At 36.1% G+C, this 66,784-nt stretch overlaps 1 protein-coding gene across 3 annotated transcripts; it reads right to left on the minus strand.

Moving 5' to 3' along the window:
- Positions 1-10,349: 10,349 nt before the first annotated feature.
- LCA5 (lebercilin LCA5) lies at positions 10,350-59,873 on the minus strand. 3 transcript variants are annotated; one of them, XM_034648058.1, is made up of 8 exons: positions 59,684-59,873; positions 58,448-58,778; positions 53,651-54,180; positions 19,056-19,193; positions 18,057-18,153; positions 17,242-17,384; positions 14,835-14,967; positions 10,350-13,098 (listed from the first exon to the last, which is right to left on the minus strand). In XM_034648058.1, the coding sequence occupies exons 2-8, from the start codon at positions 58,644-58,646 to the stop codon at positions 12,236-12,238; spliced, it is 2,103 nt and encodes a 700-aa protein (XP_034503949.1). In that variant the 5' UTR covers positions 58,647-58,778; positions 59,684-59,873; the 3' UTR covers positions 10,350-12,235. The 3 variants fall into 3 exon arrangements, with proteins under 3 accessions (XP_034503949.1, XP_034503947.1, XP_034503948.1); XM_034648056.1 differs by having other exon boundaries at positions 58,448-58,786; XM_034648057.1 differs by having other exon boundaries at positions 58,448-58,835.
- Between the last annotated feature and the right edge of the window lie 6,911 nt (positions 59,874-66,784).

A 66,784-nucleotide genomic window follows, 5' to 3' on the forward strand; every position in this document is an offset into this window, starting at 1 on the left:
TGATGTTAGCTTGGGTGTTTCATATGTGATCTTATAATGTTGAGATAGGTTCCCGCTAAACTAACTTTGTTGAAAGTTTTTATCATGAACACATGTTGAATTTTGTCAAATGCTTTTTCCATATCTATTGAGATGATCATATGATTTTTATCCTTTGTTTTATTGATGCAATGTATCACATTGATTGATTTGTGAATACTAAATCATCTTTGTATTCCTGGAATAAATTCCACTTGTTTGTGATGAATGATTCTTTTAATGTATTATTAAATTATGTTTGCTAATATTTTATTGAGGATTCATTGATGTATTTGGAAGCTTTCTTTCCTTTTATTTTTTTGGATTAGTTTGAGGAGAATATTTGGTCTAATTTACCTGTGAATCCATCTGGTCCTGGGCTTTTGCTTCTTGGGAGTTTTTTGATTAATGATTCAATTTTGTTATTTGTAATTGGTTTGCTCCGATTTTCTATTTCTTCCTGATTCAGTTTTTTGTTATTTGTAATTGGTCTGCTCTGATTTTCTATTTCTTCCTGATTCAGTTTTGGAAGATTGTGTTTCTAGGGATTTATCCATTTCTTTTAGGTTGTCCAGTTTGCCGGCATATAATTTTTTTGTAGTAGTCTCAGAATCCTTTGTATTTCTGTGGTGTCAGTTTTGTTACTTCTCCTCTTTCATTTCTGATTTTATTTGGGTCCTCTCATTTTTCTTGATGAGTCTGGCTAAAGGTTTATCAATTTTATCTTTAAAGAAAAAAAGGCTCTTCCTTTCCTTGATTTTTTTTTTTTTAGTCTCATTTCATTTATTTCTGCACTGATCTTTATGAATATCTTTTCCTCTATTAGCTTTAGGCTTTGTTTGTTCTTCTTTTTCTAGTTCCTTTAGGTGTAAGGTTAGATTGAGATTTTTCTTGTTTCTTGAGGTAATCCTTTATTGCTATATAAATCCATCTTAGAACTGCTTTTACTGCATCCCAAAGATTTTGGAACATTGTGTTTTCATTTTCATTTGTTTCCATGTATTGTTTAATTTCCTCTCTGATTTCTTCATCGGCTGTTCACTAGCATGTTGTGTAGCCTCCACCTGTTTGTGGGTTTTTTTCTTTTCTCTTGTAACTGATTTCTAGTTTCATATTGTGATTGGAAAGGATGTATGATATGATTTCAATCTTCTCAGTTACCGAGTCTTGTTTTGTGGCCTAACATGTAATCTATCCTGGAGAATGTTCCATGTGCATTTGAAAAGAATGGGTATTTTGCTGTTTTTGATGGAATGTTCTACCTCTTTTGTGTCCATCTGGTTTAATGTGTCTTTCAAAGACACTATTTATTTTCTGCCTGGACAATTTATCTATTGATGTAAGTGGGATGTTAAAGTCCCCTCCTATTATTGTATTGCTGTCATTTTCTCTCTTTATGTCTGTTAATATTTGCTTTATGTATTTAGGTACTCCAGTGTTGGGTACCTAGATATTTACAGTTGTTATATCCTCTTGTTGGATTGATTTCTTTATCACTATGTAATGCCCTTCTTCATCTCTTATTATAGGCTTTGTTTTAAATTCTATTTTGTCTAAGTATTGCTATCCTGGTTTTTGTTTTTGCTTCCATTTGTGTGGAATATCTTTTTCCATCCTTTCACTTTTAGTCTGTATGCTATGTGTCTTTAAGTCTAAAGTGAGTCTCTTATACACAGCATAGTTGGGTCTTGTTGCTTATCCATTCCTCCATTCTATCTTTAGGGTGGAGCATTTAGACCATTTACATTTAAAGTAATTACTAATAGGTATGTACTTATTGCCATTTTGTTCATTGTTTTCTGGTTATTTACATTCTTATTTCTTATCTGCAATTCTTGAATGGTGTAATCTATCTTCCATATTAGTATAGAAGTTGCTCTTCCAAAATGAAAACTTCATGTCATCTAAAAACCCACTTTGACTTCTAGTAAAGTGCATTGTATATAATAGAAAGTCCATGAATTCTTTTTAAATGAATGAATAAATAAACTAGATGATTGACAGTTGAGTAGGTTCAGTTATTTTTAGACTTATTAGCTATAAAACAATTGTTGGAAAAATGCCAACCATTTAAAGACATTTGCTCATCCTTAACCTTTGAGACAACTAGCCATATCACATCAAACTATTGTAAATGAAGTTGTTTTTCTTTGTAAGTTTCTTGATTTTATTAAGTCAGTCGGAAACAATGATCATACTTTATATGAAATTTTGGAATTGAATACATCAATAATAATCATAATAACTACAATAGAATTTCTGCAGTATTATAGACACCATGGAGATGTATTTCCTAGTAGCAATTTAAAATTCAGAATTCTTTCAGCTCCAAACATATATTGTGCAACACAAAGGAAGACTCTCCCTTAAATAAAAGTGACTAATTCTCATCCACTACATTGTTATTCAAAACACATTCTTTGTAAGTGTGCCTAAACACATTTCTGTAAAGCTAAAAGCATCCAGAGATATATAGCGCTCATCTTGCTATAAATTTAGATGCAATCCTGACCTGTATTTTTATGAATTAATAAAAATGTTACTTGGGCAATCCAGGTTTTGCAATTAATCAAGAGAATTGTATCTTTAAGAGAGTATCCTAGCAACCTTTCAGCAGCTCAGGAAAGACCCAACTGACAATATACACCGATTTAATTATGCTGCTGGCTCTATCAAACTTTGCAGTTAAAAAAATACTTAAAAACAGAAACAGAAATTAAGTCACAGCTGAAAATGAGAACTGGCAAAGGAGCGTAAGGGAAGAATTTCATAACTAAAGGAGAACTTTTTACTTGGAACATGTTTATCAATAGAGTAGAAGTGAAATTGGTAAAATTATGATTTCACAAAGAAATTGGTAAAATCATGATTGCTGTGGGGGTGTCAGAACCAACATATTGATTTCTCTAAGAGACTGCTAGTCCAGGACCAAAATTATATTGGGATAATCACAGCTTTAAGAATATATTTAAAACTTGCAACCCCACTACATTTTCTAGTGGCAATGCATTTTATGGGACCTAAGCCCTGGAAAAATACATTTCTCCTGAGCACACATTTGGGAATATAGCTAATTTCATTATCCCCACTTCCTTTAACCACCACTCCTCCGACCTCACCACCACCACCACCATTTTACATGGTCCAATACTTCACACCACCTTTATCTGTTTATATATTTATCTGTTTATCACAGATTATACAGCAACAGGTCGGTCCTTGATGAGGTGGGGTTTTTTGGTAATAGCCATCTAAATCAAGGAAGCCAGAGAAAGACAGATGGAGACTTTATATAGCATATAAAATCCAAACTCATGAAAACATGACCTACTTCATCTGTAAGTTAAGCACTACCTCTAGGATGTGTATCAAAATTTTTTTATATACATCTGTCTTCACCGATGCAAAAAGTGGACACATGAGAAATTTGAATACTTCTAATTTTTCTTTTATTTAATATATTCCTTGTCTATATAGGCTAATTTCATTTAGATAATTTTAGTATGTATTAAACCTCAAGCACAGAAACTCTTTGCCTGGACCATTAAGTACACACACACACACACACACACACAATTTTTCTCAAATTTTGAAAAAGCTAAATTTTTGAATTTAATAAACTTCTTGCTATGCCAAAATGCATGCTCTACAAAGAATGTCAAATTTAAACCACATTGATTAGTTCTTCAGGGAATACTGTAGGACATTTTGAAGGCTTTTCTGGAAGCTTGGGGATTATAGACTATGATAGAGGAATGACATATGAACCACCTAATCTTTTTGGTCCTGGTTGTTCCAGTGGCTTTCCTCTTTCCTCAGTGGTTTAATTCTTCTGGTGTATTAACCACAGAGAACTGACAGTTACAGACCATAACTGTTGTAGCCATAAAAATGACAGTGGTTTGTTTCTAGTCCAGAAAGTACGGTGTGAGGGGGCAAAGGTGAGTTTGTATACTGTACATGCACACCGTGATCCCAAGCTGTGCTAAATTTCAATTTGCAAAATCCTGCAGGTAGCCAATCTAAATAGAAATGCCTCCAGCCACCTCCTAGTGCTAGCTTAGAGCACTGGCTTTCAAACTTGAGTTGCAACAGAATTCCTAGAAGACTTGTACAAATACAGACTGCCTTACCTCCAGGGTTTCTGATTTAGGAGGTCTGGGATGGATCCTGAGAATTGGCATTTCTGACAAGTTCCTAGGGGACACTGGTGAGGTTTGGGGGTTGGGGGGAGGAACACTTTGAGAATTACTGCCTAACGTATAAAGCAAATTTGTTTATTTAAAACTAGACTTCAGAGTTATGGGCCCCCTTGATTCTGGACCCCAGTGATAATGTTTGAGGTGATAACATTAACAGATTTTCCTGCATATGTTCTTTGGTTCTACTGATTCTATTTCTCTACTGAAAAATATTCTGGATACAGAACGTAGAGATTTGTGATTACTTGACTGAGCTCTTCTGTAAATGCTTAGGAGACTAAACTTTATGGATGTCACTGACATTAGAAACAAACATTGAAGCTCAATTTAAGATTTGGAGGGAAGTTCATGTAGAAGGGAAAAAAGCTGCAATAAACCCTTGTTTCTAGGTTTACCCAGAAGTTTTCAGTATCCATGATTGCCTACGTATGGTAACTCTCAGGTTTTTAACAGGGTGAAAAAACTAAAGTCTGTGATGTCCTACTACAGATAGTGTGAAAAGTAGGCCTTACCAGGATCCTTATTAACTGGGACAAAAATTCTGAAATTCAATATTCAAGTCAGTTAAAGAGAGAAGAAAGGCAGTGCCTTTGGCCATGCTATTCATGGCATCCCCCAGCTACAGTAGCAGGGCGGTTTCTTCCTGAATTCTAATACTCTGCCTTCAGACCAGAGTACGGGCTCCTGATTTCTGTTACTCCTCCATGGAAACAGCTGGAGAAGCAAAACTATGTGTATAAGACTGCTTCTCCCACAGGCTGCCTGTTCGTGGAAGCAGCAAAGTGCCTTTGGTGGGAGACCGTTACTTCTGCAAGGGCCCATAAAGACAAGGTGACTTCAAAGATGGCAGATTATAGGAAAAATAACACATTTAGTTTTTAAAATACCACATCGACAAGCTTCTGTTGTTTAAAAAAAAAAGTTTGGGGTGCTGATATAGAAACAAAAGAAAAAGCTGAATAGGTAATACTCTCCCTCTACTGACATGCCTATTTATCTATTCTCTCAAGAAAACATCATCTCACTTAATCCTCACGATAACTGTAATATATGGTTAGTCCCATTTCACATCTGAGGAACCTTATGAAAAATTAAATTCTTTGACCTAAGTTGTAATTAGTAAGTGGTAAACTCCAACCCAACTCCTGCCTGAAAAGCCAGTATTCCTTCTACCCTATCCTGGCTACTCATTTCTAAGTTTTGTTTTATTCTAGATTGAGAGAGAATATGTTCATTTATATATGAATATATTTCACAGCTGTAGCATTTAGTATGAAAAAACATTTATCTGGAACTTTTCTGTGAATTCCAAAGTGTGGTTTAAATGTCTTGCATACTTATCTTACATGATGATGGAACAGCCCACCCTTCAGTAACAAAATGAGCCTCATAATGCAACCCCATGGTTATAATCACATCACAAAAATAGCTTGCTCCTAGGAATAAGGTGTTTTGAGTAACTAATGCTTGTTCCATTAAGTGCCTTTCAATGTTTTTTCCTAAGAGCCATTAATTTAAACATTTTTAATTGGAAAATACAAGCATACCTCATTTTATTGCACTTCACAAATATTACATTTAAAAAAAAATAATTGCATTTTTTATCATTTGAAGGTTTGTTGAAACCCTGCATTGAACAAGTTGGTGTCATTTTTTCCAACAGTATTTGCTCACTTCACTTCTGTGTCACATTTTAATGATTCTTGTTAATATTTTGACCTTTTTCATTTTATTTGTATGGTCATCTTTAATCAGTGATTTTTTTTTATCGAAGTATAGCTGGCACATGATGTTACATAAATTTCAAGTGTACAACATAGTGATTCAAAAAGTCTGTATGTTATGCTGTGCTCCCAGCAAGTGTAGCTACCATCTGCCACCATACAAAAATATCTAACCAGTGATCTTTGATGTTACTATTGTAATTGTTTTGGGACACCAACTGCTCCCATACAAGATGGCAAATTTAATCGATAACTGTTGCGTGTTCTGACTGCTCCAATGACTGGTCATTTCCTGCCTTTGTCCCTCCCCTTGGGCGTCCTTATTCCTTAAGACACAAAAGTATCGAAATTAGGCCAATTAATAGTCCTACAATAGTCTCTAAGTGTTCAAGTGAAAGGAAACATGTCTCTCACATTAAATCAAAAGCTAGAAATAATTATGCTTAGTGAGGAAGGCATGTTGAAAGCTGACATAGACCAAAAGCCAGGCTTCTTGTGCCAAACAGCCAAGCTGTGAATGCGAAGGAAAAGTTCTTGAAGGAAATTAAAAATTCGACTGCACTGAACACATGAATAATAAGAAAGTGAAACAGCCTTACTGCTGATATTGGGAAGATTTTAGTGGTCTGGATAGAAAAATCAAACCAGCCGTAACATTCCCTTCAGCCAAAGCCTAATCCAAAGCAGGGCCCTAACTCTCTTCAGTTCTATGAAGGCTGAGAGCAGCGATAAAGCTGCAGAAGAAAAGTCTGAAGCTAGCAGATGTTGGTTCGTGAAGTTTAAGGACAGAAGCCATCTCCATAACATAAAAATGCAAGGTGAAGCAGCAAGTGCTGATGCGGGAGTTACAGCAAGTTATCCGGGAGAGCTAGCTGAGATCGTTAATGGAGGCTACACTACACAGATTTTCAGTGTAAATGAAACAGCCTTATATTGGAAGACGCCATCTAGAACATTCATAGCTAGAAAGAAGTCAGCGTCTGTCTTCAAAGCTTCAAAGAACAGGCCGACTCTTGTTAGAGGCCAATGAAACTGGTGACTTGATGTTGAAGCCAATGCTCATTTACCATTCTGAAAATCCTGGGGTCCTTAAGCATTATGCTAAATCTACTCTGCCTGTGCTCTATAAATGGAGCAACAAAGCCTGGTGACAGCACATCTGTTTACAACATGGTTTACTGAATATTTCAAGCCCACTGTTGAGATCTAGTGCTCAGAAAAGATTCCTTTCAAATTATTACTTCTCATTGACAACACATTAGGTCACCCAGGAACCCTGATGATGTACAGTGAGCTTCATGTTGTTTTCATGCCTGCTAACACAGCATCCATTCTGTAGCCATGGATCAAGGAGTCATTTTGACACTCAAATCCTGTTTAGGAAATACATTTTGTAAGATTGTAGCTGCCACAGGTAATGATTCCTCTAACGAATCTGGGCAAAGTAAATCGAAAATCTTCTGGAAAAGATTCACCATTCTAGACGCCATTAAGAACATTTGGGACTCATGGGAAGAGTTCAAAATATCAACATGAACAGGAGTTTGGAAGAAGTTGATTCCAACCCTCACAGATGACTTTGAGGGGTTCAAGACTTCAGTGGAAGAAGTGTGAAGATGTGGTGGAAATAGCAAGAGAACTAGGAGTGGAGCCTGAAGATGTGACTGCATTACTGCAATCCTGTGATTCAAACTTGAATGGATGAGGAGCTGCTGCTTATGGGTAAGCAAAGGGAGTGTTTTCTTGGGATGGAAATCTACTTCTGAAGATACTGTGAAGATTGTTGAAATGACAACAAAGCATTTAGAAGATCACACATACTTGATAAAGCAGTGGCAGAGTTTGAAAAGATTGCCTCTAATTTCAAAAGGTGTGTGTGTAAAATGCTGTCAAACAGCATCACGTGCTACAGAGAAACCATTCGTGAAAGGAAGGGTTAAGCGATTTGGCAAACTTCATTGTATTATTTTAAGAAATTGCTGCAACCACCCCCACCTCAGCAGCGATCACCCTGATCAGTCAGCAGCCATCAACACTGAGGCAAGACCTCCACCAGCAAAAAATTACAACTTGCTGGAAGCTCAAGACGATGGTGAGCATTTTTTAAGCAATATTTTATTTAAAAGATTTTATTTATTTGACAGAGCGAGCCAGCAGGCAGAGGGAAAGGGAGAAGCATGCTCCCTGCTGAGCAGCGAGCCTGATGTGGAATTCAATCACAGGACTCTGGGATCAGGACCTGAGCAGAGGGCAGACGCTTAACTGACTGAGCCACCCAGGCGCCCCTTAGCAGTATTTTTAAATTCAGGTATGCATGTTGCTCTTAGGCATAATGCCATTGCACACTTAATAGACTATAGTGTAAACCTAACTTTTATATGCACTGAAAAACAAAACAAAACAAAAAATCGACTCACCTCATTGTGGTGTTCTAGAACCAAAACCCACAGTAACTATGAAGTAAATGGATTTTTTATGTCTAAAATTTCTTCACCAGGGAAAAATGCCTCCACTAGCTTTAGAAATTGTGATTATTCCGTGAAAAGGGATAGTAGAGTTTCATCCCTCTATACAATGCCACCCACCCTGTAGGTGGGCATATAACATAAACTAGCCAACCAGACTTTTGCCAGAGCTATAGGAAAGCTTTTCTTCTGGAAGTGGGCGCCAGCTGAAGGGAGCCAAGCGAAAAGGTCGGCAGAGTAAGCACTATTACTTGAACCTCCAGATCAAACCACACTTTCCTGAGCTTTCCATATTCAAGCCAAAAATAATTTCCTCATTTTGTTTAAGATGGTTTGACTTGGGTTTCTGTCACTTACCACTTAAAGAGTACTAATGCAAAATTCTTTTCTAAAACGTTTTATTCCTTTGGACTTCTTAAATTGAGACTACTGAATGCAGTCTGGATTACCTGTACCCCTCACTTTCATATTACAGTCTACTAGCCCCAACCGTAAAATGGGGGTAACAGCATCTACCTCAGAAAAAATTTTATGAGGAGCTAAAGCACGTGCATAAAAACACCAACTACCAGGCCCGGCATTCAACAAATATCACTCCTCTTCCCTGCTTCTCCATTACCTTTCCAAAACATCCACAGCAATTATCTGAGCCTTTACACTTGTTTTTCACGTATCAACGCATTTAATATATGCAATCACCATGAGGTAGGTACTATCATTAGCCCCATCTAACAGAGGGGGAGAAGGAGGTGCAGAGAGATTTTGTAGCTTATCCAAGGATACACACATTGTAAGAGAGCTGGGGTACAAATTATCACACTATGCAATCATAAAGTCCTGTGTTTTTTATATTTTATTTTTGCTGCGAGGCTTACTACAGTTAATGCTGAGTAAAGCAAAGAAAGTTCTAAGTGCAGACCTAAGGGACACAGTATATTTAGTATAGATGTTTTATGATAATTTGGAGGGGTTTTTTTGCTTGTTATCTTGTGCAACGTGTTGAGTCAATATATGTACATACCTATGGTCTATTTTTCATTTACACCCTAAAAGAATCTCAATCAGCTATGAGAACAGCTAACGTTTACTGACCACTTATAATGTGCCAGGCACCCTGCCAAGCATTAACTTAAGTATTTCATTCAGCCCTCATAACCGCCTTAAAAAGTATTAAACAAGAGCAGTAACAGCTTGGCAAACTCAAGGACATTGAGAGAGTGGGTGGGAGGGCAGGGATGGAAATGTGTGCAGTCTGGCTTACTGTGCTCTGCATTCACTGTGAGGGCAAGGGGCAGGGTCTATCTTACTCTCCTGGCACTGACTACATGCAGGGCATCCAGTTAATACATGACTATATGCTCTTTACTAAAAAGCACTTTCAAATTATATAAAAGGCAACTTTAATGTGAAAGGGGCATTTGTTGTGTAGAAAGGAAAAAGCTTTTTAAAGGCAGATCTTTTCTTGACAATTTACAGTTCCTTTTTTAATCCTAAAAACCCCACATTGTCACTGTAACACACATTTCCCTTCCCTTTTTCATCAGGCAGATCTGCATGCCGTATCCAACTAACACCCAACCAGGGATCCCAGAAGGTGAGTATGTCTGACAGGAGATGGAGAGGAGGATCAGAAAAACAGTGAATCAGCCATTAAATAAGTTTATTTTATGATTCAATTTAATTCTCCTTACCCCCACCTCTTTTATGTTATGAGCAATATATGCCATTAGGATAGCTATTAAGGGTGAAAGGATTAATTAAAACTGTAATTATCTGATAAGCCTAGCATACTGTCTAACCTGATTTAGGGCAAATTTATCTACTTCAATTAAAAGTACTGGACAGGAAAAAAAGAGAATGAAGTAAAAATTAACTATGTAGGTCCTGTTTCTACCACGAATTTCCTAAATAACCTCAATTATCATTCAAACAAAGAGCCATAGTGTGTTTTTAGTTTTTATTAGTTACGAGTTCTGAGTACAATTAACAAATTTAACTTGACATTTAGGGAAAAAAAATGATTTACTCTGTGAGGTTTATTCATAGAGAAAAACCTGTTCGGTACATTTTAAACTCAATTTTAATGCCTAACACCATAATGCTTCTAAGTCTATAACTTAATTTTAGGTTTAATTTTAATAATTGTTTTATATCTAGTGAAAGAGACTAGAAAACATTATGTAGAAAAAAAGCAAGAGAGTAATTAAATGACCTGAATATAAAACTTTACTAAAAGGCTTTTAAAAAGCCTCTTAAAACAACCTAAAAAGTAGAATACTTTTGGCAGAAAAATTAGCAGCTATGAACAAAATTAACATTACATAATATTTTTATCAAGAACTGCATTACAGTACTGTGGTCTACATATATTAGAATGATTTGCAACATACTAAAAGCTTATTTACATCAGACATAAAAATCTCTTTGCTAAAACAACTTTTTAATGTAGTTTAGCACTTTTGGGAGATTCGGTTCCCAATAAATGACAGTAACGCAATTAAGAAGATGATAGATAGCATATCTTTTCATTAGAGACCTACCCAGGTAAGTCTTGCCAAATAGTTATGAAATTACATTCAATAATAAGCATTCATAAGAACTCAAGATAAAACAGTAACTCGGGTCCCCTCATCAGTATATATGCTAAATTCGGGGGACAGGGGAGAGACTCACTTTAGAATAAATGTCAATCTACATTTTTAAATGCTTTCCCTGACACACAGTTTCCACCACTCTTCATTTTAACAGTGTTTTCTCCTTGGTTGGTGGCATATTACCACTTCGTAAAGACCAGTCATACTCCACACAATCCAAGGTCATCAACTCCTTTGTAGCTGAAGTAAGCTACCAACAGGAGACCAACACCAGGCAGAAGCCCCATCTCTAAAACATTTTTAACCAAAGGTTGCTTTAAAATTAGTCCTATAAGCCCAACAGTATTACACTATCATTATCACTGGTTTTGACAGTAAGTTCAACCTTAAAAGTATATATTAAAATTTCCAAGTTAGATTACTCTGGAAACATAATTGAGTTGAAAAATCTATATCAGGAAGAAATTAAAGAAATTTCATGTATTTGCATATGAAATCTCATACCCAGTCACTGAAATACAGAGTATAGGAGAAGGAGGGAAAAAATTACTGATTACAGTGTACCCAAGCCTCCAGGACCCATGACAGGGGAATTATCCATGCAAACAGACAAATGTCTTCTGAATTCAACCTAATACGTCAGCACAGTTGTCGGTAAGCGATTTAATGCACCTCTTAAGTGGGAAATCCCTATGTTGTCACTGCTTGCACTTCAGAGTAGCTCAGCTATGCTACGTAAGAAAGGAGCCCTGTCCTGTGCACAGAAGACTAGGCTCCTAAGGAGCACCAGTTCTCCACCATCTGGGAGCTGCGCTTCCCAACGCAGAGCTTCCCACCTTTAATCTCCACTCAACAAGACTATATTTAGCTCAGTGAGGACATGACCAAAAATGAGTAAATAAATAAACGGATAAAAATAGGAAATAAATATGAACTCCAATGGAGTAAAACTTCCTTTAGAGCTGATTAAGAGGTAAAACCTATTTGTAAATAAAAGGCCAAAGCAAGTAAGATACACATCTATTTTTGGTTTCATTCAAGTCTCCTTCATTCTTGGCAAACTAGCTATGTGGTGCGATATTATCTACGTCTTTTCATTTACACTGTATTTGTCTACTAAAAATCATTCCTTAATACGGACTTTTTAATATTAAAAATTCTAAAGGTTTATAATAAATATTGTATTAAAATACTTTAATATTTACAACGGGAAAAATGTATACTGCAGGCAGTCATCTCAGGGCTACTTCTTCAATCTCATCTTCTACAGATTCCACTGCTTTGACCGCTGGCTTACTGTTCGCATGTTTTAATCGGTGTCTATTTGGATTAAGACTTCTTCCTTCGCTGAGGAAAAAGTCATCATCTTCATCATGCTCTCTATCCCTGCTGCTCTTCTCCCCAGGGAGAAAATTTAGAGGGCCCAAGTCCCCTTTGCCGGCAGCCAGAGAATTTGGGTCACTGCTTTTAGAGGAAACGGTGCTGCTGCCACTGGCACCAAACAGCTGCTCCATCAGATTAGCTTTTTTCTCTCTTCTTGTGATTAAATCTACACTGTCTTTACCAAGCTCCTCTATACTGTTTCTTTGGACATCCAAAAGGCCACTCTTTTGGCTAAAAGGATTTGCCTTCCCTGATGTTTTCGCAAATGAAGGCACATAGCTGCCAAATGCAAGCTCATTTGGGGAGGCTGGGCTTCTAATATTTCCTGGATTCTGACCATCTCCTTTTGTAGTGAAAAGGCTGATGTCTTGTAGATGATACCCATTAAATACTCTCTCTGAGGATTCAGAGAACATGTATGTCTTGGGGCTTCTCTCTGGGGAATGCAGTTTTGATTCCAAATCAGGTAGCAAAGGCAGAGGAGGGCATTTTATATTCCGAGAATCTTGGAGTTCTCTGTTGATTTCATTCAGTTTAGCAAGTAGCATTTCTCTCTTCAGCCTTTCTTCTTCCTCTTCTTCCACTTTGTCAATATTTTGAATTTGGTACAGTTCCATTTGGTATCTTCCAGTTTCCAATGCAGGCTTTTCTTCTCTCTCCAGCAAAAATATCTTGTCTTTTTGCTTTTTGGCAAGTTCTTCTCTTTCCCACACTGTATGAAACGAAATTTTAAAAATGGGATTTTATAGCAATCAATATTTTTAAGTAGGAAAACTCAATTCACATCTTTTACAAAACAGTCTATCTAATTTAGTTATCAGTACAGGGAGAATGAACACCATAAATTTCACTGCTACACTTGATATTCTGGAATTCAGAAAGAATATACTGTGTGTTACACTTAAAATTCACATTTAGAGAAAAAATTTTGTGCTTCAGTGTAGAGGTAAGGAAGAAGGTTCTCTATTTTTTATACCTAATATAGTGCTGTACACTGAATGGAGGGTGATGGATGGATGGAGTTTAAAATAAACTTAAATTGAACCTCTGGATGTCATACCCTGAGAAGGACACAACATACTTATTTGGTATTCTGACTAAAGATACATTAAGTTGACTCTAATTAAGAGAACACTTCAGATAAACCTCAAATGAGGAACATTCTATTTTTAAAAAATGGGTCTTCATTCATCAAAAATGTTAACCTCACAAAATATTTAAAGAGACAGAACTAAATGCAATTCGTCATATCCTGGAGAGAAGAAAATGCTATAAAGGACAATACTATGCCAACTAATAAAGCTGTAATATGGACAGCAGATTAGAGAAATGTGTTGTATCAAAGTTAAATTTTCTGAAGTTGAAAACTATACCTGAATGGTGTAAGAAAATTATTTTGGAAAAATATACATGCAAATATTTTGAGGTATGGGCATGAGATACACAACTTACTCTAAGTAACTTTAGTAACTTTAGTAAATGGCATACATTCTCACTGATATTTGAGATCATTATTCCATATAAACTCCAGGAAAAAAAAATCCATAAAGATGAAAAGAAGGGGCCAGTGTTTTGTTATTTTATTACTTTTCCTGGTACCTAGATACAATACATAATACCTTTCTATTCTGTGTTTTAATAATGTGAAAGCACCTCCCTTTGTGCTTTAGCCAACAGTAATATAAATATATCTTCTATTTCAACTGTTACCTTGTTTTAAATACACACACACAAATACACACTCACTAATTTAAGCAACAATTAGGTCATAATTTTATATTCCATTAACTTTAAAGGGAAAAAAGGATTTCTCTGCAAGAAACTTCTATAAAGCTAATGAAATATATGCAGAGGGTGAGAGTCAGGGATCCCTCTTGCCCATACCTTTAAGACATTTTATCCAGCTGGAAATGAATTTATCCCTGAACTTCAGTTTCAGATACTGAAACGATGTGAGTTGGTTCACTAAACTTCCACACTATTGGCTGAACATGTTAAAGATTTACTTTCATACTAAAATGAAAGAAAACTTACAGGAATATATTCAGGATCTCACAATTCATTGATTTTAATGTTTGGGCTAGTCTACAGACTAGAGTCTCAAGGTCAAGCTAATACAGTATATTGTCCTTATGTGTATGTTAACTAAAGTTTGACGAGTTAACTGAAAAATTTCCTTTTATCTGAATTCTACTTCATCTGACTTTTCTGAAGGTAACTTGTCCTTATTTCCTAACCCCAAACAACTTAACAGTTATGCTTTTCTTTCCTTAGTAAATTTATTCAAATGTTTGTGATTTCCTAATAGACCATCCCCTACCACTGTATCAGCCTTTTCTTATTCTGTATAACCAATTCACCGTTCAGCTGGAAAATATCAGGGGATGCGAACCCTTTCTTTCCCAAAGGATGCTAATTCATCACTTGATTAAACAGATTCTTTCTTACCATCCTCCAGCTTCTCAACCTCCTGATTTACAACATGGAGTCCTTGATCTTTAACAAATTTTTCTTCTCTTTTCACGATTGGATATAGAATCTCTGCTTCTTCATGTTTACCTCTCTCTTGCAATTCCAGGTCCTATTACGTATTTTTTTAAAAATGCAAGTTCACATGTCAAATGGGGAAAAAACCTATTTAAATATCATAGAGTCATCTCTCATTAAGTATGACACTAACTAAGTTAGAAATTAAAGCAAATTGTAATTTAATAAAGCAGGAAGTCACAAGTTAGCACCCTTTAAAAGATGCTTTAAAAGCGCACAAGATTATTTACCTTAGTTAATTTTTTTTTTAGAAAGTATAATATATATCAGAACCAATATCATGGAATTAAAGCCAAAACCCTACATAAAATTCTGAAGAGACATATTTCAGAAGTATCCTTGCTTTGTATGTTTCACAACAAAATGTGATAATTCAGTTAACCAGGAAAGGTTAGCCAACGATGGAGGCCATGTGAGAAGGTGCTGCTGAACTATAATACAGGCAGTAACAACCACATTGAATCTTTCGAGTTTATACTTACTATGTCCAAAGCCTCCAGTAAATTTTATAATATTTAAATCAAATAAAAATGTAAACTTAAAATTACTTGGTTTTTTTTTTATGGTCCCTTTTGCATGTGAAATTTTTCTGAATAAAAGTAAAATCCTATTAGTACAGCAGAGGATTGTCCCCTAGTATTAATTTTCCTCTTCTTCCTTTTTTTTACAGAATCCCTTGGGTTTTAGCAGGGTATAAGGCTGCTCAACTGGAGACTACATTTGCTAGTCTCCCTTGCACTTAAACAGGACCAAAGGGATTTGAGTGAAGGTATGTATGCAGCTTCTAATCACATTTATAAAAAATAAAAGGTGCCTAGCCTCCACTTCCTTGTTCCTCCTCCTCACAAAAGTGGTGAGCCAGTTCCAACCATAGAGAGGAAGACAACACTCTTTAAGATGGAAGAACAGTAAGACAGAGGATGACGGCCAAGGAACAAAGCTGTCTACCCATAATGGACTACCCACCGACCTTCAATCTATTAGAAAAGAAAGAAAACTGGTATCCTACTTGAGCCACTGTATTCTGGGTCTCTTTTCAACAGCAAATGAGCTTGCACTTTAACAATGCTCCCCTTCCCTGAGACCCATTAAAGCGGCAGGATCAGTCTTAAGAGCTTTATAAACTTTGTGATTAGTTATTACCACAACCTGATGGGTAGCCCATCCTCGTTTTACAGATTAGGAAATTCAGGCTCCAGGAAGTCACACAACTAAAATGTTAGAACCAGAATTTAATTAAAAAGGCAGTGCTAACTCCAAGGCTATACTCGTGTCACTCTATCAGGTTGCTGCTCCTCATGCTGAATTTTACAAAGACCATTTTTTTTAAAGTTAAGAATGACTTTGCTATTCCACACTTTACCCTTTTCAAAAAGACAACATGATTTAGTTTCAATGATAGTGAAAATGTAGGAAGAAAGACACTTAGCAAACATGGCTACCCAGGAACCAAATCAGACCATCCTTTCTGTTTTATACCACAAGAAAAAATCTCAGGGTCACTGGGAAACCAATAAGGCACAAAAACACAGGAATATACGAAATGTGCTGGATCCCTGGTATATTGTTTTCTTTGGAATTTAAACTATAAATACAAAATATAGAACCCTCTTAGAGAAAAGAACATTCTGGTATTCTATTTATAAGTCCTTTTAAACGAAGGCCCAATACCAACTCCCCTGAATTTCACTCTGATTTGAATGGTCTAAAGTCAGATTTCACTGCAATACTTTGCTCAACATTCAGCTAATCTGTAAAATTCTCACATAATAGAAGGCCAAAAAAATATGTAGACAAATCCTAAAAAATTATTCGAAAACTAGTAAAATCTGCTATTATGTATAAAAGCAAGGAGGGTTTTAGAGATTATCTGGGTACATAAAAGGTAAGAAACCTATCTCTGGGGCACCTGGGTGGCTTCAGTCAGTTAAGCATCTGATTCTTGATTTCAGCACAGGTCATGAATTCAGGATCGAGAGATCGAGCCCTGCTTTGGACTCTGCACTGAGTGTGGAGCCTGCTTAAGATTCTCTCTCTCTCCCCCAAAAAAAAAAAAAAAAAAAAAAAAAGGAAAGGAAAACCTCTCTTTTCAACCCAGAAGGTACAACTAACCTTCCTGAAGGATCTGGGAGATCCAATGAAAACTAGGAGTCAATCTAAAGGAATTTAATAAACATTCCCTTTAGAAGGCTACTTGCATATTTATAGATACAGTACTAGCTTCATTGTTTTTAAAATGTTTGATATTGTGTTTTTAGGAATAACTTCAAACCTAGAATTTTGTACCTAATCATGTTGCTCGACTCACCAAAGTAAGACGTTCAGGTTCTTCCCATCTGTTTTCAAAACACATAACTGTTTGTGGTGCTACAGGAAATTCTTCTAGCTCGAAGTCATCACAGGTTTGTACTCCCTTTGTACACTGGTCTGTAAAATCACTCTGGCATGCAGCTACCATGAAAATTACACAACAATTTTTCTAATCATACTGAACAGTGCTAAGATATATGGAATTTAACTGGTATATGTTCACCATCTACATGAGATAATGCATGTTTTGCTCAGCTCTATGACAACTCAGTATTTTTGTTTCTAGGATTTACTGGCAATTATGTCATCTGAGGACAATTTAGACAGGTAAACCCTACTAAGCTTTTACAAAGTTTGTTTTTAACTTTCTGCAATTCAGAAGAGGAAAATTTATACTTTTGTTTTAAAAAAAAAGTAAAAATATGCATAATAACACCAAAGTATTTATGAGTGAAATGAAATGACACCTGGGATTTACTTAAAATACACTAAAAAAAAAAATAGATGAAATAAGATTAGTAAAACATGTAACTGTTAAAGCCAAATGATACATAAATAAAGGTTCATTAAAATATAACCAAGCACCAGTTTGGAGTCTTCTTATTTTCATAAAAGTTTCAAAAATAAATTATAAGAAAAAATTTAAACCTTAGGAAAAACTGAGAAAGTTGACAGGATTTCTGAAAATTAACTATAAGGAAATTTAAATTTACTTCAATGAAGTTCTTTCCCCTTCCTCTACTTTAGAATTATTTGATTTTATTATTAATAAGTGACAGCTACAATGTTTTTCAATAATAATAGCTACTATACCATTTTTTCTTGATCTAAGTTCTTTTTCTTTCTTTGGAGAAGACTTTGGCAGACGATTAGAATATATGTTTTTTATATCCAGTTCTCTCTCCTTTTCCTGAAAAGAAACCCAATACAATTAAGGATGCAGAGTATCAGTTTAAAATAAAACAAAAATTCTCACCTTGTCAACCAGTATTTTCCTTACCAAACTGGAATGTACTATACTTAGTTCAGTTTCCCTTCCTAACTACTGAACTATAGAAAGGAATGTCTCCAGAACATCTAGGTTTGGGCAACGATTCTCCCTAAAATATGCAATATGTACTGGCAAACAAAAAAATTAGAGTAAATAAGACAAAATTCATTTTCTACCCATTCTTACCAAATAGAGCTAGTAGTGTCTTAACTGTCTTTCAAGCTTGGCAACAGAGACCAAAATAATTTCATTAGCATCTTTTAAACATGGCTTTTGAGTTATTGACAAGTTAAAAATCGGACTTTTTGAAAACACAGTGTTCTTTGTCATTTTGAGGCTATGGTTCTTTCTGAGAATTTGATTAACAAAATGGACATTCTATGTAAGATAATGCATGAACATTCAATTTTGCACAAAATTTCCACCCAGCAACGACCTCTGGATGGAATTAAGAACACCTTTAACAAAATTAAATAATGTGAATGCTCCCTCTCAACACTGTGAAAATGAAGGGCATTATTTGAAACAACTTTTAAAATAATCCTAAGATAACCGTCAACCACGCAACAGAGAAAAACTCTAGGTCCCATAATTCCTTTCAGGATTTCATAACTTGTTTCAGTTATATCAATTCTATTAGGATTCAGTGTTGTACTTTGGGCATTTGTCATCGTGATTATGTTTTAAAAAATTTCTATAAAAGTACCAAAGAGAATAGAATTTTGTAAATTGTATTGTCCCAACTTACTAATATGAGTGCTTTAAAATGCTGAGTGTTCAATATATTTTATATATATATTATCCATTAAATAAATACATACTTTTAATTTGTGATACAGTTGTTGCAGCTCCTTTTGAAGGACTTTATTTTCATCATGAGCTTCATATGCCCTTTTCCTTTCAGCAAGCAACTGCCGTTGGAAGCTGTTAGTACTCAGCTCAAGGTTTTTGGATAGTTCCTATGATGTGTATATAAACATATAAAAAAATAGTACTTGAAAATAACTGAAGAGTAAAACATTGCACTTAGCATTGAAATGTTTTTAGTAGTATCATACAAGACCTACAAATCAGGCTGGGCTTAGTGTTCATGAACATAAAATAAACTGGAAAACAAATCTACCAACAATTTAGTAAGGTACTTAGCCTAATATTCCTTATTTTGCTTTTCACAGTGTTTTGTAAATAAATTCTTTTTTTTAAAAGATTTATTTATTTATTTATTAGAGAGAGACAGCCAGCGAGAGAGGGAACACAAGCAGGGGAAGTGGGAGAGGAAGGAGCAGGCTCCTAGTGGCGGAGCCTGATGTGGGGCTTGACCCCGGAACACCGGGACCACGCCCTGAGCCGAAGGCAGATGCTTAAGGACTGCGCCACCCAGGCGCCCCTGTAAATAAATTCTTAAGCATTTGCCTAAAGCATACATGAATAGTCATTTAGGTTGGTTGCAAATTCAGCCAAAGGATGTGATGAGAAACACTGGCTTTGGGAATCACAGTTCAGGCAAATATATAACAAGACAGCTGCATAAAACTATACAGCACTATTCAAGGTGCAGAGATTACCCTGTAAAACATTTCGAGATAAAAATAATAGTCCTTTCCATGGTCTTCAAATGTTTTCCATAAAGTCTGTGAAAAAGTTTAGGTTAAAATATTTTCTTTTAGGTGACATCAACATCATGGTGGCATGAGTCATTCCTTTTTTCCCCACCTTTCAGTTTACAACTAATCAGATCTGTAAAGCAAACATCCATAATTAAACAAAAGCACTTCTGCACGCACACCAGGACACCTGAGCGAACCATCCATCTCTGCACCTGCAAGTGGGTGGACTGGACTCAGAGAAGGCTGTGGAGCCAGGGGTGATGGTACAGGTGGCAGAAGAGGTGGAGGGTAAAGGTGTTAGTGGGGATCTGTCCAGCCACATGTGCGGCAGTTGGAGGGACTCAGTCTCTCTGAGGAGAGACCACAGTGACTAAGGGGAGGGAAAGGAAAGGGAAGGAAGCAAAGAGAACTGAGGGAATACTATTTCCTGCTAGAGCAGGAAATCCTGCCCAGGATTCTGACAAGAGATCATCCGTGAAGCTCTAGGAAACATCCCCCAACTCAAGGATCCCCTAGTGGAAAATGGGCACAGCCAAAGCATTAAGTGCTAAGCACACACCTCCCACCACATCTTTTCTTTCCAGTCCATCAGCTTTTTTTTTAATTGTATAATTTTTTTCTCATATGCATTTTATTTGAAGGCCCCTGATTTTCTCAGTACTGTTACATATGTAGACCCTTCTGGTCCCTAGGGATGGCTTAAGGTCTTTCAGTAGCTCAAAGAACAATTGGGACCACTAACTAGATATTTGAAAACAAATTNCCCTAGGGATGGCTTAAGGTCTTTCAGTAGCTCAAAGAACAATTGGGACCACTAACTAGATATTTGAAAACACTAAAAAGTTGTTAATTTTTTAGATGTTATTCTTGGTATCAGTTAATGGCATTGTGTTTTTAAAGTCTATGTTTTAGATACAAGATGAAATATTTATGAATAAAACAAGATATTCAAGATCTACTTTCAAATAATACAGAGAGGAGGAGGAGAGTATATATGAAAAAATATTTTCTATAAGGTGGTATTTTTTAAGTTTTAATTTGCACCCACTAAGCTTCAGCTGTTCTGCCAGGGTGTCCTCTACATGAAGAGACCCGGGACTGACCCAGCCCCCACCCACGCCAGCTCTAGCCATCCCAACACGGCAGGCCCAGAATGGAGTGCCCTGGGAACCACGGCCCATGCCAGACACAGCTTCAGTCAGCTAACCTAAAACACCAGGAACACACAGTATACACAGGATATGACCATATACAAGACCACTCCTTCAAGTTTAGGAGAAGCAGCTGTTCTGCCTAATTCACAGAAAGTCAAGGAAATGAAAAGACGAGAAATATGCAACAAATTCTAAAAAAGAACAAGACAAAAACCTCAAAAGACTAACTGAAACAGATAAACAAATTTAGCTAATAAATAATTCAAAGTAATAATCATAAAGATGCTCACACTGAAGAGTGGAAGGCTCAGTGAGAACTTCAATAAAAAGATAAAAAATATAAATAAGAACCAATCAGAATTGGTTCTGGTCCAAGACGGCAGAGGAGTAGGAGACCTTAGTTTCGTCTGGTTCCAGGAATTCAGCTAGGTAGCTACCAAATCATTCTGAACACCTGCGAACTCAACTAGAGATCTAAGAAAAGCAAAGCTGAAACTTTACAAATAGAAAAGCGGCCACTTTTTGCACCATAGGATGTGCGGGGAAACGAATCTGGGCGATGCAGTGGAAGATGAACTGCCCAGGGAGGGAGCCTCCGTCAGCCGCTACCGGAGAGTGATATAGCAGAGCACAAAATCAGAACTTTTGGAAGTCTGCTCTGGTGAGGGACCTCTGCCTGAAAGGTGCTTAGGTGGTGAAGTGGGGCAGAATCCTAGGTGGGACAGTGTGGTCTCTGGACCCCTGAGGTCACAGAAAGAATAGGGTGTCTGAGTGTGGCAGAGACCCAGGAACTAGAGTGGGGAAGCTGGCTACAATTGGCAAGCCCATGCGTGTGCTTTCAGCTCAGTGTTGCCATAAACCATGAACGGCAGGTCAGGTGGCCGCTCTCTGAGCAAGGACCCAGCAAGCAGCAGAACTTGGCAGACCCCCCTGCCTCCCTGGCAGGGCGGGTGCATGCTGCAATACTCTGCAGGGTTTGGACACTCCAGTGGGGTCACATGCCTGAGAGAGAAATGCTTGGTCACAGGCTGGGTGAGCACAGAGTGTGGATGGAGACCAGGAGACAGGAGTGACTGACTGCTTTTCCGAGGGTGCACTGAGGATGGAGAATAAAGAAGCTGAGGAGTTGGGGAGTGAAACTTCAGCTCCAGGGATGGAGACTGGAAGGCCGCCATCTTCATCCTCATAAGCAGCACGGAAAGCCTTCAGGCAACAAAAGTCACATAGAGTAAACCGAAACCACTTATTTAGCCTGGTCCCTGGAAAGGGTGGTGCAATTCGGCCTGGGCAAAGACACCCGAGAATCAGCGCAACAGGCCCCTCCACCCAGAAGATCAGCAAGAACATCCGGCTAAGACCAAGTTCACCGATCACACAGAACTGCAAAACTCTGGTGCTAGGGGAAAAAAGTATATAGAATTCACGCTTTTATTCTCATGATTCTTTAGTCTTTCCATTTTAATTTTTTTCTTTCTCCTTTTCAAACAATTGCTTATTTTATCAACCTTTTTAAAGTCTTTCTTATTTCTATAGTTACATTCTATCCCTTCCTTGTATTTAATTTTATTTTTGTATATATGTATGTTTTACTTTCTTTATAATTCTGGGATGCAGTTTCTTCTAACAGACCAAAATACACCCAGAATCTAGCTTATTGCTCTCTTCTCTTCACCTGTCTGATTATATTTTTTAAAAGTCTATTTTAATTTTCAATTTTACAGTTACATTCTATCCTTTCATTGTATTTAATTTCATTTTTGTATAAGATTCTTTTTTTTATGATTATGGGATGAAGTTTCTTTTAACACAAAAACTGTAATACGTATACCCATGATATAATGTATTGCTTTGTTCTGTACACCCATCTGTTTTATATTCTATTATTTATTTATTTAGAAGATTTTATTTATTTGAGAAAGAGAGAGAGGGACCACATAGAGTGAGAAGCAGACTCCTGGCTAAGCACAGAGCCGGATGCGGGGCTAGATGCCAGAACCCTGAGCCAAAGGCGGACACTTAACCAACTGAGCCACCCAGGTGCCCCTATATTTTTTTTTCTGTTTTTTTTTTTAAATTTTCATTTTTACAGCTATATTCTATCCTTTCATTGTATTTAATTTTAGTTTTGTACATTTCTTTCTTTACACTTTTGGGCTCTAGTTTTCTAACAGACCAAAAAATCCAGTGTATTGCTCTATTCTGTTCACCTGTCTGATTATATTCTCTTTTTTCTTAATTTTAATTTTTTTTTTTCGGTTTCAGATCTCTTCTGATTTGCTTAGTGTATATTTCTCTGGGGCCACTGTTGCCATTTTAGTATTTTGTACCCTCATTCATCTATTCTCTGGACAGAATGACAAGATGAAAAAACTCACCTCAGAAAAGCAAACAAGAGGCAGTATTGACTGCCAGGGACCTAATCAGTATGGATATAAATAAGATGTCAGAATTAGAGTTCAGAATAATGATTACAAAGACACTACCTGGGCTTGAAAAAAGCAGAGAAGACACTAGACAATCCCTTTCTGGAGAAATAAAAGAACTAAAATCTAATCAAATCAATATAAAAAAATATAAATGAAATACATAAAAAATGGGGACACTAACTGCTAGGATAAGTGATAAAGAAGACAAAATGATGGAGAATAAAGAAGCTGAGAAAAAGAGAGAAACAACTACTGGATCACGAGGGGAGAATCTGAGAGATGACTGATACCATAAAGCAAAACAATATTAGACTAATTGGGACCCCAGAGGAAGGGGGTGCAGAAAGTATACTGGAGCAATTTATAGTGGAGAGCTTCCCTAATCTGGAGAAAGAAGCAGGCGTTCAAGTCCAGGAGGCACAGAGAAACCCCCTCAAAATCAATAAAAATAGGTCAACACCTTGACATGTAATAATGAAACTTGCAAATCTCAGAGATAAAGAGAAAATCCTGAAAGCAGATCAGGACAAGAGGTCCGTAACCTACAAGGGTAGAAATATTAGACCTGGCAGCACACCTACTCACACAAGCCTGGTAGGCCAGAAAGGACTGGCATGATATATTCAGGTTGCTAAATGAGAAAAATACGTAGCCAAGAATACTTTATCCAACAAAGGTGGCATTCAAAATAGAAGGAGAGATAAAAAAGCTTCCAGGACAAACAGAAACTAAAATAATTTGTGATCACTAAACCAACCCTGCAAGAAATATTAAAAGGGATCCTGTAAGCGAAGAATGAGCCCAAATAGTAACATAGACCAGAAAGGAACAGAGACAATATACAGAAACAGTGACTTTACAGGTAATACAATGGCACTAAATTCATATCTTTCAGTAGTTACTCTGAATGTAAATGGGCTAAATGCTCCAATCAAAAGACACAGGGTATCAGACTGGATAAAGCAGCAGGACCCCATCGATATGCTGTCTGCAAGAGACTCATTTTAGACCCAAAGACACCTCCAGACACAAAGTGAGGGGGTGGAAAACCATTTATCATGCTAATGGACTTCAAAAGAAAGGTAGGGGTGGTCACCCTTATATCAGACAAATTAGATTTTAAAACCAAAGGCTGTAATAAAATATGAGGAAGGCTACTATATCATAATTAAATGGTCTATCCACCAAGAAGATCTAACAATTGTAAATATTTATGCCCCTAACATGGGAGCAGTCAATTATATGAATCAATTAATAACAAAATTAAACAAAAACATTGATAATAATACAATAACAGTAGGGGACTTTAACACCCCACTTACTGCAGATCATCTAAGCAGAAGACCAACAAGGAAACAAGGGCTTTGAAAGACACACTGGACCAGATGGACTTCACAGATAAATTCAGAGCATTCCATCCTAAAGCAACAGAATTCACGTTCTTCTTGAGTGCATATGGAACATTCTCCAGAACAGATAACATACAAAATCATAAATCAGGTCTCAACCAGGACCAAAACATTGGTATCATTCCCTGCATACTTTCAGACCACAATGCTTTAAAACTTGAACTCAGTCACAAGAGGAAATTTGGAAAAAGCTCAAATACATGGAGGCTAAAGAGCATCCTACTAAAGAGTGAATGGGTCAACCAGGAAATTAAAGAAGAATTTAAAAAATTCATGGAAACAAATGAAAATGAAAACACAACTGTCCAAAACCTTTGGGATGTAGCAAAGGAAGTCCTAAGAGGGATGTATATAGCAATACAAGCCTTTCTCAAGAAACAAGAAAGGTCTCAAATACACAAGCTAACCTTACACTTAAAGGAGCTGGAGAAAGAACAGCAAATAAAGCCTAAACCTTTAGGTTTAGGAGAAGAGAATTAATAAAGATCAGAGCAGAAATCAATGAAATAGAAACCAAAAGAACAAAACAGAGCTATGACATCAGGAACTGGTTCTTTGAAAGAATTAGTAAGATTGATAAACCCCTGGCCAGACTTATCCAAAAGCAAAGAGAAAGAATCCAAATTCATAAAATCATGACTGAAAGAGGAGAGATCACAACCAACCCCAAAGAAATACAAACACTTATAAGAAATATGCCAACAAATTGCACAACCTGGAAGAAATGGATGCATTTCTAGGGACATATAAATTACCAAAACTGAAACAGGAAGAAATAGACAACCTGAACAGACCCATAATCAGCAAGGAAATTGAAGCAATAATCAAAATCTCCCAACAAACAAGAGTCAAGGGCTAGATGACTTCCCAGGAGACTTCTACCAAATATTTAAGAAGAATAGCTCTACTTCTGAAGCTGTTTCAAAAAACAGAAATGGAAGGAACAATTCCAAACTCTTCCTATGAGGCCAGCATTACCTTGATTCCAAAACCAAAGACCCCACCAAAAAGGAGAATTACAGACCAATATCCCTGATGAACATGCATGCAAAAATTCTCACTAAAATACAAACCAATAGGATCCAACCGTACATTAAAAGGATTATTCACCACGACCAAGTGCAATTTATTCCTGGGCTGCAAGGGTGGTTCAACATCCGCAAATTAATCAATGTGATACACTACATAAATCAAAGAAAGGACAAGAACCATCTGATCCTCTCAATAGATGCAGAAAAAGCATTTGACAAAGTGCAGCATCCTTTCTTGATTAAAACTCTTCACAGTGTAGGGATCAAACCATATCCCTATTATAAAAGCCATATACAAAAAGCCCACAGCAAATGTCATTCTCAATGGGGGAAAAACTGAGAGCTTTTCCCCTAAGGTCAGGAACATGGCAGGGATGTCCACGATCACAACTGTTGTTCAAAATAGTCCTAGAATCCTCCCTTCAACAGTAAGAAAAAAAGAAAAGAAAATAAAAGAAAAGAAAAGAAAAGAAAAGAAAAGAAAGAAAAAGAAAGAAAGAAAGAAAGAAAGAAAGAAAGAAAGAAAGAAAGAAAGAAAGAAAATGCATCTGAATCAGCAAGAAGTCAAACTCTCACTCTTTGCAGGTGATATGATACTCTATGTGGAAAACCCAAAAATCTCCACCCCAAAATTGGTAGAAGTCATACAGGAATTCAGCAATGTGGCAAGATATAAAATCAATGCACAGAAGTGAGTTGCGTTTGTATACACTAACAATGAGACAGAAGAAAGAGAAATTAAGGAGACAATCTCATTTACAATTGCACCAAAACCCATGAGATTCCTAGTAATAAACCTAACCAAAGAGGCAAAGGATCTGTACTCAGAAAACCATAGAACACTCAAAAAAGAAATTGAGGAAAACACAAAGAAATGGAAAAATGTTCCATGCTCACGGACCAGAAGAACAAATATTGTTAAAACATCTATGTTACCTAGAGCAATCTATACATTCGATGCAATCCCTATCAAAATACCACCAACTTTCTCCACAGAGCTGGAACAAATAATCCTAAAATTTGTGTGGAACCAGAAAAGACCCCAAATAACCAAAGGAAGTTGAAAAAGAAAACCAAAACTTGTGGCATCACAATGCCAGACTTCAAGCTATATTACATAATCACCAAGACAGCATGGTACTGGCACAAAAACAGACACATAGATCAATGGAACAGAATAGAGAACCCAGAAATGGACCCTCAACTCTGTGGTCAACTGATCTTCAACAAAGCAGAAAAGAATATCCAATGGAAAAGACAGTCTCTTCAACAAATGGTGTTGGGAAAATTGGACAGCCACACGCAGAAGAATGAAACTGGACCATTTCCTTACACCATACACAAAGATAAACTCAAAATGGATGAAAGACCTAAATGTGAGACAGGAATCCATCAAAATCATAGAGGAGAACACAGGTGGCAATCTTGACCTCGGCCACAGCAACTTCTTGCTAGACATGTCTCCAAAGGCAAGGGAAATGAAAGCAAAAATGAACTATTGGGACTTCATTAAGATAAAAAGCTTTTGCACAACAAAGGAAACAACTGACAAAACCAAAAGACAACTGACAGAATGGGAGAAGATATTCGAAAGATATTGAAGATATTGAAAGATGTATGGATAAAGAAGATGTGGTGTATATATATATACAATGGAATACTACTCAGCCATCAAAAAAAATCTTACCGTTTACAACAATGTGCATGGAACTAGAGGGTATTATGCTAAGCAAAATAAGGTAATCAGAGAAAGACAATCATCATATAATCTCACTCATATGTGGAATTTAAGAAAGAAAAATCCAGAGGATCATAGGGGAAGGGAAATCAGAGATGGAGACAAACCATAAGACTCTTAATCATAGGAAGCAAACTGAGGGTTGCTGGAGGGCAGGGGCTGGGGGGATGGGGTATGGATGAAGAACACTGAAGAGGGTATGTGGTGTAATGAGCACTGGGTATTATATAAGACTGATGAATCACTGAACTCTACCTCTGAAGCTAATACAGTATAATTAATTGAATTTAAAAAATAATTTAAAAATAAATAAAATGAAAAAAAGAGAACCAATCAGAGTGAAGAATACATAACAAAAATGAAAAATACACTAGATGGAATCAACAGATTAGCTGATGCAGAAGAAAGGAACAGCAGTCTTAAAGACAGGGTAACAGAAAGCACGAAGCTGAAGAGCAAAAAGACAAATGCATTAAAAAAATGAGGACAGCTTAAATGATCTCATGGACAACATCAAGCAAACAAACATTCACATTATAGGGGTTCCAGAAAGAGAACAGTGAAAAAGGCAGAAAATTTACTTGAAGAAATAATAGCTCAAAACTTCCCTAACTTGATGAAGGAAACAGACTTCCATGTTCAGGAGAAAAGAGAGTTCCAAACAAGATAACCCTAAGGAGGTTCATACCAAGAGACACAAAAATTAAATGTTAAAGATTAAAGAGAGAATTTTAAAAGCAGCAAGAGAGAAACAAGTTACATAGATGGGAAAGCCCATAAGGCTATCAGCTGATTTTTCAACAGAAACACTGAAGGCCAGAAGGGAGTGGCATGATATATTCAGAGTGCTAAAAGGGAAATACCTACAACTAAGCAAGGTTATCATTCAGAATGGAAGGAGAGAGAGAGTTTTTCTGACAAACAGAAGTTAAAGAAAGGAGTTTATCACCACTAGACTGGCCTTACAGGAAATGTTAAAGGGACTTAAGTGGAAAAGAAAAATGCACATTAGAAGTAAAATAAAAAGTTATAAATTAAAAGATATAAAATATGACAAATGGATGAAATGTAAAAAAAAGATTTCTTTTAGAATGTGTCCAAACTTAAGGCGCTATCAACTTAATAGAGACTTCTGTATACTTAGGATCTTATAAATGAACCTCATAGCAATCACAAATCCAAAACCTATAAGAGATACATTAAAAAAAAAATAAAGCAAAGCATAACCCTACAGAAAGCCATCAATCACAACAAAAAGGAACAGAACAAGAAAAGAACAGAGAAGAACTAAAAAAGAAAAACAACCAGAAAAGATTTAATAAAGTGGCAAAATGTACATAACTATCAATGACGACTTTAAATGTAAATAGTCTAAATGCTCCACTCACAAGTTATGGAGGCAGGAGGATGGTGATAAAAAAACCAAAACCCATCTATATGCTGTCTACAAGAGACCTGTTTCACACCTAAAGACATATACAGACTGAAAGTGAAAGCATTGAAAAAGATATCTCATACAAAAAGAAGCAAAAGAAAAGCTGGGGTAACAATACTTCTATCAGACAAAATAGGACTTAGACTGTAATAAGACATAAAGAATGGCATTACATAATAATAAAGGGGTCAATCCAACAAGAGGATATAAAAAATTATAAATATATGAAGGAAATATTAAGACATTATGGGAGAAGTTGGTAATAATACAATAGAAGTAGGTGATTTTATTACCCCACTTACATCAATGGAGGGATCATCCAGGCAAAAAGTCAAGAAGTAAATAATCTCTCTGAATGACACATTAGACCAGATGGATGTAACATATATAACAAAAAACATTCCATACAAAACAACAGAGTACACATTATTTTCAAGTTCAAATGAAACATACCTAAGGACAGACCACATGTTAGGCCACAAAACAATGCCTCAATAAATTTAACAAGACTGAAATCATACCATGCATACTTTTCTGACCACAACAGTATGAAACTAGACATTAAGGGGAAAAAAAAGGAAAATGCACAAACACACGAAGTATAAATGTTACTAAACATCCAATGGGTCAATCAAAAAGTCAAAGAGAAAATTTTAAAAAAATACATGCAGATGAACAAAAGTGAAAATATAATGTTCCAAAATGTTTTTGCATGCAGCAAAACCAGATGTAAGAGGGAAATTTATAGCGATAAAGACCTACCTCAAGAAACAAGAAAAATCTCAAGAAACAATCTAGCCTTACACCTAAAGGAACCAGAAAATGCATAAAACCCAAAGGTAGAGGAGAGAAAGGAAAATAAAGATTTGAGTAGAAATAAATGAAACAGAGACTAAAACAAAACAAAACAGAAAAGATCTGTGAAACCAAGAACTGGTTCTTTGAAAAGATTAAAAAATTGATAAACCTTTCACCAGACTTAATAAGTAAAAAAAAAAAAAAAGAAAAAGACAGAAGACCCAAATAAGGCAGAAATGAAAGAGAAGTAAAACCAACACCACAGAAATACAAGGGATTATAATAGTGTGAAAAATTATATGCCAACAAACTGGACAACCTAAAAGAAATGGATAAATTCCTAGAAACATACAATCTTCCAAAACTGAATCAGGAAGAAAATCTGAATACACTGATTACTAGTAATAAAACTGAACCAGTAATAAAAAAACTCCCAACAAACAAAAGTCCAGGACCAGATGAATTCACAGGTGAATTATACCAAACGTTTAAAGAAGAGTTAATACCTATTCTCCTCAAACTAATCCAAAAACTAAGAGGAGAGAAAGCTTCCAAATACATCAATGAATCCTCAATAATCCTCAATAAAATATTAGCAAACCTAACTTAATAATACATTAAAAGAATCATTCACCACAAACAAGTGAAGTTTATTCCAGGAATGCAAGGATCATTCAATATTTGCAAATCAATCAATGTGATACACCACATCAACAAAACCAAGGATAAAAATCATGATCATCTCAATATGTAGAAAAAACATTTGACAAAATTCAACATCCATTTATGATAAAAAGTCTCTACAAAATGAGTTTAGAGGGAACATACCTCAACTTAATAAAGACCATATAAACCCACAGCTAACATCATACTCAATGGTGAAAAATGAGAGCTTTTCTTCTAAGAACAGGAACAAAACAAGGATGTTCACTCTCACCACTTTTATTCAACACAGTACTAGAGGTTCTAGCCATAGGAATCAAATATAAAGAAATAAAAGGCATCTGGATTGGTAAGAAAAAAGTTAAACTATGATGATGACATAATACTATACACAGAAAACCCCTAAAGAAATCATTAAAGAAAACCATTAGAATTTATAAATTCTATAAATTTATATAAACATATAAATTAAATTTATATAAATATATAAATTCTATAAATTCTATAAATTCTGTGCCTGCCGTTAAAGCGTCTGCCTTCAGCTCAGGGTGTGATCCTGGCATTCCGGGATCGAATCCCACATCGGGCTCCTCCGCTGGGAGCTTGCTTCTTCCTCTCCCACTATCCCTGCTTGTGTTCCCTCTCTCGCTGGCTGTCTCTCTGTCACATAAATAAATAAAAAATCTTAAAAAAAAAATATAAATGAATTCAGTAAAGTTGCAGGTTGCAAAATTCACAGAAATTGGTCACGTTTTTATACACTAATAAAGTAGCAGTAAGAGAAATTAAGAAAACAATTTCCTTTACAATTGTACACCAAAAAAATAAAAAAATACTTGGGAATAAATTTAACCAGGGAAGTGAAAGACCAGAACTTTGAAAACTATGAAACACCTATAAAATGAAGATGACACACACAAATGGAAAGGTATTCCATGCTCATGGATTGAAAAAATTAATACTGTTAAAATGGCCATTCTATCCAAAATAATTTGGATATCACAATCAGTTTTAAGAAATGCTACAAAATGTAGTACTCAAAACAGTATGGTACTAGCACAAAAGTAGACACATGGATCAATGGAATAGGATAGAGCCTAGAAATAAACCCACACTTAAAACATGGCCAATTAACCTATAATAAAGGAGGGAAGAGCGTAGAATGGGGAAAAGACAGTCTGTCAATAAATAGTGTTGGGAAAACTGGACCGTTTTCTTATACCATCCATAAAAATAAACTCATAATGGATTAAAGACTTAAATGTGAGACTTGAAACCATAAAACTCCTAGAAGATAACATAGGTAGTATTATCTCTTTGACAGAGGCTGTTGCAACATTTTTCTAGATGTCTCTCAGGCAAAGGAAACAAAACCAAAAATAAACTATTGTGACTACACAAAAATAAAAAGCTTTTACACAGAGAAGGAAACCAATAAAATGAAAGGGTTACCTAGTAAAGGGAGAAGATATTTGCAAGTAATGTATCTGATGAGGGGTTAATATCCAAAATACATAAAGATATAAAATTCAACAGCACAAAAACAAATAATCTGATTAAAATGGGCAGAGAACCCCAAGCATTTTTCCCAGAAGATATAAAGATGGCCAACAGACCCATGAAAAGATCCTCAACATTCTTCATCATAAGGGAAATGCAAACCAAAACCACAATGAAATATCATCTTACACCTGTCAGAATGGCTAGAATCAAAAAATCAAGAAATAACAAATGCTGGCATGGATGTAGAAGAAAAGCAACCCTCGTGCACTGTTGGTGGGAATGTAAATTGGTGCAATCACTGTAGAAAACAGTATGTAGTTTCCTCAAAAAATTAAAAATAGAAATATCATTTGATTCAGTAGTTCTATTACTTATCCAAAGAAAATGAAAACACTAATTTGAATTAGTCATTCTTTGAGAATTTTTATAATCTTGATACCAAAACTGCATAAGGACAGCCTGAAAAATAAACCATAAGCCATTCTTGTATGTGAATACTGCTGTAAAAATCCCAAACAAATATTAGCCAAAAGAATAGAGCACTGTACAAAAAATATATCACAACTAAATACCATTTATACCAAGAAAGCAAAGGATAAGAGTAGTTAAATAACAACATATAAATGTAATTTTCTGTTAATTAAATGAGAAAAAATAATCATTTCAATAGAAGAAAAGCATTTGAACATTTAATAAAATTCTATTATTATCCATGATTTTAAAAAAATTCCCAGAAAGCTAGTAATAGAAGTAAATTTCTTCACATATAATATGCATAATATGTACACACAGAAAAGATCCAATATACACTAAAATGCTAAAATTGGTGATATCTGAGTGTAAGAATGTTTTTTAGTTATTTTTCTCATTTTTTTATAATGCACATGTGCTACTTATACAAAAATAAAAGGACAATTTCTAAAAATATGCCTCAATGAAAATAAAATAGGAAGGAGATATATCTCTCACCTTCAGAAAAATAATTACTTCTGAGGAGAGAAAGCAGAGAAAGGGATGTTTTGGAGAAAAGTGTACAGGGAAGGCTTAAAGTAACACCTTTTAAATATATGATTCTTTAGATGACTGTTTTCAATAGTCCCTTTTCTGTATGTTCAAAATATTTCATAAGAAAAAAAGTGCTTTTAGAAATTAAAGATATGGAATTGAAAAAATGTAAATAGTGATTATCTTTTGCTGGAAGGACTACAGGTATTTCCCACCTACTTTACTGTCAATTTCAAAATGTCTTTGAACAAAAATTTAAATACTTAACTGATATTTCGCCAAAAGGAAACATCACAGAATTGTAACTCTTTAAAAGAAATAAAGGTTTATATAATTTAGCAACTTTTGCAAGCAAACCCAAAGGATAACTAATCTTACCTCCACTTACTGCTTATTAGTAAAGCAATATACACTTACATAATAATGCCTTTGTTTATAGAGGTCTATCAATGTCTGTTGTTTTCATCTCTGCTGAGTTATTGTAACTCAATCCTTCAGATTTAGACCCTTGAGTAAACAAGAACTATAGCCCAATTTACAGGAATAGTTTTTTGGGTTTTTTTTTTGTTGTTGTTGTTGTTTTTTACAACAGTGCTAGTAGGTGATCATTCAGCCTCTGTACAAATAGTACTGGTGGCAGAAAGTTCAGTAATTCAAAGGGTCTGATTTCACTGTCATTGGACGATTCCAATTATTTCGAAGATCTTCCTTATGAATAAGCAGAAATCTGCTCCAAGAAATATCTGTTAGGTTTGCACTGCCTTCAGGAACATCCAAGAGCATATCTATTTCTCCTTTTCCAACAAAACACCTCTTTGAATACTGATATACATTACGTTTTCCCTTAATTTGAATCTTATTCATGGTTCCACGGTTCTTCCACTGTTTCTTATATTCCTATTTCTTCACCCCCTGGTTCTCTGCTTGCTCTCTACATGTCAGTTTGTTACTTAAAATTTGGCACCTGTTTTCAGATATGATCTCGCTGGTAAAATTAGTTGTTATTAATTCCTAGGGCCTGGGCACCAGTATAATTGGTTAACTGTTTTTTTTTTTTTTCCTTCTGTTAACTTTCTAAGCAGCTATATGACCATAGGTTCAACAACTAAAACACTGTTTTTTTTTTAAAACTGGAAATAAATCAGGTCTCCGCAAATGGTACCCATAAAAAAACTGAGGATTCAACAGTTAACCAGATTAAATTTTATCTTGCTTGTTTGGGGCCAGATTTTGAGCCCAGGGAGATCTTAATCTTGTCATCCATCAACTTAGCTGTCCCTATTTCTGACCCTGTCTTGAATGGCACTTTCTTTCACTGATGCATCTACCCACTCATTCCTTTAAAAAACATTAATTCTAGCCAGATAGAATGTCAAATGTTACAAATACAAAATGAAATAAGACTTGTTCTTGCCCTTTAGGAGCCCAGTCAAATTCACTGATAAATATGCTGACAAAGGGCCAGGGCCTAAGATGGCACCCCAAAGCACCTACCTATAAACGTTCTCTCCAAACTGATAGCTGTTTATTTATTTGCACCCTCTGGGTTCAGTTACTGATCCAACTGTAAAGCTTTCTAAGATTTTCAACCAGTCCACCTTTCTCCATTAAAACACAAACAAGAAAGCTTTCCCATATCTACTACACTGTATCTACTATACGTGAAGATACTCTATCTACTAGCATATACTGTATCTATTCTTTGTATAGAGAAAAATTAATAGGGACAGTATACTTTGATGTACCAATCTTGCAGTCTTATAAGGAAAAGAGTAAGGGTAGTTCTAAGTGAGAGATATGTTCCAAATCATTTGAAAATTTGGTAGAGATTGGCATTAAGTTTACTGATTAATAATGTGTAACATTTACCTCTGCCTGCCTTTGAAAACACTGGTACTTCCTTTTTCTCACTTTTCTTACCTGTCCCTAGTCTTCCTAACTCCCCAGTGTATACTAACAAAGGCTCTGAAATCACATTCATAAGGTTCTTCAGTCCTCTGGGGGATAATTCATTTGAATGTGGAGACTGAGCTCACTTAAATAAGTTATCTATCTCTTATTATTTCTTCTGCTTTGAGCAGGACAAGATAGAAGCGGACTTGGAATCTAATAGTTATACTTTCTCTGAGTATTACAACCAATGGGGCTTTGCTCTTATTACTCCCAATGAAAACTCTGCTGTTTTCTTTTAAAGTGTTCACAAGCCTTTGCTCACTCTTGAGTTTATGTCTTCAAACATATAACAAGATTTTACTCCGTAGTATTTAGCATGGCTAGTACTAAAAATAAAGCAGATTTCAGAAGTTGTTCCTGCTCAACAAATTACATATAAAGAATCAGCATGATATGACTGATTTTGAAAAAAACAATTTGTTTCTTTTCCAGTGCGTGCATCTTATCAGAAGATACTGATAAACAGCCAAATTTAATTTTAATATTTTAATTCATGCTACCATAAAATTATGAAAACTCAAATGTACTATTACAAGAAGATATTACTCAGCTTTTAAAAAAGTGATAAAATTACAAGGATTTTACTAAAATGCTAATAGAATAAAAAGAGCAACAGAGTGGGAGACAGCAGACTGCAGTTCTAGCTATAGACATGTGGTTCTAGTGACCTGTGTGATTCTGTGTGACCTGGAAGAAGAAAAATAACATCTCTCTATCCCAGCTTCCTCAATTGTTAAATGCTTGAGTTGGACTAGAGAGTTCCCCGACAAGGTGTTTCAGGGCTGCATCAGATTGCTGGGCAACTGAGTTTCTGCAGCCTAACTCACCAGTCACCACACAGAATAATTCAGCCTTTATTGGCTGCCTGTAAAGAAATGCTAAAATTTGAAAAACCAATGGATGAAATCAGTAGTTTTTAAATATTTTTGGAAAACAACAGAATCACTGAGGTACACTGAGCTCACTTGAAAACCAATGCAAAAACAATTTCTATGGTCCTTCTAAAGTCTGGAATACTACTATGCTGTGATGTATTTACTTTTAAATAATGTACTTTGAGAGCACTTTGTTTTTCAGTCATACATCAGGTGCCTAATAAGTACCAGGCACTGAGATAGAATCATCATAACTTTATCTCTAACACTGTTTATCACCACCTGCAAGATTTTATAGACTGAAAACGGGAGTTCAGATAATCTAAGTGGTACTGGATATCATAAAACCAGACCAGTAGAGAACCAGAATCTGAACCTAGGTTGAGTATCTGTGCATGTATAAAATTCTGTTTCATGAGGAACTCAACATCTTTGGAAGTAGTTATTAGGTAACAGCATAACTAAATATAAACTAATTTTTTTAATTTGGTCTTAAATTGAGCCAACAATTTTTGACAAGTTAGCAAAAGTCATCACTGTTTCCATATTAAAGATGCCTTCATAAAAATGCATGTATTCTAAAATCTTTTTGAGTGATATTAATCACAGGAAAGCCAATTTAATCATAGCTTTTCTTGTAGTAATAAAGTTAAATTCTTTTAAAGATTTTATTCTTTATTATAAAAGTTAAATATTATAATAAATATAAAATATTCTTAAAGTTAAATTTTTAAAGTAAAAGAATTTAACTTTATTACTACAAGAAAAACTATTATTCAGTAGCATTCTTTAGATTCCTTATATCAACAAATAACCAAAACTGATCTGAAAATGCTTTACTGATTTCCATTTCCAGGAATTTTCCATTAGTATACTTACATATGCATGCAAAGACTTAAGTTCACTGCCATTATGTATATTTATACTACAACGAAGAAAGTTCCTAATATAAATGTTAGTAAGGGAAGAGGTTCAATATATTATGATATATACACAATAGAATAGTATATCACCTTCAATAAGAATGAGGCAGGAGAAAGTGATCTCACCAAAATGATGACATACATCATTCCTGACATCATTCCCCCTTCTAAGAACAATTAACAACTACTCATGGACAAGACACCATTGAGATAATCCTAGAACACAGGAGTGAGACTGAAGCAACCCCCTGCACCAGAGACCAAGACAGATAGCATGAGAAGGAACAGCTACATTCTGATCCCACTGCCCTTCCCCCAGGCTGCCACACCACACCTCTAGTTCCTTCGGTGGGAAGAGAGAGCCCAGAGGAACATCCAGCTCCGGCAGAACCGTCGGTTACTTTGTGGGAGCCCTTACTCTGGTTTCACTTCACGAGGATCACAGGAAACTGCAGGACTCAAGCACTGGGAATCTGACTGTGACAGAAGTGGAGAGAGGCTTCTAACAACCAGCACTCAGATCTTGGCAGACCAAATTCCTATCTGAAGAGCCCAAGCAGTAATACCCAAGCTGCGGCCCTGCTCATCTGCAGATCAAGTCTGGGCTGGAGTCTGACTAGGAAACTCAGTGGTGCAGGTCTGCCTACACTGGATCCCCAGTGAGGAATTCTGCCAGCCCTCGGGTTTGGTCTTCCAAGACCAGCAGGGCTGAGTCACAGCCCTAACCTGTTGCAGACTGTGGCTCCCAGCCTCTTGAGACCAGAAAGCCTGTTGTGGAAAATTTAGGAGTTGTCTAGAAAGGGCCCTCCTAATCCTGCCTAAGTAGAAGCCTGAGTCATAGCCCCCTCACTGCAGAACATGGCTCTCAGTCCCATCTGACAGTAAGAGCTGGCAAGAACAGCTGGAGACTGCATAATAACTGAGTAACTCTCAAGCTGAGAGGTGGGCAAGCAGAGCTGATGACCTGTAGGCAAAGCTAGTGGCCCTGTTCAGCCAGGGAACTTGGGGCACAGGTCAGGTTGAGTCAAGACCATAAACAAAGAGCATTAGTGGCCTTGGAGCTACTTCTCCTCCTGCTGTGCCTTGACAGGGAAACAGTTCATTGCCTCACCTATTGCTGAATAATAGCCTTCAGCCACCTGACCAGGGCACCACATGGGAAACTGTGTAACCCATCCAACAGCCATGCTTACAGTAACACTTGAATAGAAAGCACAGCCTGTGACTTTTCTTGTCTGGAGAGCAAAACCAGTGGCTTCACCAGAACCGGATATTTGATGCACACTCTTGCTTTACTTGGGTCCCCAAACAATGAGCTGTGCTGGTGCTGGGTCCTGTCCTGCTGCCCCACCTACTGCTGAGTATAGTACTCAGGCCCTGTCTAATAAGCCTGATTAAAGGGTCTAGGCAATAGCAGAGACCATCCTACAACCTCACTTGGGCAGGGAATCAAGCCAGCAGTCCTGCCAGCTGTTCTCAGTCAGTGGCATGTCCCACTACCCCTGACCTCAGAGTACAACCAGTTGCCTCCCCCCAAAACAGACCGTAACAGCAGACCCCACCTGTCCAAGGACATTACCAGCAGAAACCCAAGCCAAGCTAACTGATGAAGAACTGTCTCTGCCAAAGTGAACCTGCAAAGTCTAGAAGAGACTACTTACTCAAATGTGCAATACCAATGTAAGTTTCAAAGATCACAAGAAATCAAATAGGATACCACTAAAGGAAACCAATAAAGCTCTAATAATTAATCATAAAGAAATGGAGATCTATGAATTGTGACAATTCAGAATAATCCTCTTGACAAAGGAGAACCCTCTTACACTGCTGGGAATGCAAACTGGTGCAGCCACTCTGGAAAACAGTATGGAGGTTCCTCAAAAAGTTAAAAATAGAAGTACCCTACAATGCAGCAACTGCACTACTAGGTATTTATCCAAAGGATACAAAAATAGTGATTCAAAAGGGCACATGCACCCCATTGTTTATAGCAGCAATATCCACAACAGCCAAAATATGAAAAGAATCCAGATGTCCACTGACAGATGAACGGATAAAGAAGTTGTGGTATACACACACACACACACGCACACGCACACGGTGGAATATTACTCAGCCATCAAAAGGAATGAAATCCTGCCATTTGCAATAATGTGGATGGAACTAGAGGATATTATGCTAAGCGAAATAAATCACAGAAGGACAAATACCATATGTTTTCATTCATATGTGTAATTTAAAAACAAAACAGATGAACACAGGCAAAGGGAAGGAAAAATAAAATAAGATAAAAACAGAGAGGGAGGCAAACCATAAAAGACTCTTAACTATGGGAAACAAAATGAGGGTTGCTGGAGGAGAGCTGCGTGGGGGGATGGGGTAACTGGGTAATGGGCATTAAGGAGGGCTCTTGATGTAATGAGCACTGGGTGTTATATCCAACTGATGAATCACTAAATTCTACCCTTGAAACTAAGAATACACTATATATTAACTAAACTGTATTTAAATTAAAAAATTTTTAAAAGATTAATCCTCTTAAAGTTTAGTGAACTAAACAGGCTAGAATGTAGGATATTTCAAAATATCCAGTCAGAGGAGCATAAGAAAAAAGAATGAAAAAGAGTGAAGAAAGCCTATAGGAGGGGTGCCTGGGTGACTCAGTCGTTAATCATCTGCCTTCGGCTCAGGGTGTGATTCTGGGATCGAGCCCCACATCAGGCTCCCTGATCTGCTGGGAGCCTGCTTCTTCCTCTCCCTCTCCCCCTGCTTGTGTTCCCTCTCTGGCTGTCTCTGTTTCTGTAAATAAATAAATAAAATCGTTAATAAAAAAAAAAAAAAGGAAAGAAAGCCTACGGGACTTATGGGACACAATGAAAAGAAAGGTTTTCACATAATGGGAATTCCAAGAAGAGAAAAAGAAGGGGACAGAAAGTATATTTAAAGGGATAATGGCTGAAAACTTCCCAACCCTGGGGATAAACACAGACCTCTAGATTCAAGAAGCCCATGGGACTGTAAAAAGGTTGAATCCAAATAAGGCTACATCAAGACATAATGAAATTGTAAAAAGTCAAAGACAGAATTTTATAAACATCAAGAGAAAAGAGAGAAGTTACACACAAGGGAACACCCATAACACAATCAGTGGATTTCTCAACAGAAACTTTTCAGGACAGAAAAGAAAGGGATGACATGTCCAAAATTTATTTTTTTAAGATTTATTTATTAATTTGAGAGAGAGAGAGAGAGTGCAAGTGCGTGACCAGAGGGGCAGAGGGAGGGGGAGAGAGAATCCCAAGCAGACTCCATGCTAAACGTGGAGCCCCACATGGGGCTTGATCTCATAACCCTGAGATCACAACCTGAGCCAAAACCAAGAGTCGGACACTTAACCGACTGTGCCACCCAGATTCCTGGACATATTCGAAATACTGAAAGAAAAAACCTGTCAACCAAGAATGCCACCTGGCAAAGCCGTCCTTCAGAAATGGAGGGATAAGGACTCTGCCCAACAAACAAAAACTGAGGGAATTCATGATCACTAAACCTGCCTTACAAGAAATGCTGAAGGGAGTTCTTTGAATGTAAATAAAAGAACATTAATTAATATCATAAAAACATAAGAAGACAGAGTAAACTTACTAGTAATTGTAAATATAGAGTCACAGTTCGATCCTGTAATGTGGTAATTTTGATGCATAATTCAATTGCAGCTCTAGATTAAAAGTTTATAAAAACACAGTAAAAATAACCATAGCTACAATAATCTTATTAGTTACACAATATTTAAAAATATGTAAGTTGTAACATCAACCTAAAATGTGAGAAGTAAAAGTGTAAAGCTTAAGAATTCTATTAACTTGTTATTAGTTTAAAATAGAGTGTTACAGTTAAAAGATATTTTATGTGTAAATAAAATAACATGATAAATGACCACAAGGGAAAAATCTGTAGTAATCACACAAAAGGATATGATGGAAAGTCAAAGCATACTGATAACACAAGGCATCAAAACACACAAAAAAGACAACAGGATAAGAAACAAGGAACAAAAGAACCACAAGACTCCAGAAAACAATAAAATGGCACCAATAAGTTGTTACTTATCAATAATTACTTTATTTTTTTTGCATGATTATATTTGCATTTTATTTTTTTATCTTTTATTTTTTTTAATGATTTTTTATTATATTATGTTAGTCACCATACAGTACATCCCCGGACTCCAATGTAAAGTTCGATGCTTCATTAGTTGCGTATAACACCCAGTGCACCATGCGATACATGCCCTCCTTACTACCCATCACCGGTCTATCCCAATCCCCCACCCCCTCCCCTCTGAGGCCCTCAGTTTGTTTCTCAGTCCACAGTCTCTCATGTTTCATTCCCCCTTCTGATTACCCCCCCTTTCTTTATCCCTTTCTTCCCCTACCGATCATCCTAGTTCTTATGTTCCATAGATGAGAGAAATCATATGATAATTGTCTTTTCTCTGCTTGACTTATTTCACTTAGCATTATCTCCTCCAGTGCCGTCTATGTTGCAGCAAATGTTGAGAATTTGTTCTTTCTGATAGCTGAGTAATATTCCATTGTATATATGGACCACAGCTTCTTAATCCAGTCATCTGTTGAAGGGCATCTCGGCTCCTTCCATGATTTGGCTATTGTGGACAATGCAGCTATGAACATTGGGGTGCATATGGCCCTTCTCTTTACTACGTCTGTATCTTTGGGGTAAACACCCAGTAGTGCAATGGCTGGGTCATAGGGTAGTTCAATTTTTAACTTTTTAAGGGACCTCCACACTGTTTTCCAGAGTGGCTGTACCAACTTGCATTCCCACCAACAATGTAGGAGGGATCCCCTTTCTCCACATCCTCTCCAACAATTGTTGTTTCTTGCCTTGTCTATTTTTGCCATTCTAACTGGCGTAAGGTGGTATCTCAGTGTGGTTTTGATTTGAATTTCCCTGATGGCTAATGATTTTGAACATTTTTTCATGTGTCTGTTAGCCATTTGTATGTCTTCATTGGAAAAGTGTCTGTTCATATCTTCTGCCCATTTTTTTAATCAATAATTACTTTAAATGTAAATGGCTTACGTTCACCAATCAAAAGATATAGAAATGATGGTGGAATACACTGGGGGAAAAAAAAAAGATCCATTGATATGCTGCTTACAGGAGACCCAACTATAGCCTTAAAGACACACACAGATTGAGAGAAGTGATGGAAAAAGACATTTCAAGCAAACAATAACCAAAAAAAAAAAAAAAAAAAAAAAAAAAAAAAAAAAAAAGGCAGTGGGAGCTATAGACAAAGTAGACCTTAAACTAAAAATTATAAAAAGAGACAAAGATTATAATATAATGATAACGGGGTCAATTCATCAAGAAGATATAACAAATATCTTGTAAATATTTATGCACCCAGGATCCGAGTACCTAAATACATAAAGTAAAAACTAACATAACTAAAAGGAGAAATAAAGAGTAATACAATAATAGTTGGGGACTTTAATACTCCACTTTTAACAACGAATATGTCATCTAGACAGAAAATTAATACAGAAAGAGAAGATCTGAACAACACTATAGACCAAACAGGCCTAACATATGCATATGCAACAACAGCAGAATACACATTCTTCTAAGTGAAAACGGAACATTTTTAAAAGACAAGCCACATGTTAGGCCACAAAACAAGTCTTAGCAAATTCAAGATTAAAATCATACCAAGTATCTTCTCTAGGCACAATGGCATGAAACTAGAAATCATTAACAAAAGGAAAACTGGATAATTCATGGATACATGGAAATTAACACTCTTGAATAACCAATAATCAAAGCCAGAAAAGGACAGTGCCAGAAAAACAAAAAAACAGACAATATCCCTGGTAAAAATAGATGCAAAAATTCTCAATAAAATACTAGCAAACCAAATTAAACAGCATATTAAGGAATCATTTACCATGACCAAGTGGGATTTATACCTGGGATGCAAGCAAGGATAGTTCACCATACAGAAATCAACAATGTGATATATCACATTAATTAAATGAAAGAAAAAAATCATATAATCATCTCAAAAGACACAGAAAAAGCATCTGTCAAAATTCAACATCTGTTCATAATAAAAACTCTTAACGAATTAGATACAGGAGGAACACACATCAACATAATACATGCCATATATAATCCCATAGCTAATACCATACTCAATAGTGAAAGGATGAAAGCTTTAGTTTTTCCTCTAAGATCCAGAACAAGATAAGGGTGACCACCCTCACCACTCCTATTTAAAAAAATCCTACTCAGAGCAATCAGGTAAAAAATTAAATAAATAAATAGCATCAGAATTGGAGAGGAAAAAGTAAAATTGTCTCTATTTGAGATGACATGATTTTATATGGAGAAAATAATCCCAAAGACTCAACCAAAAAACTGTTAGAATGAATAAACAAATTCACTAAAGTTGCAGGATACAAAGTTAATCTACAAAAATCAGTAACAATTCTCTATACTAACAATGAATTGGCTGAGAAAGAAAGAAAACAATCCCATTTACAATAACACCAACACAATAAAATACTTAGGAATAACCTTAACCATGGAGGTGAAAGATCTTTACTTTGAAAAATACAGGACATTGTCAAAAGATATCAAAGAGGGCACAAATAAATGGAAAAAGGTAACCTGTGTTCATACAGGGGAAAAATTAATAATATTGTTCAAATGTCCATACCACCCAAAGCTATACCTATAGATTCAATGCAATCACTATCAAATTCCAATGGCATTTCTTAAAGGAGTAGAAAAAAATCCTAAAATTTACACGGAACCACAAAGACACTGAATAGACAAAGCACTCCTGAGAAAGAGAACACAGCAGGAGGCATCACACTTCCTTATTTCATGGTATACTATAAAAAGTTTTAGTAATCAAAACAGTATGGTACTGGCATAAAAACAAAGAGATCAATGGAGCAGAAATGAGAGCCCAGAAATAAATCCAAGTATATATGGTCAGTTAATATTTGACTAGAGAGCCAAAAATACTTAATGGAGAAAAGCAGTCTTTTCAATAAACGGTGCTGGGAAAACTGGATATTCACATGTAAAAGAATGAAACTAGACCCCTATCTTACACCACTCTCAAAAATTAGCAAAATGGATTAAAGACTTAAGCATAAGATCTAAAATGATGAAACTTCTAGAAGAAAAATAGAAAAAAAAAGCTCCTTGACATGGGTCTTGGTGATGTTTTTTGGATAGGACACAAAAGCACAAGCAACAATATAAAAAATAAACAAGTGGGACAACATCAAATTAAAAAGCTTCTGCACAGCAAAAGAAACCATCAACAAATTAAAAAGACAACATACTGAACGGGAAAAAATATCTGCAAGCCATATATCAGATAAGGTGTTAGTATCCAAAATATATAGAAATCCTACAACTCAACAGCAAAAAAAAAAAAAAAAAAAATTAAAACTGTCAAAAACCTGAATAGACAATTTCCAAAGAAGATAAGGCCAACAAGAAAGATGCTCAACATGACCAGTCATTAGGGAAATACAAACCAAAACCACAATGAGATATTATCTCATGCCTATTAGAATAGCCATCATCAAAAAGACAAGAGATAACAAATGCTAGTAAGGATATGTGAATAAAAGGGAACCCTGACACATGGTTGGTGAGACTGTATGCTGGTACAGCCACTTTGGAAAACAGTATGGAGGATCCTCAAAAAACTGAAATTACAATGACTCTATGATCTAACAATTCCACTTTTGAGAATATATCCAAAAGAAAGAAAAACACTAGCTCTAAAAAATATGTGCACCCCCATGTTCATAGCATAATTATCGGTAATAGCCAAAACATGAAAACATCCTAAGTGTCCACCAATGGATGAATGGATAAAGCTGTTGTGATGTATACATACGTATACAGTGGAATGTTATCAGCTATAAAAAATGAGAAAAATTTGGAACAGCATGAATGGACCTTGAAGGCATTATGCTTAGTAAAATAAGTCACAAAGATACACTGTATGTTCTCACTTACGTATGGAATATTTAATTTTCAAAAAATCCTAGAAAAGGGGATCACATTCGTGGTTACTAGGAGGGAAATGAGGGGGAGGGGGAATTGGCGAAAGATAGTCAAAAGGTATAAACTTCCAGTTATAAGATAAATATTAGATACGTAATATATAACTTGGTGACTACAGTTAACACGCTGTATGATATACATGAAAGTTGTTAAAAGAGTGAATCCTAAGAGAATCACGGGTAAAAAAATAGGTTTTTTCTTTTTTGTTTTCTCTTTTTACTGAATCTATAAAAGCTGATGGATGCTTATGAAACTTATTGTGGTAATTACTTCACAACAAATGCAAACCATTAGATTGTAAACCTTATACAGTTTTGTATGTCAGTTATATCTCAATGTATCTGGAAAATTAAAAACAGAATGAGGCAGATTTTATATACACTGTGTTTATACACACATATATTACATGTACATGCATAATAATATGTAAAGAGTACCAAAATGTTTCAGTAAAAAAAAAACATACTAAGCAGTGTACATGGTACACTCCCATTTGCAGTTAGAGAATTAAAAAAGGATATACATGTATGAATTTGCACATGTTGAGATGATTTTTTTAATAGTGATTATTTCATGGGAAGGGGTCTACAAGGATAGCATTGAAGGGATACTGATGTTTCATTGTACACTTTGTATTATTTGAATTTTTAGACCTTTTGTAATGCTTGTATTACTTTTCAACAGAAAAATTATTTTAAATATTAACAATTGTTTTAAATGGGTAGTTTCAAAGGACTCTGTAAAATTTATTCTCTGGAATGTTTTTAAACTTTACCCTTCAATCACAGATCTCATAAATTCATTGTAAATCTTCTCCCACCAAAATCGGTAAAAAAAATCTACAATGATATCTAGCCAATCCCTTGAATTACTATACAATGAAAACTTAGTAGGCTCTCAATAAATGCTATTTTTTTTATAAGTAGTTCCTTTTTTTTTCAATATTAGAAATCTTTCATCCTCCCAATATTCAATAATAGATATAATAAGGACTTAATTTGGGGGGGAATGAATATGGTTTACCATGCTAAAAACACTTTTGGCACATAAAAGATTTAAAAGTAGATTTATATTCCTTAGGTTTCAGAAACCAAAGGCGCCTCAGAATCATTCCATTTCATTCCTCAATTAAGCAACTGAAACCTCTTGGTTAAGAGAGCTGCACAAAGCCAGAGTAGGACAAGAACAAAACTGACCTCTTGGTTTGACTTCCATCTCTCCTAATTAGCTTCATTTTTTAGAAGTAATACAGAACAGGTAAGTGAGGCAAAGGCAGGCCTTCTGGATTTGAGTTTCTGAAGAGTGAAAGGGCAGAAAAATGCTTAGAGCAGATACCTAGCCACTAGAGTACAGTATGGCAGGGGAAGGTGCAGGAAAAGGGCCTAATATTAAGATAGTTCAATTTTGGTTCTAAATAAATTAGGATGGGTAAGAGAAGGTAATAATGAATCAATTCTTACTTCTGAAAATGGTTTACAGTGGAGGACAACATTGTTTTTATCACCAAGAAACAAATACTACTTGAGGGCAGCTCTAGAGTCAAGGGAATTTGAACGCCAGTCTCTTACAGGAAAACCTATCAAAAGAAAAAGCTGTGAAACTTTCTTCCACAACCGTATGGTACCCAGCCTACTCAAATCACTCCCCAAAACCTTCACAAATTTTTAAGAAGGGAGAGAAAGCCTTGTTAATAGTTTATGTTTTCTAATAAGGTAATTTACTCTACGCCAATTCAATGTTAAAATAGAGTTGGATTTTTTTTAATGTATTAAATGTGTACCCTACAGTCCTTTTAATAATATGTATATTGTATTATATGTATGATCTTTTCCAAAACTTAGTAGACAATTTCTCATTTAATGATTAAGGATTCTTAAGATCGTTATAATTCATGCTATTTTATTGGTCTTATCTATGACTATAATATGATACTGCATTTTTACATCAGGAATGCAACCCCCAACTCTAAGTCTTTCTTATGAGGGGTTGGACAGAACTGGTGCCTTTACCTTCAGCCCCTATTGGAGGCCAGTCACAGACCTAGTAGCAATGGTGCAGTTTGGCAGTCATTAAAAGAAACTGCATTTTAAGGGGCGCCTGGGTAGCTCAGTCAGTTAAGCTTCTGCCTCCAGGGTCCTGGAATCTCCCTCTCCCTTTGCTGTTCCCCCCTGCTCTCTCATTCTCTCTCTCAAATAAATAAATAAAATCTTTTAAGAAAAAAGAAGAAGAAAATGGTGACTAACATAATATAATAAAAAAACATAAAAAAAAGAAAAAAGGAGAAGAAAGAAACTGCATTTGGGGGGAGTCACTAATGAAGTTGCTAATAAAGAACTGCCTTTTTTTTTTTTTTTTTATTTGAGAGAGAGTGTGAGCGAATGTGGGGTGTGCAGACGGAGACAGAGAATCTCAAGCAGACCTCCCGCTTAAGCACACGGTGTGGGGCTCTATCTCACAACCCTGAGATCATGACCTAAGCCAAAAGGAAGAGTTGGAAGCTTAACCGACTGAGCTACCCAGGTGCCCCAGAACTGCGTATGTTAAATCAGTGATTCTCAAAGGGTGGTGTGCAGGGGTCACCTAAAGGTCCCTTAAACACTTTCAGGAGTCTGAAAGTTCAGAACACTTTTATAATGTAGTATTATTTGCTATTTTCACTCATTGTCATGAATATATAGTGGAATTTTCCAAAGGCTATACATGATATTATATAAAGAAAAGAGTCAACATCCAGAAGATCTGCCTAATACAATGAACAAGTATAAAAGTGATCTGACAGAGTACAAAAAGTTCAGTGATTTATAGCTTCAGAGTCCACATTGCAACAAACCTTTAAGAAAGAAGCACCACTCACTAAGTTTTGATGCTGCATCAAAGAGGCATATCTAGTTATCTGAAAAGGCTATTAAAATAGTCTTCCATTTTCTAATTCCTATAAACATCTGTGTGAGGCTGTATTTTTAAAATATTTATCAACCGTAACAACATATTGCAACAGATTGAATGCAGAAACAGCTATAAGTACCCAGCTGTCCTCTATTAAGCCTGATACTGAAGAAATCTGCAAATATATAAAACAATGTCACTCTTCTCCCAATTTATGTTTAGTTTAGAAAATACAATATTTTTCATGAAAAAATTTTATAACATATAGTGAGTTATTATTATTAGGAAAATTAAGAAATATTTTTAAATGTTCTCAGTTTTAATTTCTGATATGGTAAATATCAATAGATATCCCACATAAACAAAAGCTTCTGGGGAAGGGCGGGGGGTCTGCAATAATTTTTAAACATATAAACAGGTCTTAAGACCACAAACTTTGGGAATCACTGCATTATATAATTATAAATGTTTTTTTTGCTATAAAAGTTGGCACACCTCTACATTTTTTGCAGCTTTTTTATATAACTGTTAATATTAAAGTAAATAAATATATTAAAATGGGGCTGCTGCTATGACAAAACTCTACTCAATAAATTTATTGAAGTAAAAGTCAAAATAATGGTATAAAGCCAACTTTTTTTTTTCTAAAGATTTTATTTATTTATTTGATAGAGATAGAGACAGCCAGCGAGAGAGGGAACACAAGCAGGGGGAGTGGGAGAGGAAGAAGCTGGCTCTCAGCAGAGGAGCCTGATGTGGGGCTAGATCCCAAAACGCCGGGATCACGCCCTGAGCCGAAGGCAGACGCTTAACGACTGAGCCACCCAGGTGCCCCAAAGCCAACCTTAAGTAAAGAAATATGTAGTCTGATTTAGCTGCCTACCCCTTTGGACAGAATTCAACAAGTTTAACCACATCAAGCAGTTCTTTATCCCTGGTGTCTGGTCCAGGATGGGGCAGACCACATCACTCAAGGGAAAAACAGCAGTCATGGGTGGTTTCCTCCATGCATACCTTTGGCTGTTTTTCTCTCTAATCATGTATCCACTTCTTAACCACCGTGCTCTTAAATCACTGAGACTCTGTGCATTCTCTCGGTTCCATCAACTAGCAAAATAAGCCTGCACCCAACACCGAGGATGATATTCAGACAGAAGTTTTTCCACAGCTAAATTATTTACAGGTAACCTTGAAAACTGCTTTTTGTCCCCTCCCCTAAGAAGAAAACATAACTCTGAAAGGGAGTAAGATTGTGGCCTGAAATCCTTCCTGGAATGAGACTATCTATAAACAAACAAAGCTGCCTGCCACAAGTTTCAGCTTAAGGACAGGCTCTTAAAAGAAAAAGCTACACCAAATGAAACAAAAAACACCATTCTTAGCAAAGAGTAGCACAGAACTTAAAGACAGCACTACTAATATTTCACTGCAATTTTAAGGGATACTTAGGACTTTCCTGGGTTTTAGTTAATGTGCAAAATGAAACACCACAATTGAGCTTCTAGATTTATTCTTTACCTAATTAATGGTAGTGACTATAACCTACTGAGTTTGAAGAAAAAAGATTAACTTAGTGTTGGATAAAGTAATAAAACTGAGTAAATTAATAAGGCACAAAAACAAAAGCTAAATTTCACATTGAATTAAGAAACTCAGTAGTAAATATTTCAAATTCTGGGTTGATTACTGAGATTATGAAAGATATAATTAGACATAATGGGCCAAAGGCTTTAGGAAGTATGAAAAGGTAAGCTAGAAAGTAGAGGATTACCCTCGGGTGGGTTGCTGAGGCGCCTGCATTCAGAAGAGAGCTAGTATATGGTGTGACAGCTGAAATGAGATTGATTTGAGAGAAGGAGGTTCATAATAACATATTAAATGTTAATTCCAATATAACTTCAAACACAACAGAAATGAAGAAGTTTAGATCTCCCAACCAAACTCTGAGGCTTAAAGCTAATTAACTCAACACTCCTAAGATTTGAGAGTAAACTTCCAAAACTAAGCTATTCCTTCATGTGCATAAAACATTCATAACCCCTTGTGAAAAGAATTATTACAACAAAATTAGCTTTGAAATTTGAAAATAAAAGTTCAAACATACTTTTCTCATCCAGAAAGAACTGAGACTATTCACAACTGCTCTAAAGAAAATAAAATATTTAGGTATAATCTAACAAAACCTATATGGATCTATATCCTGAGGATGACGAAATGATGATGGAAGAAATCAAAGATGACCTAAATAAATGGAAGAATACACTGTGCTCGAGAGTAGGAAGGTTCAACACAATTCTCCACAAACTGATCCATGTTTAATGCATTTCCCATTAAAACCCCAGGAAGGTGTTTGTAGACAAAGACAAGCGTATCCTAGAGTTTATATGGAAAAGGAGAGGACCAGAATAGTTAAAATAGCCAAACTTTTAAAAATTAAGCATAACATGAAAGAAATCACTCTACCTGATGTTAAGGCTTACTTGTTGCCTATAAGGAAGAATGTGGGGTATTGGCAGAGGGACAGACTCATAGAACAGACTAAAGAATCCAGAAATAGACCAATAAAAATATGCCCAACTGATTTTTGAAAAAGGTGCTGAATTCAACAGAAGAAGGGTACCTTTTCAACAAATGGTTACTAGAGTAACTGAGCACCACAGGCAAAAAAAAAAAAAAAAAAGAACCTTAACCTAAACCTCACATCTTATACAAAAATTAACTCAAATGGACTTGAAAGTAAAACAGAAAACCATAAGACCTTTGGATAAAAACACAGTAGAAAATCTCGGGGGCTACAGGCAAAGGGTGACAGAAATAGGCAAAGAATTCTTAGACTTTATACCAAAGCACAATCCATAAAAGAAAAATCTGATAAACTAGATTACATCAATATTTAAAACTTTAACTCTGACCCTGTGAAGAAGATGAAAAGACAAGCTACAGACTGGGAGAAAATATTTGCAAACCACATATCTGACAAAGGACTTGTAACTTAAAAAAAATCAGTAACTGTACAAACAAGCCAATTAGAAAATAGGCAAAAAACATGAACAATATGAATAGAACCTACAGATGGCAAATAAGCACACAGAGAGATGTACATCATTAACCATGAGGAATGATACGAGTTAAAACCACGAGATAGCATTAAACATCTATCAGAATGGCTATAATATAAAAGAGTGATAACATCAAAAGCTGGCAAGGATGTGGAGAAATTGGATTAATTATACATTGCTGACAGAAATGTAAAATAGCACTGCCACTCTAAAAAGAGAACGGTGTTTCTTACAAAACCTAAAATGCATTTATCATACAACCCATCAAGTGTACTTTCAGGCATATATCCCAGAAAAATGAAAATTTGTGTTCACACAAAAAACTGTATATGAATGATCAGAGCAGCATTATTAGTTAATAGCTAAAAACTGGAAACAACCCTGATGTCCTCCAGTGGGATGTACCATAACACTCTGTGATACATCCATACCATGCACTACTACTCAGGAATAAAAAAGGCACACACCTATTGATATATACAACTTGGATGGAGCTCAAGGAAAAAAAATGAAATCTATTCATCTCAAGGTTAAACACTATGTGACTCCACTTATATAACATTCTTAAAATGACAAAATCATAGAAATAGTGAACAGATTAGTGGATGCCACTAGAGAGAGAAGGCAAGATGGTAGCTGTACCCATAAAGCTGGTAACACAGGATCCTTGTGATGGAACTGTTCTGCATCTTGACTCTGGTGGTGGTCACATAAATCTACACGTGATAAAACTGCATAGAACTAAACACATACACACATGCAAACACAAATGAATGCATGTAAAACTAGTGAAACCTGAGTAAGGTTGAAGGATTGTATCACTGTATCAAAACCAATTTCCTGGTTGTAATGTTACATTGTAGTTACACAGTACATTACCACTGCAGAAACTGGATGAAGCATATATGGGATCTTCACATATACTTTTCATACAACTGTATATCAACGTATAAGTAACTCAAAATAAAAAGTTAAAAACATTTTTTTACATCCAGTAAGAATAAAAAAGAATAATAATAGGACACTATACAGTCAACAACTATTTCAAAGTCAGCACTACAGATGACTGATTTTCATGCTCCCAAGTGGACAGCTACATAATTAACCTCCATCTACTACTCAGAATCCAAAGACTTCTGTTTTTCCTCTCTTCCTTCTTTCTCTTCGTCCCCCCAACACTCCACAAACCTCCTTCATAACTGGCTATAAGAGAGAACCACAGTATTTATGTGTGTGTGTCTTCATTGCGACACCAAGGTCTCTCTAGTTTTATACATACACAGAGGTTTTGTTTTTTGCTTTTTAAATCATTATTAGCATTCTGTGCTCTTGGTTCCCAATTTTAAAATCCAAGATATGGCACATTTTATACTCCCCTTTAAAAATAATTAAAATGTTTGTCGTTTTTTGTGACAGTAATTGCTTTCAGACCTTACCCCCACCCTACCTCAAGGTAAGTGGCCCTTTAAAAAAAAAAAAGTTTCTGGGGCACATGGGTGGCTCAGTTGTTAAGCATCTGCCTTCGGCTCAGGTCATGATCTCAGGATCCTGGGATGGAGCCCCACATCGGGCTCCCTGCTCAGCGGGGAGCCTGCTTTTCCCTCTCCAACTCCCCATGCTTGTGTTCCCTCTCTCACTATCTCAATTGAATAAATAAATAAAATCTTAAAAAAAAAAAAAGAGTAGCATTAAAAAAAAGGTTTCCATATGTTTGCTCTGCAGTTTGGGTTGATCACCGATGAAGCCTATACAATAGGGTAACTTCTGTGCACTGAAACAGAAGATAATGATTGCTAATTGTATAGAATAAGTTAGGTACTTTTTCTAACCACTGATTTACACAGTTTTAGTAAGCCACTGCCCCTGGGCTTAGTAGTGGTATACTAAACATGGTATCCTATACAAAGATGCACTATAACATACCATGTATTAAAAACACCTAATTAATACACTGCAGAAAGTTAATTTATTTGTAGTTCTGACTTGCACTTGTTCAGAGAGCTCTCATAGCGGGCATCATTCCCATACTTTTTCTCTAGCTTTGCCTTCCAAACTACTCATCGATTTTCATAAGCCCTGACTCAGGGCTTCTGTTTGATATACATATATACACACACATATATTCATATATATATGTTGTATATGTATTTAGTTCTATGCAATTTTATTATGTGTATGTAATATATATACATATATACATATACATACACACATAGACACACACACACGTACGAGGCAGCATCTAATACAAGTTCTTTGTGTAACGGTCATGGGGTAGTACTCTTTTTTCAACTCATTCCAAGAAAAATATCTTTTTAAAAGCTCTGCTGTATTCTCAGACTAGCAACTCAACATTCTTCCACCTACCTCTCATATTAGTTTCTATCTGGGGGAATAAGGGTAAGCCCTGCTCCCAAAAATGTCTTTTACAAATGTTCAAAGAAATAAAAACAAAGTATTTTTCATGTGGCATTTCTTACACAATGGCCCCAAATGTCAGTTTTATACACTACAGCTATTAGTGTATCATTTTCAATTTTAGAGAAACAGATAATCAAATAATGTATTTCCCCAAAATGACTAAGATTCATGGAATTAAACACTCTTCAACAGGTGGCCCATTAACGTGTAAATTTTTTCTATCTTGCTCTTAAATATACAACCTTAATTATTTCTTAATCTTGTACTCAGATAGTTTTAAAAATATTTAAAAAATAGTTTTCATTTTCAAGCATATGCTGAACTGCAATAAGCAGTCTTAACAGAGCACATTAAACACCCAATGATAAACAACACAAAGTACAATTAGAAGCTGTGTAAGTTTTACCTTAATTCTTCTCTCGGTGTCATCCAATTTTAACTCTGCTGAAACTAGTTTCTTTGCCAAATCATCTCGCTCAGGTAGGTGTCTAGCTTCAGAGATCTTTTTCAGTTTCTGTAAGGAAAATTTTGTCCTAAATAGTTCACCTTCTGTATCTTTCACCCTTTTCTCAGTTGCCCGTTCTTTCTCTTGAGATTTTCTTAAGCGTTCTTTGAGTGCTGTAATCTCATTGTTATGACGAGAAATAAGTTGCGAGATTTCATTTTCTGTATCTTCAAACTTATTCAGGGCTTTCTCCTGTCTGTATTGAAGCCTTTTCAAAGCCTTATTTTCTTTTAGCAGCTCAGCTAACTTGACCTGGAGTTCAGTTACTTCATTCTGCAATTCATTGATTTTTAGTAGTCTTGCAGAAAGAACCCGTTTTGTAACAAGATCAGTATCTTTCCGAAGTGGCTCCCTATTGAGGCTCTGGGAGCGAAATCCCACTCGGACTCCCTTTCTGTTTGGTGGACCCTTAGGGCTTGGCTTCCTAGGGGCTAAAAAAGAAACAGTAATAATGTAAAGGGAAAGCTATACCAATGTAATATTATCTTTTCATTCTAACACAAGTGGATCTATAACATTCTTTAGTTATTTTGTTCCTTAAAAAATGATCTTACCATATTAAAGTACCAGGTTTTACTTAGAGGTCTTAATATGTTTTTATTAAGAAAGGTTCAGAATCTCTTTTAAGGAAGGTCAAGAATATTCTGACTGGTACCAAATGATATCCCAAAGGTTTACAGGAAATTATTTTACATTGCTTTAAAAAATGGCAGCATCAGGCTTTACCATTTTTAACTTTATAGATAAGGTGGCAAGCCAGAATTCGAACATGGGCATCATCAGCATTAGCATGGGGCTTAATAAACACTGGACAAAATACTGTGATAGTCAAGTAATTTATGCCAAGATATTTTGGATTATAATTTAGAATGTGGAAATACATGTTTTCTCTAAATTAATTAGAACTCTTTTTCTTTATTTGGGGAAACAAGACAACATCACACTGTACAGCAAGAAGACTTGGGTTTGGGACTTTGATTTACCACTTAATAACTCCTTGGGCAATTTAGCTAAACCTTTCCAGGTCTATTTTCCCCATCCATAGAATGAGGATAACACCACCAACATAATTAGGTTGTTGTGAGGATTAAACAAAGAATGAATGTAAAACAGGAAGTTCTCCACAAATATTCTCTGTCAGTAATAAGAACTTAATCCCACTTAGCAGTGACTGAAAATGAAAAACACTTTTAGCAGTACAGATGTGATTTTAAATGCTTGCTTGGGGGCTTTCTTTTGTGTGAGGTTCAAATCAAAAACATTTGACATAATTTGAGAACAAGATGAAAAAAAAACCTACACCCTAAAAAATACAGGCATATGAAATCTTTAAACTGTACATATTAAATAACAACATTTCACAAAAATTTGTAATGTCATTATTTTTACTAAAAGTTCATTAAACTTAGACCCCAATATACAAAGCCCCCTGCCCTTAAAAAGAGACATCTGGAAGTCTGCCACAGTTGAGAATAATGAACTTTAATCTCCAAGGTGACTGCATTTTTTCCATGGAGGAAATGCATTCCAGAAGGAAAAAAAAAAAAAGAAAAACCAGAAAATTCAACCTTTCCCTACCCTCTCTCCAGCCATGGATACCTTGATTCCATTACGTAAACAAGTAAAGAGTAACAAGTAATATTTACAATTTACATTACAAAGTTTCATCTAAAAAAAATGGAAGACTCTAATGTTTTGAATGTGTACTGATTTGGGATTTCAGTTCTATATCTGTTTGAATACACAAAAGAAAGTGGTAATAATAAGAAATGGGGGAAAGCCTACAACTTTGAACTACACTTTCCAATATTGTAGTAGTCACTAGCCACATGTGGCTTGAGAGATTTGAAACGTGGATAGTCCAAAGTGAGATATGTATGCCATAACTGAAATACATACTGAATTTCAAACACTTAAAAAAAATGCATAATGTTTCAAACACAGTGTTTTATATTAACTACATTTTAAAATGAAAATATTTTGGACATTTTGGATTAAATAAAAGATACAATTAAAATTAATTATACCTGTTTTTCTTTTTTAATGTGGTTATCAGACAATATAAAATTACATGTGTGGCCTGTGCTTGTGACTTGCATTGTATTTCCCCTGGACAGCACTGCTTCAATTTTAAATTGGGGCATCCGTCATTTCAATTTTCTTTCCTTCCCCACATACGGAGTTAACATTTTTGGTATCCATATACTTTTATGGAATATGGACTCAATTCTTGGAATGACAGAAACTTTATATATAAAAATGATTATAAAATTATATTTCTCAGCAAACAAGATTTCATACAAATAGAAATTTATTTTACTTGAAAAGTTAAGACCTATATAAGAATCAGGATAGAATTTTCCACTAATACCTTACTTCAAATGTTCAGTCAGACAGGAAGGGCTTCCAAAACCAACTTTTTCACATCCTAATAATCTTAACATTTATTTTTAGAATGTTCTATTAGCAAGACTAAAAACTGATCATACAAAGTACATTTAACCTGAACTCAAAAATATTTCCTAGCCGCCATCTACTTTATTTTCATTTTTAAAACTATCAAGATGAAATACGGTGCTAATAAGAGAAAAGATGACTGTCATGTGTTATCACTCTTCCTCCACCCCTGTTAAGTCACTATGAAAAGAGGGTGAGAAAATGTTGCTTTTTTTCTTCCTTCAGGTGATAAAAATAAAATATGACCCCTTTAAAAAACATGTAAAGATGAATTATGCATCTATAAAAGACTTAAGATGTTTATACTATTGATAAAACACGAAATATAATAAATATATAACATGTAATATATGAACATGTATAACTTAAACTATCACATTTTATCATTATGCACATAACTTTTGATAAAGCAACAATTTTATTTTTAAAAATAATTAGATATGCTGAAAATTAAAAGGAGAAAGGAAGAATATGCTATCAAACATGCAAATCCACAAATTCAAGTGTTTAAGATACTGTTTTAATCACATTTGTTCTGTCCTTAGTTTACTGTACACTGGTGGTTGCCAGCTTAAAAAGAAACTAATTCAGTGTTTAAGGAAACACTAAAGTGTTCAACTGTAATAGGTGTGGTCCTGTTGATTGATCTAAGGTAGATAAATTACCACAGATTTTAATTCAGAAGACAATACAAAGCAGAAAATAGTACAAGTCAGACTGAAGATAATAACTGAAATTTTCTGGGTGATGTTGGAACGGTTTTTCAAAGCTTTTTCTCAATTATCTTCTTAGATTAAGTAAGGTTTAAGAATTTCTGACTCCTTGATTAGGTGGCCTCCTAAACTGCTTCTGGGGAAGTGGTGAAAAATTAAAGTATTCCTACCAATATTATCAATAATTCCCCAAATATGTAAGTTATTTCTTAGGAATAAATAGGCATTTTCTAAGGTTCAACCCTACAGTCTGTCTGTTCTTAATTAGACAGCAAAAGTTTAATACCACAAAATCAAAACAAGAGGCTCGCACTGAGACAGATTTAGAGGAAAAGACCAAAAACCTGCAGCACTGTACAGGCAAAAGAAAAAGAAAAAGCACCCAATTGTTATAAGAATGGACATTCCTGGGAAGTTAGATCAGAGGTCCACGAGAGGGTTGCTTTCAAAAGTAACATATTCTTTCCACAATTTTTAAAAGCAAATATTACTTTTCAAAGTAAAAATTTATAAAGGCAAATTTAATTATACCCTGGCTTAAATCTGTTCAGTAGCTAACTATTTCCCCATGGAAAAGGACAGCCAATATATTATTATAGGTTTCAAGGTATCTCATGACCTGACCCCTGTTTTCCTTTTCGGCTTCCAATTTTACCCCTCTCTGCCTTGCAATCTAAACTCTATAAACATTCTAAGCTAGTGCTGTTATAATTGTGCTGCATTCATTAATGTATACTATAACTACCTCATTTACCTTAGCTTAATTTTCTATGGTGTGTTTTTCTATGGTTGTCCTTAGATATTTTGTTACTAAGTACATCTGGGGTCTTTTGACCAGAAATTTATTAAGATGAAGCGATTTCTAGAGCACTGCCTTGTCAAATATGTATTAATATGTAGTTTCAAACTAGGAACATTTTAATAAGATAAATTATTTCTAATGATTAATCTTGTTTCCACTATAACACAGTTTAATAGAAAACAGTGGAAGTCCCAAGTCCCAAATTCCATTTCTAGATTTAATTTGAACTTTTGCAGTTAAGCACTGTGTAACCTAGAGGAAGTAATTTTACTCTCTCTATAAAAATGCCCCTTAACTAATTTATAGCAATGTCTTTTGCTGCTTTTTAGAGTTTAAGATTTTAAAAGGTATAAAGATTTTGTGGGTTTTTTTTTTTTTTTGCCTTTACAGTACCTCAGAAACACCAAGACAAACACTTATTTAGGAAGAAGAGAACAAAATGAGAAGGCTTATTAATGGTTCCTTCTTCTGTATATAGTATGATTTTTATTATAACAAAGGATAATACACAGCACCATAGGCAACAACTATATATAACACTATACATACAACAACTAAATATATATAACAACTACATATACAAAAATACACCTTATTCAAAACGACGATCAGCCCATTTCCATGCATATATCAATATATCACAATAACAGAAGTTTCATTCATACAACTTTCCTAAACACTCAAAATGAGTCTTCTAGGTCCCCTGGACTCTTAGAGAATGCTTACCTTGATGATGCACTTGGCTATCTGAAATCTGTCTTTTAGGATTGTTTCCCTTAATACTTGTAGGCGAAGAAGAATTGACCAGCGATGACCGGCCAGAAGACAGTGGCGTAGTTCCAAAATCAGATGAGCAATAAGAGTAATGGTGTTTGCCTGCCTTACTTTCTTGATCATTATCTGGACTTCTTTCTCTTTCCCCCATGGTTTTGAAAAATAGTCTCTATTCACATAATTTCACAGATTCCTTTCTCCAGAAAACTCCATGACAAGCCTGAAGAGCAATTTTAGAATCTTCAGATCCTGGTGATAATATTCATGTCTGCACTTGTTTTCTCTGGGTATCTGTAGTAGAGATTAGCACATTAGCAATGAGAAGATACACTTTTTGCAGCTACAATTAAGGAAGGGGAAAGGAAACTCATTATATTTTGTTAAATAGGTTTTACGGTTAATTACAATGAAAGATATTAAAAGCAAATAATACACCGCTTACAATTTTTAAAAGAAGCTGTAATTCAATTTACCTATATTTTCACACACTGTTGTTTATAGTATGTGGGGAAAAGACAGAATGTTATAGCTTGGACAGAGAACATGTAAAATGCCTGACATATAACTGTTTTTCAATAAAAATTAACTGACTTTGACTCCCCTGAATCTTAAGATTTATAATAAAGACAAATGCTGATTTTTGACAGATGTATAATGACCAAATCACCATTTTTTTCTTTTCTGGGGAGGCAGGGGGTGGTTAAGGCAAGCCTGCTAATAGGAACAACAACAAAAACCTAACTACATCAAAGTGTAAAACTGAAGTATGTAAAAAATTAATCAAATTAAAATACCTGATGAAAAACACTTGCAATATGACACAAAAATGGTTACCATCCTTAACATATATAACTCATACCATCTCATAAGAAAAATATGAGATCAAAAGTTAAATGGGCAAATACATGTTAAGACCCACAGCGGACAATACAAATGATAGGCACATAAAAATATTCAACTTCAGATACCACTTTTTTTTTAATTTGGCAGAAAGAGAGAGAGAGCACAAGCAGGGGGAGCAGCAGGCAGAGGGAGAGGGAGAAGGAGAAGCAGGCTTCCTGCTGAGCAGGGAGCCCGACGTGGGGCTCGATCCCAGAACCCTGGGATCATGACCTGAGCCGAAGGCAGACAGACGCTTAACTGACTGAGCCACCCAGGTGCCCCTTCAGATACAATTTTTAAACTTACCAATTATCAAAGATTTTTTCGAAACAACACTCAATGCTACTAGAATGCCTATCAAGAAAAGATCCACAGGGGGCGCCTGGGTAGCGCAGTCGTTGGGCGTCTGCCTTCGGCTCAGGGCGTGATCCCAGCGTTCCGGGATTGAGTCCCACATCGGGCTCCTCGGCTGGGGGCCTGCTTCTTCCTCTCCCACTCCCCTGCTGTGTTCCCTCTCTTGCTGGCTGTCTCTGTCACATAAATAAATAAAATATTAAAAAAAAAAAAAAGAAAAAGAAAAGATCCACAGGATTTTCAGAAAAAAAGTTGGCAAGATGTATTGAAACTTCAATTGCACTTTAACCTTTGATCCAATAATTCCATTCCTAAATAACAAGAAAATAATCCTAAAAATGTGGGGAAGTTATGTACCAATGTTTATACAGTACAATTTTTTTTAAAAGATTTATTTGAGAAAGAGAGAGAGAGAGCATGTAACCAACTGTGCCACCCAGGTGCCTCTACAGTACAATTTTTTTAAAAAACAGAAGCAATGTAAATGTCTAACAATTGCAGAATAATTAAGAATATCGTAAAAATCAATACAGCATAACATCATGCTGTTGTTAGAAACACTTACAAAAGGTTTGTGTTACCAGAGGAAATATTTATAGAACTACAGTAAAGATGAACTTCAAGCTAGTGAATACAATATGATCTCAGCTATACATATTCATTGAAAAAAATATTGAAAATACTGAGTATTCTTCCCTCAGAAACTGAAAAAAATTTATAAACCACGAGATACAAATACAACAAAACAGTGTCTGGGCAACAAGAATTTTAGATGATTTTCTTCTCTCCTTATGTATGTTTATTTTCTAATAAAATAAAATTGGATTACCTTTTTAATTGGAATTATTTTTTTAATATTCAGAAAAAAACAAAATCCCACTGACGAAATTAGTAATTCAAGTATAGTCGTTCTAGTACTATACAGCAAAAGACATACATACCAGGCAGCACTACTACTGTTCACTGCAGCAGTATTACAGTGCTGGAGGACTAAAACAATCAGAAGGACCATCAAAAAGGAACTGGCAACATACTATAAAGCTACTAAAGGAATGAGCACTACCTCTGTGTATTTTCTGCAGTCTGGAGTGATCTCCACAATATATTAAGAAAAAAAATATGGACAAAGCATTTATATTACCATTTATCAAAAAAGATTACAAATTTGTATATATAATGTTTCATATTTTTAAAAAGTAAAAGGACAAACTAAACACTTAATGAAAAAACACTTAATGTCCAATAAAACTTTCAGCAAGAATGGAAATGTTTTATAATCTGTGCTATCTGGTATGGTAGCTGGCCACATATGGCTACTGAGCCCCTGAAAGTGGCAAATGTGACTGAAGACTAATTTTTAATATTGTTGAATTTTAATTTTTAAAAATGATACATAATGATGTTTGGCTCACTGAATCTCAATGATCTCATTTTTAAAGAGAATAATAATAGTAACTTCCTTAGAGAATTGTTGTGACAGTTAAATAGGATAATTCAATAATTATGACACAATAAGCACTCAGTAAAAATCAACATTTACAATTCAAACATACAAGATGCTCAGTAAATTGATTGATATTCCTTGTCAAAGACTTAGTTTTAATTACAATATAATTAAAAGCTGATCAGATGGTATAAATGAGGATTATGTGTTTATATGCATATAGCAGAAGTAGCTCCCTATGACCAGTCCCATCTTAATCAGAGTTGCCACCTAACTTTTCACTGCAAAAGATAGACCCCACAAAACATTACCTGTCATTCATCTCGTATGCACCAGCACTCATTCTTCCCCACCCCTGCCACAAATATATGCATATAGTTTATTAAAAAAAAAGAAAAAAAAAAGAGGAAACGTCCATTGCTCCCTTATTCAAGTACTTTTCCCTGGGATAGGTAGTTTAGTGGCTTATACTTTCATTCTTATGGTATTTCTTCAATTAGCAACTTAAGACTATGAAAGATGAGAGAGAGGAAAAGATGGCAGAGGAGTAGGGGACCCCTTTTCCAGCTGTCCCCTGAGTCGAGCTGGATAGGTAACCAGACCATCCTGAACACCCACAAAATCAGCCTGAGACGCAGGAAGATCCATCTGGATCTCTACAAATGAACATCTCCAGCGCTGAGTATTGAGGTACAAAGCGGGGAGCCGTGAAACCAGCACAGATATCGGAGGATGAACACAAGGGGGAGGGAGCCACCTCAATCGGGCACCTGGAAGCAGTAGCTACCTGCACTGGGGAGCAGGCTGGACTCGCGGACCAGCACCCTCGAGGAAGCAGACTGAGACCATGAGCCCGGGAATGCGCGTGCGACCAGACTGAAAACTGGGACTCCGGAGCGAGCCCTCAAACTAGACTGAAACCGAGAGCTTGGGAGCGGGTGCGCGACCAGACTGAAAACCGGAGCTCTGGAGCGCATACCACACTGAAACAGGGAGCTCGGGAGCACGCGTGGAACCGGGGGGGGGGGGGGTTTTGAAGCACAAAGGACAGAGAGATGCGGGCCCTGGAAGCGAGGGCTGGGAGAGGGGCTGTGGGGCGCACAACCCTGGACGCTGCGGGGTTTTTGGCAGCACTGACAGAAACAGAGTTAAAGTGGCCAAGAGAGCTCAGTGGACAGCGGACTGCGATCTCTCCATTCTGACACAGAGGCTAGGATGCGGCCACTGCTGCTCTGACTCTCAGAAGAGTCACAGCAAACTGCCAGGGAACAAAAGCCTGGAAATACCGGCTCACAGGGTGCCCATCCCCATCCCCCCTCACTGGGGACACGGAGACTCTACCCGAACAGGGTTGCCTGAGTATCAGCGTGGCAGGCCCCTCCCCCAGAATCCAGGCTGAAAAATCAAGAAGCCCACATCCCTAAGGTCCCTATAAAACAAGTGCACACTGCCTGGGTCCTGGTCAATAATTTGGGCTCTGGGCAACCCTGCAACCTCTCCTCATCAGAATGAGGAGGAGAAACCCTTCAGCAAAGAAAGGAGACAGAGACTGTGGCCTCTGCTACAGAAATGATGGATATGGATATAAACAAATTCTCAGAAATGGAGTTCAGAGTAACAATGGTCAAGATGATGTGTAGGCTTGAAAAAAGTACTAATGAAAATATTAACAAGAATATAGAATCTCTAGGGGTGCCTGGGTAGCACAGTCGTTAAGCATCTGCCTTCGGCTCAGGGCGTGATCCCGGCATTCCGAGATCGAGTCCCACATCGGGCTCCTCCACTGGGAGCCTGCTTCTTCCTCTCCCACTCCCCCTGCTTGTGTTCCCTCTCTCGCTGGCTGTCTCTCTGTCACATAAATAAATAAAATCTTAAAAAAAAAAGAATATAGAATCTCTAAGGGCAGAAATGAGAGCGAATCTGGCAGAAATTAAAAATACTATGAATCAACTGCAGTCTAAACTAGACCCTCTGACGGACAGGGTAAATGAGGCAGAAGAACGAATTAATGAATTAGAGGACGGGATGGTAGAAGAGAAAGTTAAAACAGAAACTTGGCTCAAAAAAAATCGAATCTCAAGAATGTAGAATAAGGGAGATTACTGACTCAGTGAAACGTTCCAATGTCAGAATCATCGGCATCCCTGAGGGGGTGGAGAAAGAGAGGTCTAGAAGAGATATTTGAACAAATTGTAGCTGAGAACTTCCCTAATCTGGCAAAGGAAACAAGCATTTGTGTCGAAGAGGCAGAGAGGACCCCTCCCAAGGTCAATCATGGCACACCTACACCAAGTCACGTCATAGTGCAATTTGCTAATATTAAATCCAAGGATACAATATTGAGAGCAGCAAGGGGGAAAAAAATCTTTACCTACAGAGGTAAAAATATCAGAATAACGTCAGACCTGTCTACAGAGACCTGGCAGGCTAGGAAGGGTTGACATGGTATTTTCAAAGCTCTATCTGAGAAGAAAATGCAGTCAAGGATCCTTTATCCAGCAACGCTGTCATTTAGAATTGATGGAGAGACAAGGACCTTCCAGGATCGGCAGAAACTGACCGAATTTGTAACCACCAAACCAGCCCTACATGAGATATTAAGGGGGGTTCTATAAAAGTAAAAAGGCCCCAAGAGTGATACAGAACAGAAATTTACAATCTATAGAAACAAAGACTTCACAGCCAACATGACATCATTAAAATCATCTCTCTCAATAATCACTCTCAATGTGAATGGCCTAAATGCTCCCATAAAATGCCACAGGGTTGCAGATTGGATAAAAAGACATGACCCATCCATTTGCTGTCTACAAGAGACTCATCTTGAACCTAAAGATACATCCAGACTGAAAGTGAAGGGATGGAGAACAATTTTCCATGCCAATGGACCTCAAAAGAAAGCTGGGGTAGCAATTCTCATATCAGACAGATTAGATTTTTAACCTAAGACTGTTGTTAGATATACAGAAGGACACTATATTATTCTTAAAGGATGTATCCAACAAGTGGATATGACAATTATAAATATCTAAGCCCCTAAAAGGGGAGCACCTAGATACACAAGCTAACTCTTAACCACAATAAAGAGACATATAGATAAGAATACATTAATAGCAGGGGACCTCAACACTCCACTCTCAGCAATAGACAGATCACCTAAGCAGAAAATCAACAAAGAAACAAGAGCTTTGAATGACATACAGGACCAATGGACCTACAGATATATACAGAACACTACACCCCAGAACCAAAGAATACTCATTCTTTTTGAATGCACATGGAACCTTCTCCAGAATAGACAATATACTGGGTGACAAAACAAGTCTCAACCAATACCAAAAGACTGAGATTACTCCCTGCATATTCTCAGACCACAATGCTTTGAAACTGGAACTCAATCCCAAGGAAAAAGTTGGAAGAAACTCAAACACTTGGAACTAAGAACCATCCTGCTCAAGAATGATTGGGTAAACCAGAAAATTAAAAATCAATTTAAACAATTTACGGAGACCAACGAGAATGAAAACAAATCAGTGCAAAACCTATGGGACACTGCAAAGGCAGTCCTAAGGGGAAAATACATAGCCATCCAAACCTCACTCAAAAGAACAGAAAAATCTAAAATGCAGTTTTTATATTCTCACCTCAAGAAGCTGGAGCTGGAACAGAAGGACAGGCCTAACCCATGCACGAGAAAGCAGCTGATCAAGATTAGAGCAGAGATCAATGAATTAGAAACCAGAAAGCAGATCAACAGAACTAGAAGCTGGTTCTTTGAAAGAATAAATAAAATAGATAAGCCACTGGCCAGACATATTCAAAAGAATAGAGAAAGGACCCAAATTAATAAAATTATGAATGAAAGGGGAGAGATCACAACCAACACCAATGAAATAGGAAGGATCATTAGAAACTTTTATCAACAACTTTATACCAATAAATTAAACAAAATGGAAGAAATGGATGCCTACCTGGAAACCTATAAACTACCAAGACTGAAACAGGAAGAAATTGATTATCTAAACAGACTGATTAATTATGAAGAGATTGAAGCAGTGATCAAAAACCTCCCAAAGAACAAGAATCTAGGGCCTGACGGATTCCCCGGGGAATTCTACCAAACATTCAAGGAAGAAATAATACCTATTCTCCTGAAGCTGTTTCAAAAAATAGAAACAGAAGGAAAACTACCAAACTCATTCTATGAGGCCAGTATTACCTTGATCCCCAAACCAGGCAAAGGCCCCATCAAAAAGGAGAATCCTCTCAACTGATGCAGAAAAAGCATTTGACAAAATACAGCATCCTTTCTTCAGAGTGTAGGGATAAAGGGTACATTCCCCAAATTCATAAAGCCATCTATGAAAAGCCTGTAGCGAATATCATTTTCAAGGGGGAAAAGCTGAAAGCCTTTCCCTTAAGATCAGGAACACGACAAGGATGCCCAGCCTCGCCACTATTATTTAAAATAGTACTAGAAGTCCTTGCAACAGCAATCAGACAACAAAAAGGGATAAAAGGTATCCAAATCAGCAAAGAAGTCAAACTGTCTCTCTTCACAGATGACATGATACNACAGATGACATGATACTCTATATGGAAAACCCAAGAGACTTCACCCCCAAACTACTAGAACTTATAGAGCAATTCTGTAACGTGGTGGGATACAAAATCAATGCTCAGAAATCAGTTGCATTTCTATACACGAACAATGAGACTGAAGAAAGAGAAATTAGGGAATCCATTCCGTTTACAATAGCACCAAAAATCATATGTTATCTTGGAATTAACTTAACCAGAAATGGAAAGGATTTATATTCTAGAAAGTACAAATCACTCTTGAAAGACACTGAAGACAACACAAAAAGAGGGAAAAATATTCCATGCTCACGGATTGGAAGATAAACATAGTTAAAATGTCTGTGCTGCCCAGAGCAATCTACACTTTCAATGCCATCCCAATCGAAATACAAATGACATTTTTCAAAGAACTGGAACAAACAGCCCTTAAATTTGTGTGGAACTAGAAAAGCCCCGAATCACTAAGGAATTGTTGAAAAGGAAAAACAAAGGTGGGGGCATCACATTGCTGGATTTCAAGCTGTACTACAAAGCTGTGATCATAAAGACAGCATGATACTGGCACAAAAACAGACACATAGACCAATGGAACATAATAGAGAACCCAAAAATGGACTCTCGGCTCTTTGGGCAACTGATCTTTGACAAAGCAGGAAAAAACATCCAGTGGAAAAAAGACAGTCTCTTCAATAAATGGTGCTCGGAAAAATTGGACAGCTATATGCAAAAGAATGAAACTTGACCACTCTCTCACACCATACACAAAGATAAACTCTAAATGGATGAAAGACCTCGATGTGAGACAGGAATCCATCAAAATCACAAATGAGAAAATAGGCTGCAACCTCTTTGACATCGGCCACAGCAACTTTTTTCATGACACATCTCCAAAGGCAAGAGAAACAAAAGAAAAAATGAAGTTGTGGGACTTCATCAAGATAAAAAGCTTCTGCACAGCCAAGGAAACAGTCAAAAAAACTAAGAGGCAGCCCACGGAATGGGAGAAGATATTTGCAAATGACACTACA

The sequence above is a fragment of the Ailuropoda melanoleuca genome, chromosome 19 (genome assembly GCF_002007445.2).
Source record: "Ailuropoda melanoleuca isolate Jingjing chromosome 19, ASM200744v2, whole genome shotgun sequence".
NCBI classification, from domain to species: Eukaryota; Metazoa; Chordata; class Mammalia; order Carnivora; family Ursidae; genus Ailuropoda; species Ailuropoda melanoleuca.

Bases quoted from the DNA above. Each gene is read 5' to 3' on its own strand.
- LCA5 (XM_034648058.1), bottom strand. From the start codon at position 58,646: ATGGGGGAAAGAGAAAGAAGTCCAGATAATGATCAAGAAAGTAAGGCA. The intron at 54,181-58,447 runs GTAAGCATTCTC...TTTCTTTTTTAG, and splicing joins TAGCCAAGTGCATCATCAAG to CCCCTAGGAAGCCAAGCCCT. The intron at 13,099-14,834 runs GTAAGAAAGAAT...CGTTTCATACAG, and splicing joins GGTTGAGAAGCTGGAGGATG to TGTGGGAAAGAGAAGAACTT.